The sequence below is a fragment of the Schistocerca piceifrons genome, chromosome X (assembly GCF_021461385.2).
Source record: "Schistocerca piceifrons isolate TAMUIC-IGC-003096 chromosome X, iqSchPice1.1, whole genome shotgun sequence".
Taxonomy (NCBI): domain Eukaryota; kingdom Metazoa; phylum Arthropoda; class Insecta; order Orthoptera; family Acrididae; genus Schistocerca; species Schistocerca piceifrons.
In genome coordinates, this window is record NC_060149.1 from 232,857,900 (window position 1) to 232,929,988 (window position 72,089).

The window sequence follows — 72,089 nt, forward strand, 5'->3', positions numbered from 1 at the left end:
AAATGAAATTCTCATTGAGTGTCACAGCACCTTACAACAATACCGAGATGCATGATTGTTGAGACAAACAAAATGCCATACAAAACTGAAGTTCATTCAGTAATGGAAAGAAACAATCAAAGATCTGTAAGAGCAATGTTTCATTGATGTGACAAGGGAGGGAGGGAGGGGAGAAGAGGGGAAGTTATATTGCACATGTTTCAAATCTAACAACAATGGATAACATTCATATTCAATACAATATCCAGAAGTTAAACAAAGCAATGAAAACCATGTGGTTTCAAATGACTGCTGAAAAAACTGAAGAGGAAACAATACTTAGAATACAAGAAAACTGTTGCAGAATGGGTATTATATAACATTAAGCTAAGACTGTCACAGAAAATATGTGAGGAGATTATTGTCCAAGGAAGGAGAATTCATATAATGTTCCATTTAAGTTCCATATGAATGCCACATTTTAAAAAGTTGATGAAATTTAGTTGTGTGCATCACAAAAAATGGAAGAGCTAAACAATTTGTTTTTAGTTGGCACATTAACACAGTCCACAGGGACTTTGGAAATTCAGTTACACATGTCAACCAACGCAAAGACCACTGTGCACCAAAACTGGTGCACTGTCAGAAGAGAGCGAACATTCTGGGTCTCTTGCAGTATGGATAACAGATGAATCTTGGTGTAGTACAGCAGTGGTACAGCAACTATAAATGTATTCAAAATTTGAAGCACACTGGACAGTGCGATAATCACGAGCAAAATGTCTAAACTGCCCATAGATTCAGCACAAAATTCAGGCTGTATACAGACCAAATGCAATGTCAATGTCACACCCAGCCACAGTGAAATGAAACCAACTATTTAACCATGGCCACACAAATGGGATGACGCCGACTGTAGAGTCATTATCTTGCACCACGTGATTTCCATCTTTTTGGCAAGTGAAAAGAACATATTGAAGGAAAGAGATTTTCCAATCATGAAGACTTTCACACAGTGATTCTCGAATGTCTCCATGACCAAGGTGCAAAATCCTATTGTCGAGGAACTGAATGACTGGTAGAACATTCCAATTACTGTTTATGTAATTTTTATGACTATGTTGAAAAATATTGTCATGTATCTGTATCACTTTGAAGAATAACAGTCAATAACAGATATTTGGCCTGCCAAATATGTAACTTACTTTTTGGTGTCCCCTCCTATTTTCAGCACCATACATTTCCAACATGTTACTAACATTCAAATTATGATTTTTTTACAATTTTAAACATGGCTGTGAGCCAGAAATCATACAAGGATATGATTTGTATAATATAGGCAACCGGTTGAAATAACATTTAATGTGATCCGGTGCCGACGCTGATTATGGGTGTCTTCATCAGACTCAAAACCATTAACATACAGGAAAACCAATAATCATGTAGTTCAAGATGACGTCTAGTGAAGTTATAAGTAGTAATTGAGTCAATAAAAGATACAGTTCTGCTGTGAAAAAAGGAATCTGTGGGAACTGTAATACTGAAATTGTGTAACTAAACAAAGGCCTTTCAAGTCTACAAAAAAATCATGTATGTCCTAAGGCATGACATTTTGCAACTAACAAATAAAAACTGTAAGCTGAAGAAATTCCATCATGTTACAAACGATAAAACACGGTAATTGCAGAATGATAATCTGGAGAGTTATGAGTAACTGAAGCAAAGTGTCCAACAGGTAACAAACTTAGCAAATGGAATTATGTTCACAGATATAAACAGGTACAATGTACTGACAACAAATAGTGCTGGTTACAATAAGGATGACAGACTTTGTAAATAGTGTGTGAATAGAAGAACAAACCAGTCCACAAAAGAATAATACAACTGAAATCAATATACGGCGCCTAACAGTAGTGAAGTTGTAGAATCAGATGGAAAAAAGAGAATCAGCGAAGTCAACAAACCATGTAAGCAATGTGAATTTAATGGCAACTTACTTTGAAATCAACAATGAAGTGCAATGTACTTTAGTTACCTTATAGAAATGGAAGAAAGCTAGCTGATGGTGCACAAAGCTTGAACCATAACATCCAAGTTAGCAGTGTGGTGGAGCCAGGTGTGAGAATGAAAAACATCATAGTGGACACAGATTTAGATGCACAATGTTGCATGACCATGATTTTGTTGTTAGTATAACAGGTACAAATGACGTGGCATGTAGTGAAGCCAATATTTGTGTTGGAGGTCTGACTAAGTTTCTAGAACAAAACAAACACAAAAATACCATTGCTGCTACAGTTCCACATCTTCATGATTTAGCACACAAATTGTGTGTTAAGAAAGAAATAAGAAAAACAGTTGCAAGAACTAAGTTATTATGATCAAGATATGAAAAACGTTTGATTCTGGATATTGATACATTAGATACAAGCATGCACACTAAACATGGATTACATCTGAACTATGAGAGTAAACGTTTTTTTTTTTTTTGTGTGAAAAATTACAAAGATTGATTACAGAAAAGATTGAACTGAGTAGTTTAATATGTGAAAATAGTTCAACAGCGAGTGAACTTTTTTAGTGCAAATCAGCCTTCAGTGTGCACACAAAAAAGCAAAACAGACAGAACTAAAAACGATGAAAAATTTAAAATAATATTCCAGGATGTCCAGTACACCACAAAGTAAATAGAACAAGTTGATGAATTTCTAGGAGAGAGTAAACCTTACTTATATATTGTGAATCAACCTGGATGCAAGATGAAAGAGATTCATAGTTTTAACTTCAATAATTACAAATCTGTGAGTAAGATGTACAAGGGTGGTGGTGCAGGCACGATGCTAGAAATAACAACCAGTGTGAAAACACTGATCATCTTCGTGAACTCACTGTGGAGGTGTCCTTTCAATCACCAGCAATAAAAATAAAGACAGGCAAAATCAACTTCATAATCATAAGCCTATATAGATCACCAAATAGTGGTGTAGATGACTTACAACTATTAACAAACAAAAAGCAGATTATAATAATAGGAGATGTCAACATAGACTCTTTAAACTATAATGTAAATTATCTTCGGTATTCTGACTTGTTACATTGCTACAGCCATATCCATATAAATTTGTTACCAATGATAATAACACCTGACCCACAATCTGGTACTAACTGTGTTGTAACTTGAGGAGGACATTGCATGCAGAGACTGGTACAAGATAAACAAATCAGCTGATATTAATGAAAAGTACAGCCAGTTCTATGAAATTTTTTACCACAGTTTTAATTAGACATGTCTAGTAATAAACTAGTGAAATCAAAGTACACAAAGAATCTTAAAATTGAACCAGAAATCCACAAATAAAAGGAAAATACAAAAGACCTATATGTGCTGTTCATAGATACGAAATACCAGTACTTCCTAAGGTACATAAACACCAGAAAAACATACAAGAAATCCATGGAGATTCTAGAAGCACAATATTATGCTGACCAGATAAGTGACTCCAGTAATGTTAATGAAACAGCTTAGAATATAGTAAGCAAAGAATGTGAAAATAAAGAGAATCCAAGATGCAGTAATATAGCACTAGAAGGAAATTGGTGAGTGAGCAAAAGACAGTGTGCGAGGCCTTCATAAAACATTTTGATAAGAGAAGTAAAGAAGAAACTGAACCACACTACAAATAAACTCAGTAAAAATGAGTAGTTCAAATAACTAGGAGCATGGGTTTCAAAAAGGAAGATCCGCAAAGACCACAGTAGCAACTTTTATTCACAAACTGTTAAACAGACTGAACAAAGGAAACAAAGTCATTGTGACTTTCCTTGATTTGTCTAAGGCTTTCAATTCTATGAATGATGCAGTACAATTATCCAAATTAGAAACTTATGGCCTAAGAGGAGTAGCACTAAAGTACTTCAGTCTGTGTCACCAAGATACAAGACCATGTACTAAACTGTCGCAACAATGTAAGTAAAAATCTTAACAGTAAAATCAGCATACAAGACTCTTAACTGCGGAATTCCCCAATGAAGTATTCTTGGACGATTTTTGTTTATTGTATATATTAATGACATAACAAGCTGAAAACCTCAAAACTAGTGAATTATGATGATAACACAGCATTTATTAGCTGGGGTCATACTGAGCAGCTAGCATCATAAAGCAATAAAGAGAACTCTGTACTGATCATGGAATATCCAACAATAAGCAAACTTACATCGAATAAGGACAAGACCGTTGTAATGAAGTTCTAGTTAAATTATAACCAATTTCATACTGAATCACTTTCTTTTGTTGAAACATCTGTTAAATATAAGTTTTTCGGCGTTGTGATTGACAAACATCTTACATGGACTTACACAAGTGTACTGTGATTAATTCACTTGCATTTGCAATATGGGATTGAAATTTGGGGAGGAGCCCCCAAAGTGTACATGGGCAGGAAATTCAGGCTTCGAAATAGATCAGTTATGATAATTCCCAATATAAGTAAATGTGAATTATGTAGACACTACTTTAAAAATTATAATTTACTGACTGTTCATTCACTGTATGTTCTTAAGATAATTATGTTTGTAAAAGAGAATGATTAACTGAATGTAATGGATAGAGACATCCATAATTGGATAGTGTTATGCATCAATTGACCAAGTATGATTTTTTATTTTTTCAGATTTTTGCATCCAGTCGTGTGTTAAGGTGTAAACTATCCACAAAAAAATTGTTTGACATCAGTGTGGTCGATTTTTTGACAGGCAGTTAATCTGAACCAAGTACCGAACACTTCACCTCAACTATTAAATTTTGCATCCGTTGGCCAACTGCACAATCCTATGGTTTTATTTTGCATCCGATGGTTATGCGGCAAATGAGCACTGCTTGGTCACATGATGCACTGATGTTTTGCCCGCAGTAAATGTATCAAAATAAGAAATTTCTGTTGTTTGCTGAGGCACGTCCTCCTCCTCCTCCTCATCACCATCTCAGCCTTTTCCCACGTCATGTGGGCTCGGAGTTGCTTTGCTGCATCCTACTCTTCCATAAATGCCTACCCAGTGCTTCTCCTCTGAGCCATCCTTTCTCCCGTAGGTCCCCTGTTACCTTGTTTTTCCATCTCAGTTTCAGTCTTCCTCTTTTCCTTGATCCTTCGATTCCCAGGTCTTCTCCCTAAATAGTACTCCCCTCTTCTCTGCACATGTCCATACCATCTTAGCCTACTTTCTTGGATCTTCTTCCCTATGGGCCCCACTTTCGCTGTTTCCTTGATGTACTCATTTTTATCTATCCTTTCGCATCACCCCACTCATCCACCTTAACATTCTCATTTCTGCCAGTTCCGTCTTTTTCTCTCGGGCTTTTGTAATTGGTCAAGTTTCTGCACTATACAGCATCACAGGCCTCACCACAGACTTGTAAAGCTTTCCTTTCATTCTGCAGCTAACCTTCTTATCGTAGTACTCCACTCAGTTTCCTCCAGTTCATCCCTCCACTATTTATCCTGTGCTATATTTCAGCCTCCTGTCTACATTTTAAATTTCTAGAACCTTTGTGAAAGTCAAAGCCTTTATTATAATTTCATTTCTAAAAAAATTGTAAAGATTTTATTTAAGTTAAATGTATGCAATAATTTTGTAGGGTTGTAATAGGTATCAAGTACCGATATATTCAAATAAGACATACAAATATTCAGAATCAATATTAGTAACTATGTTCACGTGTCAGTAAAATACATACATCTTCAAATTCACTATAATGTATTATTTGTTGTCATAATGTTTTAATTTATAGAAATTTTTTTTAATTGCATTAGAAAGAATACAGTATTTTCTGACACTGTTAGCATAGCAGAAGTATGTTTTGCACATCATGATTCACTACTCCTTTTCACAGCTAGATAATTATTATGTGACTACAAATAAAAAGCCAAGAATGACATGGGTTAGAGGTCAGAGAGGGGAATGTATTAGGATATTCACAGACTGTCTTAGAAACACAGACTGTCCACTTGAAACTGTCACAGAATTCTTTATGTCATTTACAATGTTGTTATCTTTTTCTGCACAACATATACAAACTGGCTTCTTATATACTTCATGGCACTCTCCTCAAATTTCTGAACTCATTTTGTGGGAAGCATCCCACAACTGTCTTCTGCTCTGATGTGTCGAACTCTTCAACAACCCCTGGTCACCATCATGACTTAAGCTGAGGGATGCTATATTCTTCTGAACACTATGACGTAGTTCTTTGCTGTTATGATGAGAGGATTTCTGCAAACATCTTTTTCTGCTTCAAGAGAATGTTCACAAAAAGAAGGTACATTTAATATGATGGTATGCGCTGCACATGCCAGGCACCGTTCTCGAATGTTCTTACTTCATAAATTACATTTGTCTCCTTACGTCCACCATATCTTATTAATCGAACAGTGCATATCAAAGCTTGGACATGGATGATGTCTGGGTCCCGATATAGGCGGTAGTCAGGCCCTGCAAAGCCTGGACCAGAATGCTGCCCTTCAAAGAGCCATGCATAACCATTACTCCGAGCACCAGTATTCTTGTTGGCATCTCCAACGTTTTCTTCATTTCTGTTGTCACCCTCCTTGGTGGCACCAGCATCTTCATTACTGTGGTCTTGAGTAGATTCAGCAGTGTTGTCCCCAACACCATCTTCATTTCTGTTGCCACCATAACCCATGTCACCATCAATGTCCTGATTTCCATTGCATGCAGTATTGTTGACTCCACAAGTGTCATCTCTACAGTCAACAACAGGACCAATGCTGGCTGCATTACTAGCAGCATCCTCAGCAACGACATTCCCAGTGCTCTCGTTGTAATGTTCATACTGTGCCTCTAATCCCAGATCTACCTCATGTGATACACTTCCTGTGTGGTTACTTAGATCTGAGACCACATCAACGTTACACTCAACTTCAACCATATTTTCATCCCTATCTGTCTCATCCCCTTCAGGACCAAATCCAGCAGCATCAGATTCTGTCCCATTTTGTGAGTACTGTTTTTCAGACAACTCTGATTCACTGTCACTTTCTGAGGTTTCAACTTCTTCCTTTATTTCAATCTCTTCCATAGAGAGAGAGACAGAGTCAAAAGTATTCTGTTCACCATCTTGTTCTCGTTCTGCACTCCCACACATTAAATTACTCTTGGAGCTGGCACACCCTGTTCTATCATCCACTCCGTCATTTACATTATTCTGATCAGAAACTACAGTATCCACTTCATGTAGGTCCAGGATTTCTTTTGGGCCTCCAGTGGGTGAAGAACTAGTACTAGTAAATGTCCCAGCAGCTGACATCATGATTATGGGCTCAACTGATGATGACGTTGCACCATATTCTGATGCTGACTTTGAGACACTGTCTTCTGTTATACATGTTATCGTGCTGGTACTCTCTTTTGTGTTTGCTTCCAGTTGGGCTGTTTCTCTGATACTTGCTTCAATATGTGCATTATCAGTGCTACCTACTGGTGATGGTGTGACGTTTGTCTCTTCAGTGAGAGAAGTGCTGTGTGATGTGCTTATGCAGGTCTCAGCAGTCGACAATACGTTTCTGGATTTCGTTGTTAATGTTGTGGCATCACACTGTGGTGCAGACTCAGATATACTACCTCCTTCTACACTGGCTTCTGTATTGGTCTTCTCTTTGATGCTTGCTTCTAGATGAAATCTTCCCATTAAATTCCCATTTGATTGCATGCCTGCTGCTGCTGGCTGTACTGCATCACCATTGGATAGTGAAATCACATTTAATTCTGCAGACAGTCTACTTTTTAATGCATTCATAATATGAATGCTATATAGTAAACATCCGATAGGTGAATGGCATGTGCAGCTGGACACCGAGTGAGAAACGCTAGCTACCATATGCTCAAAACTTTGGTCACTTAATGTATCACCAACTCTATTAGCACATTTCTGCAGATGTGCTGCCACATCCTGAAGTAAATGGGCAAACTCATCAACAGTTTTTCGAAAAGTGTCACCCAACTGTAACTGAGGAGGTGCTGATGCTGACCGTCGACGCAAGTATGGGTGCATTTCTAAATGCGTAAGTGCATGTGCAGGTTGTGAAGCTGCATTGTCTCTCATCTGCAAAGGTGCTGTGGCTACAGAACATGAAGTTGGTGTGAATGACCTCCTACTACCGTGGCTGTTAATAATCTCTCTGTTTCTGGATGACTGGCCATCTTTAAATACTTCACTCATCATCTTGAGCGTTGTGATAGTTTCAGAGCTTGTACTGCTGTGTTCTGTAGTTAGTGGTCTGCCTCCATACTGATAATCAGCATCTTTTACTTCGCTGTAAGAAGCACCCACAACAGCTTTTCTTTTTTTGGTACTACTGGCTGCTCTATTTACATCACTATTTCTGATGCTCTTCTCCATATGTTTGTTATGTTTTGCCTTCAAGCCATCACATGGAACTCTTATTTCATTTCCACTGTTGTTATCTTTTCCTACACAACATATACAAACTGGCTTCTTATATATTTTACGGCGTTCTCGACGAAATTCTGAACTCATTTTGTGGGAAGCATCCCACAACTGTCTTCTGCTCTGATGGGTCGAACTCTCCAACAACCCCTGGTCATCATCATGACTCAAGCTGAGGGATGCTACATTCTTCTGATCACTATTATGTAGTTCTTTGCCATCATGATGAGTGGATTTCTGCAAACATCTTTGTCTGTTTCTTGTTGTCGAGTTCTCTTGATTTTCTGTGCTGCAACCATTTGAACTCTTAGTAGTTATTTTGACATCTCTGATGCATTTCTTTTTATTGCAATTTGAAACTTTAGCCTGCATATGCTTCTCCATATCAAATGGCTCTAGCACCACTGACACTGTTTTATTTAGAACATTTGTAAGCTGGTCCTGCTTACTGGCATGTTCCAATTCTTCGTGGTAGTTAGTCGCTGCCTTCTTACTGCTACATGTAACATCAGAATGCCTTCTTTTCCTGCTGTTTTTGGTCAATTCTATAAAACTTTTATTAGAATTTGTATTATCATGCTGTGCACTTTGACTGATGTCTGATGCACATCCTCTTGATTCATTCGTCCTCTTGAGTGAACAGCTTTCCCCTCTGCCTCTGCTACTAGATCTGGTTTTCATGCTGGCTATTCACTCTCAGGCAGACTCTGTAAAGACAAATTAAATATCAGATTACCATGTGAGCCAGAAGCACTATTAACAAACAAATCTTAAAACAACTGCAACAGATTCCAGTTTAAAAAGAAATAATAATAATAATAAACCCTCGTGGAACATGCACAAAATGCCAGGAATTTTTACAATCAAAAAGATGTCATATTCATCACAACCAACCAAGTTTAACAGAACCATGAAATTGTCAAACTAATAAATAGTGATTCAGAAAAACTCTGCAAACCCCCCCCCCCCCCCCGCCCCCCCCCTTCCTTTTCACTTTTCAGTGTACTTGTAATACTCCTGTACTCAGATCAGTAAAAACATGGAGTGATACTTCACATATGTACTTACACAGGGTGTCCCAAGAGAAATGGTCAATAGTCAGGGAAACGAAAGGAACAATTGTCTGAAGCAAAAAGTTGCATATGTATATATGCCCTATTCCAAATGGTTTCATAGATAGCACACATTTAATGTGTACTGTTATTTATTTTGTATATTATTCAATACATTGTCAAGGTTAAACATGCACATGCACAACAGTTAGTAATAAAAACAATATTTGATTTAAAAGTATCAACTGAAAAATAACATTTTTAACACATTCACCTCTAAGCATTACCATACATGTCTGTTTACAGCTGTTGTACAATTCACAAAAAATACTTGGATACTCCATCAACTTCAATGAATTTGTGCATTTTTAGGAAAATAGATTATTTTGTTTGTCTGAGTGCCTCTACACATTTTGCAATGAGAGCATCAATGTCCATGATTAAGACCAAGCAGTTCATCTTCCATATTCATCATTTGTTTGTTCTCCTCCAACTTCATCCAAGCCCATAAACAAAAATCTAATGCTGCAACGTCTGGTGACCTTGGTGGCCAGTTAATTCTTCTACCTCTACCAGTTCCGTGATTCAGGTAAGTGTGGTTGGGATGTTCCCTAACATGTCAGGTAAAATGTGGAGGGGCCCTATCATGCTGGAAGTACACTGCAGTCCATGTGGCTTAAGGAACAAAGGAATCAAATTTCCAAAAAATGCAAGTAATTCTGTCCCATAATTCATTCTTCTAAAATGACTGGACCTATCAACAGGTTACCAGCCATGCCACATCAAGCACTGATCAAAAAATAAAGTTGGATATTGGTTTCCGCAGTAGCATATGGATTTTCCTGTGAACATCGATGATTATTATGCATGTTGTTGATTCCATAGCACATAAATGTGGCTTCACCAGTGAACAGTATTAATGGTCAGTTGATATTTAACCAGTAACTAAATTCAAGTAGTGTGGCACTGAACGAATGTGAAGAATGTGGACATAAGTTTCCCACATCTAATTTCACCAAATGTGTGTTTGTGGGTCACAGATACGTGCAAAAAGCTGCCATGTGCTGGCAGTAGGACTACACTGAACCATTTCAACAATGTGTTGCCGTTCCTGCACAGGTCAGAGGAATGCACATGGTCAGAAGAATAATTATTGGAAGAATACCTGTTTCACACAATATGCTGAAAACTCTCTACAATCAGTAATGTGACTGGTTAGAAAGTGCTGCCTGTAGTCTTCAACAGTAGCAGGAGCACTACCAATGCAAATGTCATAAATGTACACCGTATCTGCATATTATTCTTGTAGCCAAGTCAGTGAAGCAAAATTTGGCAAAAAAATTGTGCTGTCACCATTTTTTGTACAGTAGTAGGAGGAAGCGACATGAACAACGTCCCAAAAATTGTGACCAGTGTGGTGTGAGTGTGGGGATGAAGGGGCGTTTAAAGGTCACGTTTTCATGGTTCTCTTGAATATCTCAAAAATTGCAATTTCTAGCAAAAATGTTTCCCAGTATGAATTTAAACTACATTAAACTTCCTACATGAAAGGTCTTCATTTTTTCTCTAGGACTGATAATTACCACATTACAGGGGATGGAAAAATAGCAATTATTAAAAACAGTGTCTTAACTACATACAATTGTATTAAGGGATAATCTGAGATACGAGGGTGTGATGAGTTGAAGGGCTGTGCAGAGAGGGAGAGGGGAGGGGAGAGAGGGAGTATGGGGGCTGGAGGGTGAATGCATGATGGATGAGGCAGGTCACCAGATCGTGGTCATGCACTTCCCTCCTTTCTAGGTCTGCCAACTGAACAGCGAGTGGACGAGTCCCAACTCTCTATCTCTCTATCCCACTATGTCACTACATGGAATACAGATATGACTCTCTAATAATAGTAACACAAGAAATATATATGGGCAGACTGTATGTAAATCTCTGCATACTGTTCTACACTGCTACAGGGAAATTTATTCTTATTCACCCTCTATGACACTGTAGCATTCTGCAGGCAAAGGCAACAACTCCATGGCTTGCTTTTCAGTTTACAGACAGACTATACCTCCCCCAGCATTTCCACTATGTGATCAAAAGTATCCTGACACCTGGCGGAAAATGACTTACAAGTTCATTGCACCCTTCATCAGTAATGCTGGAATTCAATATGGTGTTGACCCATCCTTAGCCTTGATGACAGCTTCCACTCCTCCAGGCATATGTTCTATCAGGTGCTAGAAGGTTTCTTGGGGAATGGCAGCCCATTCTTCACAGAGTGCTGCACTAAGGAGAGGTATCGATGTCAGTTGGTGAGGCCCGGCACGAAGTCAGAATTCCAAAACATTGCAAAGGTGTTCTATAGGATTCAGGTCAAGACTCTGCGCAGGCTAGTCCATTACAGGGATGTTATTCTCATATAACCACTTTGCCACAGGCCGTGCATTATGATCAGGTGCTCAATCCTGTTGAAAGATGTAATCGCCTTAACAGAATTGCAAGAAGGTGCTTAAAACATCATTGTAGGCATGTGCTGTGATAGTGCCATGCAAAACAACAATGGGTGCAAGCCACCCTCCATGAAAAACATGACCACACCATAACACCACTGCCTCCGAATTTTATTGTTGGCACTACACACGCTGGCAGATTACGTTCGCTGGGCATTCACCATACCCACACCCTGCCATTGGATCGCTATAGTGTGTACCATGATTTGTCACTCCACACAATGTTTTTCCACTGTTCAGTCATCCAATGTTTATGCTCCTTACACCAAGCGAGGCATTGTTTGGCATTTACTGCCATGATGTGTGGCTTATGAGCAGTCATTCGATCATGAAATCCAAGTTTTCTTACCTCCTGCCTAACTGTCACAGTACTTCCAGTGGATCCTCGTGCAGTTTGTGTGATGGTCTGAATATGTGTCTGCCTATTACACATTACAACACTCTTCAACTGTCGGCGGTCTCTCTCAGTCAACAGACAAGATCGGCCTGTACGCTTTTGTGCTGTACATGTCTCTTCATATTTCCACTTCACTATCACATCAGAAACAGTGGACCTAGGGATGTTTAGGAGTGTGGAAATCTCTCGTACAGACATATGCCAAGTGACACCCAATCAACTGACCACGTTTGAAGTCCGTGAGATCCGCGGAGTGTCCCATTCTGCTCTCTCACAATGTCTAATGACTACTGAGGTCACTGATATGGAGTACCTGGCAGCACAATGCACCTAATATGAAAAATGTATGTTTTTGGGTTGTCCGGGTACTTTCGATCATGTAGTGCATATGAGCAGGCAAAATAACTTCACTGGGTCCATGTTTATATAGTTATTTTCAGTTTTATTACACGAGTATTTATTTGCAATTGTTAAGTGAGCTATTATGTCAAAAAGGTCCACAGCTAGAGCTATCAACTGTGTACACATCAAAGAACCTATCCTAGCTGTAGCATGCTGGCAATATGTGTTTGACAATGTTGATATTGTTTCTGCTATCAATGATGAAGACTTTTCAGAGCATGAGGAGTATCAAATGCACCCCCTCAGCCTCAGGTCTTCCAGCATCTGATGAGGCCCAGAGGCTCAAACTGCCTCCTTCTGCAACCTGAATGTTATGGAACTTCAGAGATTTCAACACAAGTCAAGCAATGCATTATTGCACATTACTGTCCTAAATTCGAATGTAAGTCCTTTTCCATCAGAGATATGGACACCCACCCTGCAAGATATGGTAAGTGGCTCCAGTCACTGCAGCCCACTCTATTACAAGTGCTAGCTATACCAGTAACACAAAGTTGAGGGAAGTGCAGTAACTTTCTGGTCAATCATTAATTCACCAGCAAGTGACTATAACATAGTTACACAACTTTAGAATATGTTGCCAACAACAAGCAGTAGCAAGATACCACATTTACCAACCCAGTCTGTTTCCCACTAGCACCACATATGCCAATGACAACATCATACTTACAAATGAAGCATTTCTCAGCCACTGTTTATAGGAATCCATTTTACATAAAAGCTCACTTAACAACTGCAATGAAGTACTCACTGAATGAACTGAAAATACCTCCACTATATAAACACAACATCAGTGAAGTTATTTTGTCTACTTACATAAGGGAACCACAGATGAAACACTGTGGAGGTACAGTCAGACTGTAAACTGAAAAGCAAGCAGTGCTGGTGGTGAAGGAAGTCACTTTTCTCAGAAGAATCCAGCTTCTCGTAGCCATATTACACAACTTCATACAAACTCAGTAAGGTGTGATAATGGCATCTTTGTTGCCATAAAGGCTTTCTTGACTAACATCAGCTCACCATGTCTAATCTAAAGACTAATTAACACTCATGAATGATACAGAGTGCATTTAAAGAAAACCTGATTTGCATCCCCATAGTGTCACTACTAGTGCCACTCTTACGCGACTGGCACAAAATTGCAAACAGACATCACCGATCAAAAGTAGAAACATGCCTAACAACTTTTGTTTATTTCACACAACCCCTTGCTGGTGTTGCATTTTTTTCTGTCAGTGTATTTATTATATGCTGATTTTAACATTAACCTGAAACTGAAAAAAAATAATAACATGTACCTTAAAATGAAGAAAAAGGAATAACCTGATAACTGAAAATAGAGAAATAAGAAAACTTTTAAGCAGTTTTGTCTGAAAACAACTTTATTCAGACCATACTAGAAAAACAGAGGTGTCATCTTCCCTGTTTCACATATACTGAAAATTGTGTTACTAAAAGCTATACATGTAAACTTAGGTCTTTTAGATCATGACACACTACTGACACTAATAAATTCTTCTATATTGCAAGTAGTAAAAAAAAGTGGGAATATGAAAGGCACTTCAACAAAGAAAAGATGAATATTCTTGTACAAATGTTAGCAAAGGAAACATGGGGAAATATAGTTTCAAAACCAACAACCAATAACTCATTCTATGCATTTTTCTCGTACTTTTGTGTCACAGTTGTGATGCATTTTCCACAAAAGGAAGAAAAACCCTTACAAAAATCAATGTTGAACAAAGGAAAAATATGAAGTGGATATCATTTACTATCACAGTATCTAGTGAAACTAAAAAACATCTCAATCACCTCAAAAAAGACAACTTCACAAAATATGATAAGACATACAAGAAAATTCATGGGAAAGTGATTAAAGAAAAGACAATGCACAGTGATGGAGTAGTTCATGACCTGGACCTCACAATACAAAATAAACAAATTCAGAGCGTAACTGTAACCTAATTTTTAAGTGTGCATGCTGACAAAAATTTAGACTGTTCATGGCATTGCACCAATGCAGTCATCCTGTAAGCTTCCATTCTAAGAACAGAAACATGGGTGTTTATAGTGATATATGTGGTGCAACAGTGATAAAATGTTTTCAAATTTTCACAGAATCTCAACTGTAGATTCATCCTTTCTGTATCCAGTGGCTCAGTACAAAAAAATTGTTATGTTTTTGTGACAACAAACAGTGCATCCCTATATCCCAGATGTTACAAACCAAGATTTAGGTACTGAACAGTTAGTTACTGCAACACAATTAAACAATATATAGTACTTACAAGATGCACTGAAAAGATTAAAAACAAATACAAACAATAATAACAGAAGTATGTGTGCCAAACAGCAAAATGAAAATACACACACAGGCAATATATCGGTAACAGTTGTGACAAAAAATAATTACAATGTATTAGTTGCAGAAGAAGCTGACAGCCAACAAATAAATTCTGTAAATTATAATCTAACTTCAGCTGCACTATAAACACCTCTGTGCAGAAAGTCAAGAGAATGTATTCAAGCAATAAACAAAGGAATATAAAAAATGAGTTGTGATGCTTGGTGACATCCACACCATGAGAAATCTGAAAAAATAAATGAATATAATACATCACATATGGCTATAGGAATGATGAAATTGAGTGCACCTTTGACTGAAACAACAAAAAACACCAAACTCACTCAGAGAATTATCTAAGAATGATACTTTCATAATCATGGGTGCAAGTAATGATGAATACTGAAAGGAGGGTAGGCATACTACACAGTGCTTTTCTACTACACTACTTGATCTTAAAGTGCCCAACATCACTAGTACTAGCATGCCTCACAGATAGGACCTGCAGGATGACTCGGTCATAAATTTGGAGCTTCCAAAAAAAAAAAAAAAAAAAAAAAGAAGCAAGGTCTATCCTAATGTAAAATTCTTTGAACTTTCCATTTCAATAGAATTGTTTATGAAACACAGACATCACAACAACACTGGGAAGTCATACATTGGCAAAATACTAACAAAATTAATACACATAGATGACCTCATTGAAATAAAAACAACCAGTTTCGACAAAAGCCACATTGCGATCGGGCTGAGCAAACCTGAAACACCAAACTCAGAAATTGTTTGTGTTGAAAGTTGTGCAACTACCAAAAACACAGAAATATAACAGAAGAGACATTTTTAGGTGACAAAACAAAAATGATAGATACAGATACAGTAAAAAAAGATCCACAGTGAGGAAAAAAATTAACCAGAAACATCTGAAGGAAGCTTCTTTTATATGTTTAGGTGAACACTGATAAAGGACTGTATTGTTGCCAGTTTACACAATCCTCCTCATTCTGTACAATATCCTTTGAGCATGGTGAGATACGCATTTTTGTTAGAAGTAACACGAGACACTGCTGTTTAAAATCCTGGGAAAGGAAAACAAAACTTCAAAATTTATACTAAATTTATACTTCACTAAAAACAATTACAATTTGCCTGTACAGAAGCCCAAATGTGATCTTAGCTTATATTCTTATAGAAACTAAGACAGTGCATTCAATAAGCTTAAAGATAATAAGAAAAATCTAATGGTGTGTGATGATTAATTGAACTTCCAGGAAAACTCAAACAAAAAAATTATAAATGCAGAAAATAATTCCAGGCTAGAACAATAAATACAGGGTTTTGTGCCCATAATGGACGGTGTAATGTTTTCTATACCACAAACCACAATGCAAACAGAATTAATGACAGAAGAATGAATGCTAAGTGAAAAAATATAGATACCTTCAGACAACTGTTAGGTGAGGAAACATGGAATGCAGTATATCAGCATGGCAGAACATGTCAAAAGTCTGACAAATCTGTGGAAATATGTAGTAACTACTATAAAACTGCATTCCCACTGAATGAACACAGGCTATGGTCTAATAATAAAAACAGGTCTAGCTGCAATTAATCTTTCACAGAAAAAAAGAAAATCTATATTGTATTAAGGACACTGTGGGTGTGTGATGAATTTCATGCTTACTGCAGAAAATACAAGTAATATTTTAATAGTTGTTACAGAAGCAAAAATGAAGGAAAATGACCTTTACATGCCACAAGACAAAAGCTACATCAGAAGTTGTGAAACAGTAGACAGGTAATGTCACTAACAGAAATGCCAATATCAAGCTATGTCAAGATGAAGAGAAAATAACTGGCACAAGGAATATAGCAAAAATCGTCAACAACTATTAATAAACATATGTAGGCAACTAATCAGTAAGATTAACCCAAGTAACCAAAATGCAACAGCAACATCAGTCAAGATCAACAACACTGCTACCTCATTACATCTGTACCAAATGAATAAAGAGGAAATTTTTACTGTAATAAAAACTTTAAAAACGAAATTAATAATCATTTAGAGTTGATAGTATACCTGATAAAATAATAAAGAGATGTAGTGGAATCACTGTAAAACCATTGACACATTTATGCAATAGTTTACTGACATCAAGGTCTTCTCTTCCTATCAAAAAAATGCAAAACTGAAACTAATATTTAAAAAAAGGAAAAACAGAGGAAGTTGTTAATTACAGGGCAATTGCCCTATTGTCCTGCTTCTCAAAATTTTTTGAGTAGGTCTTCCACAACAGACTGACATGCTTTATGCAAAAATATCAAATTCTGTTGATAGCGCAACACAGGTTTAAAATGAACAGCCGACCGGCACTGCTACCTATGAATTTCTGAGTGAAATTTACCAGAAAGTGGACAATGGTGAATATAATATTGGAGGATTCCTTGACTTGTTGAAGGCATTCAGTATAATAGATAATGATGCACTACTACAGAAATTAAATAAACTAGGCATAAGAGGCACACCTACTGTTGGGTCGTGTCATACCTTTGCAGACACAAACAAATAGTGAAAATACAACACACTGCATGCAACACAATTACAGACCAACACTCAGCTTACCAAGAGATTAAATATGTTGTTCCCGAGCACCAGTCAGACGTTCCTCCTAAACGTAAATGACCTAAAAACAAACATAAATTTCAAAATATTTATCAGTTTGCTGATAACACAAGCTTTGGTTAACTTTTCAGATAATCACTTTGACATTTCCACATAATAAAGCTGTCCTCAACCCAAAGGTTATTTGGAACACTGCAGTGCATTACTGGATATGGTCCCAATGGAAGTGGTATCCCCTTGCTTCCTCTGACACTGAGCTGACGTATGCAGACAACTACACAACAACCCACAGTTTACTGCGGACTCCAAGCCATGGTGAATCTCAACATTTTTCAAACTAACGAATCATTGCCAGATGTGAAAGAAATAATAAGTAATAGGAAAAGGACCAACTGCAGATTAAAACCTGGACCTTTTGATATTTAATCTGACATCTAGCCACTGAGCCACACACCGCTTCCACACCTCGGAATAAGGAAAATATTGGAATGAGAGTGATAAGTAGTTTCTCACATAACTGTACTTTGCCACAGAAAGAAGGGAAACACACTTGAAACTTTAAGGTGAATTTCATACTATTTATCACGCAGAATAGTATTAGAGGTGGTGGGAGAGGAACTATACAACAGTTTCTCTCCTGTAAAATTAATCAAATATGCCCCACAAAGGAAAGCAACAGGGTGAGTCAGCAGAGTTGTTCAACATTATCTTCATGTTCATCTCTGAACAACACTAACAGAGCACTAAGGATCTATCATCTTGAGAGTGAGCTTTCTTCACACATGATATACAAGTATTTAGCCACTTGTAATGTCCAATTAGTCCTAGAAAATGGGAACAGGAGTAAAGTAATTCAACGAAACTGTGTTCAACACCTTCACATAGCCTGCTTTCTGATGTGAAAAGGAGACAGTCTACCATAGAGGATTCTTTGGAGGTCATCATCAATGAAACTAATGAAGTGCAGGAAAATTGCATTACGCAGTTCAATACTCATATAGGAAGACATGTATAGAAGTTAGTACCAAATATTCAGCTGTTTTTGATAAATAACTTAAAATATTCTGTTCGCATGTGTGTAGTACTTGTCCATTTATCTTCAGTCAGCTGTGCAACTATTAGCAGCAGTATCAGTACTCCAACAGTAATTCACGCATCGCCCTAGCCAGTGTTGACTGATACCACCATGCAGCAGCACTGCTAGTTAGTTGGTTGCGTGTTTCATTGATCAGTCGCATGGTACGGTAGCTGTTATGATGTGGAACATGTCAAGTGCACAAGAAATGCACATATGAAACAAGATTTTTTTAATATATAGATATTACAATACACAGATTAATATTTCTATTATTTACCCCATTCCCTTAAATGGCACAAAATGCATATACTATATTTATAGATTTATTTATTCCTATTCAAGAATTCATCTATGGTATAGAAGGAGTTGTCAAAGAGATATGATTTCAATTTATTTCTGAAGCTATTACTGCTGTCTGTCGGACATTTTATTTCATCTGGTTATTTGTCAAAAATTTTTACAGCAGCATATTTTACCCCTTTCTGTGCCAAAGATAAGTTGAATAAAGGATAGTGAACATCTTTCTTTTTTCTGGTATTATGATCATGAATGTCACTGTTGTTTTCAAACTGGTCCATGTTGCTGAGAACAAATTTCATTAGTGAGTAAATGTACTGTGAAGCTGTTATAAGAATTCACAATCTTTTTAAAAGATGCCTACAAGATGTGCGACTACGAACCCCACACATTATTCTAACCACTTTCTTTTGAGCAGTGAATAATTTTGTCTAAATGTTGAGTTACACCAAAATATTATTCGGTATGACATCAGAGATGAAAGTATTCAAAGTGTGTTAGCTTACGAATTTCTATATCCTCAGAAATTGGCAATTATTCTGATTACAAAAGTTGCTGAACCTTGCTTTAGAGGAACCAAAATATAAATTTTCCAATTAAGTTTCTCATCTATACATACACCCAAAAACTTAGAATGCTCTACCCTGTCTACTGACTTCTGTTGATGTGTTGTATTTAGTTCAGCTTCCTGTTTCAGATAGGAAGGGAGGTCATTCACATATATCAAGAACAGAAGGAGACCCATGATTGAACCCTGTGGAACACCTAATGTAATTTCACCCCAGTTAGATGAACTGGCAAACTTATTTAAATCACTTGACCCATATAAGGAAACTTTTTGCTTCCTGTTCTGTAGATATGACTTGAACCACTCATATGCTACTCCATTTATACCATAGAATTGTAATTTCTGTAACATAATGTCATGGTTCACACAGTCAAATGCTCTGGACAAGTCACAGAAAATTCCTGTTGTTGACATTTCACTATTTAAAGACTTTATTATGTGGACAGTGGAATTGTACATTGCTGTCTCAGTGGAACAGCATTTTTGAAATCCAAACTGTGATTTACTAAGTATCCCATTACTGTTGAGACGGCTAACCACTCTTGACTACATTACTTTATCAAAGATTTTTGAAAATGGTGTAAGCAAGGACACTGGCCGATAATTATTGACATCTGTGGTGTCTCCCTTTTTGTAGAGAGGCCTGACAATGGCGTATTTTAACCTGTCTGGTAAAATACCTTGAGTTAGTGATGCATTACATATGTGACATCAGCTGTATTTGCTTTACATTGTTTTCGTATCTTATTAGAGATGTCATCTATTATAACAGAACATTTATTTTTCAAAGATTTAATAATTTTACTTATTTCACAAGGGGATGTTAGGTGAAAATCTGCCAAAATTTTTTCAGAACAGACCCTTCCATGTATTACCCGGCTTTTTCTTTTGAACTGTTCTCACCCACCAATTTTTTCCCCTACACTTAAGAAATGGTTGTTAAATACATTAGCTACTTGTGAACTGTTGGTTAGGATGGTCTCGTTCTCTTTAATAGTACATCTACAGCTACGTTTGTACTCCACATCTACATCTACATTTGTACTCTGCAAGCCACACAACAGTGTGTGGTGGAGGGCACTTTACATGCCATTGTCATTGCCTCCCTTTCCTGTTCCAGTCGCATATGGTTCGTGTGAAGAACGACTGCTGGAAGCCTGCACTGGAATCTCTCTAATTTTACATTCGTGATCTCCTCAGGAGGTATAAGTAGGGGGAAGCAATATATTCGATACCTCATCCAGAAATGCACCCTCTCGAAATCTGGACAGCAAGCTACACCGCGATGCAGAGCGCCTCTCTTGTCTGCACTTGAGTTTGCTAAAAATCTCCGTAACACTATCACGCTTACCAAATAACCCTGTGACGAAACACGCCACTCTTCTTTGGATCTTCTCTATCTCCTCTGTCAACCCAACCTGGTACGGATCCCACACTGATGAGCAATACTCAAGTATAGGTCGAACGAGTGTTCTGTAAGCCACCTCCTTTGTTCATGGACTACATTTTCTAAGGACTCTCCCAATGAATCTAAACCTGGCACCCGCCTTACAAACAATTAATTTTATATGATCATTCCACTTCAAATTGTTCTGTACGCATACTCCTAGATATTTTACAGAAGTAACTGCTACCATTGTTTGTTCTGCTATCATATAATCATACAATAAATGACCCTTCTTTCTACGTATTCACAATTCATTACATTTGTCTATGTTAAGGTTCAGTTGCCACTACCTGCACCATGTGCCTATCCACTGCAGATCTTCCTGCATTTTGCTGCAATTTTCTAATGCTGCAACTTCTCTGTACACTGCAGCATCATCTGTGAAAAGCCGCATGGAACTTCCGACACTATCTATTCGGTCATTTACACTCCTGGAAATTGAAATAAGAACACCGTGAATTCACTGTCCCAGGAAGGGGAAACTTTATTGACACATTCCTGGGGTCAGATACATCACATGATCACACTGACAGAACCACAGGCACATAGACACAGGCAACAGAGCATGCACAATGTCGGCACTAGTACAGTGTATATCCACCTTTCGCAGCAATGCAGGCTGCTATTCTCCCATGGAGACGATCGTAGAGATGCTGGATGTAGTCCTGTGGAACGGCTTGCCATGCCATTTCCACCTGGCGCCTCAGTTGGACCAGCGTTCGTGCTGGACGTGCAGACCGCGTGAGACGACGCTTCATCCAGTCCCAAACATGCTCAATGGGGGACAGATCCGGAGATCTTGCTGGCCAGGGTAGTTGACTTACACCTTCTAGAGCACGTTGGGTGGCACGGGATACATGCGGACGTGCATTGTCCTGTTGGAACAGCAAGTTCCCTTGCCGGTCTAGGAATGGTAGAACAATGGGTTCGATGACGGTTTGGATGTACCGTGCACTATTCAGTGTCCCCTCGACGATCACCAGTGGTGTACGGCCAGTGTAGGAGATCGCTCCCCACACCATGATGCCGGGTGTTGGCCCTGTGTGCCTCGGTCGTATGCAGTCCTGATTGTGGCGCTCACCTGCACGGCGCCAAACACGCATACGACCATCATTGGCACCAAGGCAGAAGCGACTCTCATCGCTGAAGACGACACGTCTTCATTCGTCCCTCCATTCACGCCTGTCGCCACACCACTGGAGGCGGGCTGCATGATGTTGGGGCGTGAGCGGAAGACGGCCTAACGGTGTGCGGGACCGTAGCCCAGCTTCATGGAGACGGTTGCGAATGGTCCTCGCCAATACCCCAGGAGCAACAGTGTCCCTAATTTGCTGGGAAGTGGCGGTGCGGTCCCCTATGGCACTGCGTAGGATCCTACGGTCTTGGCGTGCATCCGTGCGTCGCTGCGGTCCGGTCCCAGGTCGACGGGCACGTGCACCTTCCGCCGACCACTGGCGACAACATCGATGTACTGTGGAGACCTCATGCCCCACGTGTTGAGCAATTCGGCGGTACGTCCACCCGGCCTCCCGCATGCCCACTATACGCCCTCGCTCAAAGTCCGTCAACTGCACATACGGTTCACGGCCATGCTGTCGCGGCATGCTACCAGTGTTAAAGACTGTGATGGAGCTCCGTATGCCACGGCAAACTGGCTGACACTGACGGCGGCGGTGCACAAATGCTGCGCAGCTAGTGCCATTCGACGGCCAACACCGCGGTTCCTGGTGTGTCCGCTGTGCCGTGCGTGTGATCATTGCTTGTACAGCCCTCTCGCAGTGTCCGGAGCAAGTATGGTGGGTCTGACACACCGGTGTCAATGTGTTCTTTTTTCCATTTCCAGGAGTGTATATATATATTGTGAAAAGCAATGGTCCCACAACACACCCCTGTGGCACGCCAGAGGTTACTTTAACGTCTGTAGATGTCTCTCCATTGAGAACAACATGCTGTGTTCTGTTTGCTAAAAACTCTTCAATCCAGCCACACAGCTGGTCTGATATTCCGTAGGCTCTTACTTTGTTTATCAGGCAATAGCGTGGAACTGTATTTAACACCTTCCAGAAGTGAAGTAACACATCCCACCCCAGTGATTACTTTTCCTGTCTCTCTTCTAACAACATTCCATATTAATTTGATTTTATTGCTGGAGTTGTTAATTTCTTCTCTAACATACATACTTCTTGATTTCCTTACAACTTTTCTCAGTATGTTACAATAATTTTACAGTGTAAAACTACTTCTGGATCTTTACTAGTTCTTGCTGTCTCATACAGTTTTCTTTTTCTTTCTGAAGACACTTTAATGCCTGTAGTAATCCAAGGTTTCTTTGAAAAGCGTATGGTGTTACATTTAGTAATTTTCTTTGGGGAAAAAATGTTCAAAAACGAAATATAAATTGATCAAGAAATATGTTGCATTCATCATTAACATTTGGCTCATTATATACATCTCCCCAATTAACATTTCTTAAGCTCTCTCTGAAGTGCTCTATAGATACCGGGTTGAGCGACCTCACACTTAATGGTTTCCGAACTGTAAACCTTGTCAGGTTTTGTAAATTAATCAGTTGTGAATCATGGTCTGACAATCCATTTACCACAGGAAAAGCATGTGTTTGTTTTACATCCTCTTTCTGTACAAATACATTATCTACTAGTGTGCTACTGTCTTGAGCTATATGTGTAGGGGAACTGATCACTGATTCTAAGTTATAGTTATATATACACTTCTAGTTCACGTTTCCTATCAGAATTACTTCAGGGTGTATACGTGGACAAGAAAAAAAATTACACTTTCTCTCAGGTGAAAATACACTTTTTCCCTGTCAAGTGACAGTATACTTTTCCTCAGAACTGTAAAAATTATCAATCTTTTGAATGGTTATAGAAAAAAAACACGTTTTGGAAAGATCTTTGATGTGCAGCAACATGTACGCTGCATATTACAAAAGTGTAAATTTAAATTCCACCAAACGCCGCATGTTACTTTCCGAAGCATTGAAATCAAGATTGCAATGCGCTTTTGTAGCCAGTCCTAGCTCGTCACGGGATCTCACCAGCCGATGACAGCGGTTCTTCTAGCGTAGGATATGTGATATAGTCAGCCAATAGCAAAATCAGTGTTAAGTAGCGCGTACACACAAATAGGAAAAGTTAATGGTTTAAATTAACATACACAGCGTTACTACAAGAAAAGCAAAGCTTTCACATACAATATTGGTCTCTGAGGTTAGTAAGCTGCAAGAGCAGCTAAGCTTTCACATATAATGTTGATTTTTTTTGCGCGTGTTACACTTTAAGGTACAACACACAAATGCGTCAGTAAAATTTTTAATAAAAACATAAATGTATGATCTTCTGAGCTCGAAATTTTTCTAAATGTATGTCCTCAAAGACTTGATTTTTAAATGAGAGTCAAACGCTCTGTGATTTAAAAAATGCATCGTACATTCTCGCACATAATTCATCTTGCATAAAAGGACATTTACTTTGAAAGTAACAACCATTCGAAATATTTTCCCGTGACCTGTTAGAAATAGGTTCGTTTCAGTAGTTGCCAGAGAGTGCCAGAAACAGGCGTCACCGCGCTTGCGCATCTACGATGATGCACGAAGCCCGTATGCTCGTAAGTGTAAAACATTAAAAGATCTTACACTGTGTCATAAAAGAAACAAAACATCAGGATACTCCAAGAACATCGGAATTTCGTGAACCATACTACAATGCATAATTCGGCTTAAAGTGCACATTCGTATGTCCAGATTTGGACGTAAATTATCTTGAGTACCGGTACTGTATTATCTCATGTTTGGTTCTTTATTATGGCATAATGCCATACGTGCTAGAAGATGAAAACATGCACTTTTGAAATGCAGCGAACAGTTGAAACTAGCCCATAGTATGGATTTAAACACTTCGTTTCAAATAAATTGACTGCCCCAGCGGAAAAGATTAATGAAAGCCAAATTTATTTAGCAAACCGACAAAAATAACTTCATTGTTCTGCAAGGCGATTAATGCCTGACTGTCAGAAAGGTGGAGATAAAACCTGAAACTAATAACACATTTTAGCCTTCCGTAATTACGAGAACGTATTTTAATTCATTTGATAGCTCATGGCCATAGATATCCGTTTTGTTTTCGTTTAATGTGAGAGCAATAAATGAAGAGGAAACAGCAAAATCACTAAACGTAAACACGGGTCACGTGGAGACTCCCCACTAGAACTCAGACCGCTCTGTGAATCAGCCCCGGATCTCCGATATTTCCGAACCGGAGCAATATTAGATAGTAGTGCCCAGCCACACGTCTGTAGCGAGAAGCGGGGACTGGTTCTTCTCATACGTGACTAAACTGCACACGCACAAGGGCCAGTCCGCAACTGCTCAAACAAATCTAAAGTAAACACTTGTGACGTCACGCTCATCGGAGACAATTTGTTGTTAGGAAGAATTGCATAGTCTTCCCAAAGCCTTTGACACACTTTGCAGTTGGCAAACGCTTGTATGAGCACTGTGTTTTATATGGCGTATTTCTTTTGCGACTTAAGCTTTATTTTCGGTTTTTTTTTCTCCCGTTCATGTTTTGTTGCTGCAATATAATACTGCAGAAGCGGGATACAGTAATATCCTTTGTTAGAGTATTGGTTCTTACCCGTCAAAATCACAAAAATTTAACTGAAAACAAAAGCCAAAACAATGAAAAATTCCCGGGTTTATCCTTATTCTCTCCCGGATGAAAAAATTCCCGGGTTTTTCCTGGATCTCCCGGTAGTCCCGGGTCGTATACACCCTGTTACTTAGAAAGTTTACACTGAAATCACCAGAGATTAATAATTTCTTTTTGTCTGACAGACAGCATAATAGGGAGTCACACTTTTTTTATGAGCAGCTCCCAGTCTCCTAATGGGGACCTATACACTGTTGCTAATATCAGTACTACATTATCTAGCAGAAGTTCACATGCCCAAACCTCAAAGTGCCGATCAACACAAAATTTGCTTACTTATACAGTTTTGCATTTATACCCTTGTTTTATGAAAATGGCAACTCCTCCTTTATCCAGCCTAGATCTATAAGTGTAAGATGCCAAATTATACCCACTTATATTGACACTATCCATGCCCACAGTTACATGGTGTCCAGACAGACAAGAGTATATCAATATCACTCTTATTTTTGAGGTCATCTAAACACACTAATAGCTCATCTACTTTATGTTTTAAACGGTTCAAATGGCTCTGAGCACTATGGGACTTAACATCTGAGTTCATCAGTCCCCTAGATCTTAGAACTACTTAAACCTAACTAATCTAAGGACATCACACACATCCATGCCCAAGGCAGGATTCGAACCAGTGGTCGAGTGGTTCCAGACTGTAGTGCCTAGAACTGCTCGGCCACTCTGGCCGGCTTTATGTTTTATTGCCCTGATATTTTGATGAAATAAGTTGATACTGCCCTTAGCTTTACCCCTATTTACTGTACATGAAGTTTCTTTTATTCTATTTATCTTGATTGTCATCTGTCTGGACTTTGGCTTTAACCTAAAAAACCTGTCTGCCTGGACCCATTAACCACAGGTATCACTCCTTGTGTGACTGTGGACCCCCTTACAGTTTCTGGTAATACAGAAGCTAACATATTTTCCCCATCCTATTCAGGTGCAGGCCATGTGTAGTGTATCCCCATTGCCGGAGTACTGGTTATTCATCATTTTTTAATGTTTCTGTCAATACAAATTGATAAAACAAGTACTGCGCTACACTAATTTGGGACCACTCTATTGAACATGCATGTAAAATTTCACTTTAAACATAATTTTGTTTGTAACAGGGAAACAAACCAATGCTTTCATTGATGCAGGGAGTTGTATGAAAGATGTGATGAGCAGTATTTGCTTTGGCTGACTCCAGCTACACACTGCAAAAACAAAATTGCAAATGTCTGCTGAAAAACAGCAGAAAATTTACATGACGACTCTTAGGAGGGACACCATGGATGAGTTGTCTGGGTGTAACAGTAACTTCATTTATAGGCATCTGCACGGGTATCTAATGTGCATATAGCGCAGTAGGAGCTTCAAATTTAACATCACTTCAGAAACCTGCATGTCCCTGGCTAGGTATCCTACTGTGGAAAGGAGCCTAATCTACATTTCATTCCTAGCACACCTCTACATTGTTGAAATGTGAAAGCTAGGTCAGATAGACCACCAAGCTCAACATGGATCAAAACCGGGTCAAATCTTGTACAGTGGTTCCTGGGATTAGTCTGATCATATAGACAGAAAGTGTGGCACAAAATGGTCATATAGGAAAAATTGCAAACTATTGTCAGATAATTGTTGCTTCTTTGATCACTAACTCTAAAAGGATGAACCAGATACATTAAAATAATCTACTCAGTAATTTGGACAGGAATCTACACAACATGCAAGACCTTAAACCCTTTTCCACACTCATCTCATTGTATTTAAGTGGACAAATCATTATCAAGACAAACTGCTGCCCTTTTTTCAGAATATAAAGTGCAATCAAGGAAAATGTGACATAGCACCACTGGTACACAACAAGCAATGCACCCTGGTGGGTCCTCCTGGAGTTGCCTTTGTGTCAGAGTACAGTGCCCTATTCTCAGTCATGTTAAGGCCACTAATTTCTACCTGTGTGACTGCAACGATGTTCATCATGGCAAAATTGTTGGCTTTATCAGGCTTAATTTGTACTTTTTACTGCCAACCACTCAGTCTCCTTTTGACACCTAACTCTTCTACTCAATGGGTAACAGCAGCCAAGGGGACAGCATGGGATAGTACATTGATTACTTGCCATCACCCCTTGCTGCCATGTAAGCTTGCTCATTTCCATGGATTCCTGCACGGCCTGACACCCAGACGAATAATACTTCACTCCCTTGCTACTGTACTAAGTGAAAGGTGTCTTGTATGTGTTAACTCCTTTGTTTACTGGGTACATTTGCTGAATGATCTATATATCACCCAAGGCATCACAGCAAATGAGTAAATTATTCCAACAAATGCACATCATCTGCTCCTTTAGGATTGTAGAGATTCCTTTGTCAAAGACAGTAATTTCATCTGGAAGTCAACTCATAAAGACACTGCCAGGGTAAACTACTGAGCAGCTGACAGTACATTCCTGTTTAGACCTATGAATGTAAACAAATCATATAAAAATTAGTAAATGGCTTGTTTAAAATAAAATCTGATGTATAAGATTTCTTGTACTATACTTTCTCTGACCCAGGGTCCCAGACTTAACCTGCACTGGTAAGAGCAAACACAGACAACATGCAACAGGTCAGTCTGACTGGAATTTGAACATATGCATCCTGACCATGTGTCCAGTCCTCCTACAAAGGATCACTGCACTTTGTAACTGGTGAAAAGCCACACTGATGGGATACCTAAAGAGAAGTAGGCTGCTGTCTTTATACACCTCCAGATATTAAAGTCTCTTCACAGTACCCATTAACCATCATAAATATGCTATGGACACTTCAGCAGATGGAAGAAGACATTCAACAGTAACTTTAAAACATACAACATACCAAATTCTGCTGGATACACAGCACAGTTTACTAGTGCCATCAACGACCTTTTGATACCACGGAACTGTTGCTCAAGTAAATGAATCTCTGATTTTAGCAGGAAAATTATATCATGCCATCAGCCAAAGTTATCTACATGAATAGCTACAATCTACTGATCTGATATGATCCACAATGCTACAGCTGCAAGCCACACAGATGTGAATTATGTTTCTTTGTATATAAATGCTGCCATTGCATATTCTTGCCGGTACAAATTAAAATTCTTTATTAATCCAGTAAATGTTTACAGATCGTGGGATGTCATTTGATCAAGAGCATGCACACTAGCGTGCACATGCCACCCCCCCCCCCCCCCACACACACACACACACACACACACACACACACACACACACACACACACACACACACACGCACGCACGTTAAGTAACATCAGAAATCAGAATACATTGTATTATTTATTTATTTATTGTTCCGTGAACAATGAAGAAAATCAACAATGTAGCACTGGAATTTGCTTAATTTTTTAGCTCTTCCAGGAGCTCCTCGACAGAATAGAAGGAGTGAGCCATGAGGAAACTCTTCAGTTTAGACTTAAAAGAGTTTGGGCTACTGCTAAGATTTTTGAGTTCTTGTGGTAGCTTATTGAAAATGGATGCAGCAGAATACTGCACTCCTTTCTGCACAAGAGTCAAGGAAGTGCATTCTACATGCAGATTTGATTTCTGCCTAGTATTAACTGAGTGAAAGTTGCTAACTCTTGGAAATACGCTAATATTGCTAACAACAAACGACATTAAAGAAAATATATACTGTGAGGGCAATGTCAGAATTCCCAGATTTTTGAATAGAGGTCGACAAGAGGTTCTCGAACTTACACCACATATAGCTCGAACAGCCTGTTTCTGAGCCAAAAATACCCTTTTTGAATCAGAAGAATTACCCCAAAAAATAATACCATGCGACATAAGCATATGAAAATATGTGAAGTAGACTACTTTTCGTGTTGAAGTGTCACTTATTTCAGATACTGTTCTAATGGCAAATAAAGCAGCATTAAGCTTCTGAACAAGATCCTGGACATGGGCTTTCCACAACAGCTTACTATCTATCCGAACGCCTAGGAACTTGAACTGTTCCGTCTCGCTTATAATATGCCTATTCTGTCTGATCAAAATATCGGTTCTTGTTGAATTGTGAGTTAGAAACTGTAAAAACTGAGTCTTACTGTGATTTAGCATCAAATTATTTTCCATAAGCCACGAACTTATTTCATGAACTACATTATTTGTTACTGTTTCAATATTACACACAAGATCCTTCACAATCAAGCTGGTGTCATCAGCAAACAGAAATATTTTTGAATCACCTGTAATACTAGAAGGCATATCATTTATATAAATAAGAAACAGCAGTGGCCTCAGCACCGACCCTCGGGGAACGCCCCACTTAACAGTGCCCCATTGGGACTGAACATCACTACCACTCTCAATATTGCAGAGAATTACCCTCTGCTTTCTGTTCTTAAAGTAAGAGACGAACCAATTGTAAGCTACTCCCCTTACTCCATAATGGTCCAACTTCTGCAGTAATATTTTGTGGTCAACACAGTCAAAAGCCTTCGTTAAATCAAAGAAAACACCTAGCCTTTGCAACCTTTTATTTAAACCGTCTAAAACCTTACAGAGAAAAGAGAATATAGCATTTTCAGTTGTTAAACCATTTCTAAAACCAAGCTGAACATTTGACAGCAAATTATGTGAATTTAAATGCTCCCGTAACCTTGAATATACAACCTTCTCGATAACTTTAGCAAACACCGATGGAATAGAAATAGGTCTAAAATTGTCAACATTATCAATGTTTCCCTTTTTATAAAGTGGCTTGACTACCGAGTACTTTAATCGGTCAGGAAACCGACCACTCCTAAAGGAAAAGTTACAGATATGCCTGAGAACTGGGCTAACATACATAGAACAATAATTCAGTATTCTGCTAGGCACCCCGTCATATCAGTGAGAGTTCTTGGTCTCTAGTGATTTAATTATTAACTCAATCTCCCTCTTGTCAGTATCATGGAGGAGCATTTCAGGTAACAGTCTCTGAACACTTTTTTCTAAGAGCGCTATATGATTCCCTGTTGGGACTAGGTTTCTATTTAGTTCACCTGCTATATTCAGAAAGTGATTATTAAATACTGTACATATATGCGACTTATCAGTAATACGGACATTCCCACTACGCACTGATTCTATATCCTCGACCTGTCTCTGCAGACCAGCAACTTCCTTTACGACTGACCATATGGTTTTAATTTTATCCTGAAACTTAGCTATTCTATCTGCATACCACATACTTTTTGCCTTCCTAATAACATTTTTAAGCACCTTACAATACTGTTTGTAATGGGCTGCTGCATTTAGATTTTGACTGTTTCTAACGTTTTGATATAACTGCCACTTTGTTCTACAAGATATTCTTATCCCTCTAGTCAGCCACCCAGGCTGCCTGTTTGTGCTAGTACCCTGTTTTAAACATTCTAGCGGAAAGCAACTTTCAAAGAGCATGAGAAAAGTCTTGAGAAAAGCATTATATTTATAGTCTACTGTATCAGCGCTATAAACATCTTGCCACTCTTGTTCCTTTATAAGGTTTACAAAGGTCTCTACAGCAACTGGATCAGCTTTCCTGAACAGCTGATGACTATATTTAACACGTGTTGCAGCACAAAAATCTTTTAAAGTTAAAATTTTTGCATCATGATCTGAAAAGCCATTCACCTTTTCGCTAACAGAATGGCCTTCTAGTAATGAGGAATGAACAAAAATGTTGTCTATGGTTGTTCTACTGTTCCCTTGCACTCTCGTTGGAAAGAATACGGTTTGCATAAGATTATACGAATTAAAGAGGCCTACCAGCATCCTCTTCCTTGCACAATCACTTATACAATTAATATTGAAGTCACCACATATAACTAACTTTTTGTATTTCCTATAAAGTGAACCAAGAACCTCCTCTAGCTTTAGCTTTTGTGAAATCGGAGTCTGGGGATCTATAAATAACAACAGTTAGAAGTTTAGCTCCGTTAAATTTAACCACACCTGCACAACATTCAAACACCTTTTCAGTGCAGTACTTTGAAACGTCAATTGACTCAAATGGGATGCCGTTTTTCACACACATGGCTACTCCCCCACACAGCAAAGAGCTCCTCAAAAAGCTGCCAGCCAACCTGTATCCTGGTAAAGGAAGCCTCTGAATTATCTCCTTATTTAAGAAGTGTTCAGATATACCAATAATTTCAGAGTCAACATCTATAAGCAGTTCACTAACTTTATCTCTAATACCTTGTATATTTTGATGAAATATACTAATTCCCTCATTACTCGGATACCTAAGCTTTGTCAAAAGTGATTCCCTTGTTAGAGAGACTTCCCTTAAGCAGGAATACCTATTAGCTGACTTCAATCTAAAAAAGGTGCAGCTCTAACACCCACTACTGCAGGAATTTTCCCATGAGTGATCCCACCAACCCCACCTATGCTGTCACCTATAAGCTTTGCCAACCTCCCCCTCCCATAATTATTTCTATTACATCTTGCTTTAGCAGCATTAGCTGTTTTTGCATGTTCTTGCTTCAGGGCTGCTGCACTTAACATGGTCTGAAAATTCTGTCACTGACTAAAAGCCACTATCTAATAAAAATGGTCTTAGAGATTTATAAAAAGTGAAAATGGGTTAATAACTTATTTTTTGTGGCAGACCATTGTCCACTTCTACAAACATTATAGAAAAAGGCAGATTTCTACTTAGCAAAAAGAAGACACATTAAGTTGCATACAGGCACAATTAAAAAGACACTCACATACAAGCCTTTATCAGCAAAAGAGAAACACACACCACTCATACACACAAGCTAGCACATCTTATGCACAAAAGACTGCCGACTCCATCATCTCTGGCCGGAATGCTGGAGTTGGCAGTCATGCCCGCATAGGGTGTGCTTGCTTGTGCATATGAATGGTGTGTGTTTCTCTTTAGCTGATGAAGGCTGTGACCAAAATCTTTATGTAAGTGTCTTAATTGTAACTGTCTGCCACTTCACTTCATGTGTCTTTTTTAAACTAAGTAACAATGTCTTTTCCTAAATTGTTGATATTCCTATCTGGAGTTTCTGTAACACTATTTGTAGTAAAGGTTTTACAGGCTGATGTCCTTACTGACTCCACACAGAGGCTGCCTGGTATCACGCTCATTTATGTTAAAGTTTTTGTTTCTCTCTAACATATTTACATGTTTCTAGAACAAAACTGCAAGGGAGTGAGAACTGTGGAAGCTTGCTTTGAGAGCAAATAAATGCAGGCTGTACCATACATTCTTAGGTGTGACATTTGTTTTTATTGTGTGTGTGACATTGTAATTCGGTCAGCACCTGCAAAGGACTTGGAAGAGCAGTTGAACGGAATGGACAGTGTCTTGAAAGGAGGATATAAGATGAACATCAACAAAAGCAAAACAGGGATAATGGAATGTAGTCAAATTAAGTCGGGTGATGCTGAAGGAATTAAATCAGGAAATGAGACACTTAAAGTAGTAAAGGAGTTCTGCTATTTGGGGATCAAAATAACTGATGACGGTTGTCTTTGGGTTTTTGCTTGTAAGAAGAATCATTATACAACCCTTAATTTTAACTTTATAAAATTTATGAGCAGACTTTCTAGACTGTAGTTGTATGTGAGAATCCTAGCGCTATGATTATGATAAGAAGAGATAAATCCAACATCCTCTTTCTGGATTCCATTTGCCTCCCACACTGAATTTCCCAACTGGAAAATAACAGGAGAGTAGCAGAAAATATTTTCGTTTATACCTCTTAGGTGGATGTGTTCACTCTTCCAGACATTAAAAATGGGTTACCAATTCATTACGTACAGGTTTTAACAATGGATGGCATAAAGGCAGATATAAGAGTACACAGATACACAAGAAATTAGATCAACCCTGCTATTTGAAACAGAATTACCCATTCAACTTCCTACAAACCACTAAAATTAGTCTCTGTAGGAACTCATTAGACCTGCTTCATTGTGTTATGAGAAAGTAAGTTATTAATTACGTTCCTGTGTCCTAGCACACTAATAAGATTTGTAGAAACAGGTAAATTCTCATGTAGCATTACATAATACTGTGCACATATTACTACTTTGAGTCCACTTAACTGTATTATGGTTATTTCAGCTTATTTTAATGTGTGAAAAAGTATTTAAAGAAGTGCATTTACAGAGAATACAGATGTGTTTACTTGATCTGACCATCCTGATTTGGATCTTTGAAGGTTTATTCAAATTTCAAATTATTCCATGCAAATGCCACAATAGTTCTTAGTCATGGCCATGGGTGACACATTCCTCTTTAGACACGTGTCCATCTTCACACGAAATGGTGATGACCATGGCAACATGAGTATGCAATGATAAAATGTCCAACCTTTGCTAGGGTTGATTTACTAGTGTGTGCTGAAAATTAATGTCTCTGAATTTTTTATTCTGTTTGCAATTTTGGTTGAGGTATTACATGTCATGCACCTTACTCTGTCAACTTTCACACTTCACTGACACAAATTGCAACTATAGTGCGTAACATGGTGGCGTTTAACATAACTATGTTGGTGTGTGAGAAACAGCATTCTGTAGTTGAATTTCTAACCGCAGAAGAGTTTGTTCACACATGGTGCACTATCTCCTTCAGCATGACAATGCCAGACCACACAGGTGCACTGCGACATCTGCAACAATTGGATGCCTTGGATTCATTGTCATCCTCCGTTCAGTCCCAACTTGGCCCCATCCGATTTTCATCTGTTTCCAAACCTTACCTTGGAGGACTTCACTTTGGCAGGGATGAAGCAGTGCAAGCAGAGGTGAGACCGTGGTTCCAACAAAGTCAAACATTCTACAGTGAGGGTATCATCAAACTGGTCTCTCATTGGGTGAAATGTGTTTGTTGCCAGGATGACTACAGTGAAAACTAAAAATGTAGACATGATGAATAAAGATATAGAATGTTAATGAAGTTTGTTTTATTTAATAACCTTAAAGGGCTTTCACATAAAAAAAACTGAGACATTACTTCTCAGCACACCTTCGTACCGCTAACAATAAATGTTTCAGAAGGTACCTTCCAACTGCACGTGTTTTTAACAGAAATTATATAAACACTTCACCTAAACACACAGATGGAAGATATATTTTGAAATGTAGTGCGTGGAATAAATCAACTCCTTACAGTGTTCTTTTCTTGCCCACTATTAATAGTTACGAAAACAGTAAATTCTTTTGCTGCATTAATTTCTTTATTATTGCATTGAATTTTCATATTAAAAATTCACAGCTCAATATTTTATTATTGTGATTTTTTTTCTAATAATAAGTTCTAGAGGAGGCCTGACTTGTTCTAAGAACTTCTTTCATAGAATAAAAAATAAGCAAACATTATAAAAAGAGAGATTTTATAGAGCACATATTGTTGATGGTGAATTCAATGCACTGCTGTAGACATTTTCAAATTTTATGAGAGTGCTTTTCCAATAATGTACAGAAAAAAATAAAAGCACATTACAGTCTTTATGTAGTGCCAAATTTTCTCAAGAACAAATGTTTCAATTTGGTTTCATTAACCCGTTGCAGCGAAGGATGAACCACCATTCGTTAAATATCGAGTAGAAAGGAACATCATATGATACAATTTTCCAATCTACAATGATGGACATGAGTTACTGTTGTTAGTGTCAGTGAAGTCACCAAAACTTGCACGAGCAAATTTTTTTCTTAACAGAGTTTCAGAGTTGGAACACACAAGTTTTCATGTGTGCAATGTCTAGCATGTGATTAAAAGTGTGAAAATTCAATGCAGTTGTTTAGGGGTGTGAAAATTCAATGCAGTTGTTTAGGTAAAGTAACTTAACTTAAATCTTGCTCAAAGACAAGATCCTCGTCATACACTTTGACTGACCAATGCCAGAAGCTAAGTTATTTAGGAAGTGAATCATGACAGAATTGTCAATTTGGAGGAATCTGTAACTGAAAAATGGATGTTAGTTTGCTTACTTGTTTGTGCCCATGTATAATAAAAGAAATATAAACAGAAGTTAGTTGAAATGGTACTTTGAAAAATATTCAGAATGATTTACTTCTGTGTTTACCATGAACAAGTTAGAAAGATTTCCAGAACTTCACAGTTTGTCATATTTATACAATATGTTTTCCCTGAGTGTAAACCTAAAGGAAGATTTTCAACTTTTCTCACTCTTGTGAGTGCCATGCCTTAGAAAAATCCCTTTGAAACTTTACTGGCTAATCTGGATATTTTAGGCAAATTTATTTATCAGATTTACAATGGTGTAGCTGTCACAAGTAGTCATCATTCGGACAACCAGACACCTCTTAAATAGCACTATAGACATGCTCATTATTTTTGAAGTTATGACCATAATCTTAACACAGACATAATAATTTTTTTTACTGACATCAGTAAGATTTTTAGCTACTTCCCATTCCCCAGCTCTTCTAAGTGAACTATGATGTGTCCAACACAAAATGCAGCCTCAAATCAAGAATAATACTAACTGAACACAAAAATAGTCACTTACAGAATACACAGAGAAAATCCAGCTTTCATCTCAACAAACTATTATGATTACAATCATAAGAAGGTGCTATCTAATATTACAACCACCATCATTTTAACTTTGGTTGTCTGTATTTTATCATATCACATCACACACTGATATACTGTACAACTCATTAGACTATTGATTCATGACAGTGTAAAAAGATCTAACATTTTAAAACAGCTGTACAAGGTATATGAGATACCATTATTGGCAAAATTTCCATATCATTGCCAAAACTTCCACATTCAGAAAGAGGCTGCATCCCATCAATAAATAGGCACAGAAACATGGAATTCTAAAAATGGCAGCTGTGAGTTATACAATTCTCACTCAGGTTCATGACTGCTTGTACTTCACAAGCCACCTAATCACTGCCCGGTATACAACTTTGAAAGGTTCCCATACATATTGCTACAGAGGTCTCACGAAATACATCCTTCCAGAATGAGATTTTCACTCTGCACTGGAGTGTTCGCTGCTATGAAACTTCCTGGCAGATTAACACTGTGCACCGGACTGAGACTCAAACTCGGGACCTTTGCCTTTTGCAGGCAGGTGCTCTACAGTCTGAGCTATCCAAGCACGACTCACGCTCCATCCTCACAGACTGATTTCTGCCAGTATCTCATCTCCTGCCTTGGAAACTTCACAGAACCTCTACTGCGAACCTTGCACAACTAGCACTCCTAGAGGAAAGGATATTGCGAGGTAAAAATCTCATTCTGGAAACATCGTCCAGGCTGTGGCTAGGCCGTGTCTCCGCAATATCCTGTCTCTCTGGGGTGCCAGTTCTACAAGGTTTGCAGGAGAGCTTCTGTGAAGATTGGAAGGTAGGAGACAAGATACTGGCAGAAATAAGGCTGCGATGATGGGGGGTTGAGTCGTGCTTGGGTAGCTCAGACAGTAGAGCACTTGCCTGCAAAAGACGAAGGTCCTGAGTTCAAGTTTTAATCTGGCACAAAGTTTGAAATATATCCTCCTTGGAATGTGGTAAGATGAAAATAGAGCTTTAAATACTCCAAATGAGTAAAAAGTTTAGAACTCTCACAAGTGCTGTTGTAAAACTAAGATATCTAGTCAAAATAATTTTCAGGAGCCTTTTAGTAAATGAATGTCTTTCTATACCCTGAAGAAATTATATTTTTTTTTCTGAGGTCTCAGGTGTACAGTGTTCTCCATTGAGAGAAACCTCAAAGTGCACTGTAATCTACTATGAATGAGTCAGTAACAAACTCTTTACACTATTGGGGAGTGGGATAGATTGTTTCATAGAAGCTTATCCATAAATAATTTTCTATGTTTTTAATTTCTGGCCATGTTTCATTAGCTATTTCTAACCCAGTAGTCTGTCTAACACTGAACCACCACTGCATTTGCTCCATTTGTTTTCCCAATACACATATCAATAATTCACTATTCAGTGCAACAGGTAACTCCATTTTTTATCATTTGAAAATGATACTAGTATCGCACATTCAGGGCCATACTGAAACATAGAGCAAACAATGTATTGGAGGGAAATTGTTCACAGTTAATTATAAATGTGTGCTCATGTAATTTCAATATGAGGTACAGCAAAGACCAGGCTTTAGTTGAGCAATGGGTCATGTAATTTCAATACGAGGTAGAGCAAAGACCAGGCTTCAGTTTATCAGTGGGTCACCCAGTGACCTATACTGGCACACAGCTCAGTTTCAATAGATTCTCATCAAGTCTGACTAACATGAAATCTGCAGCATGGCAGAAATATATAGAAGCTTCAAGTAACATATACTAAAAATAACTCACGCGAAACATACTTGGGAAACTCCAAGAAAGAATCTAGGAATATCATTCAGCCCTGTAAACACCATTCCCCCAATGGCTGCCAAGATAACATTACACTACTAATAAATTGCATTTGCAGTAATTATTACCATATAGAGCCTGTGAGTGGAAAACAAACCTTAATCTATAGTGTTCTAATAAGTGTCCACAGCCATACAGCAATTTGCATGTGTTCTAATACGTGTTCTCAATTTTCTAGTGAAATATCTGCTTCATCCAATTTACTGTCTTGCAAACAAACACACAATATAGGGTGTAAGAAGCTTGCTTTTTTTTTTAAAAAAAAACTCAGATAACAGTAATCCTGGAGAGGATCTCAATCACGAAAACTAGCATAACAATATGTGGAGACATGAATGTCAACACAGAAGATCAGGGCAAAATTAGCAACAGCTTCCTAAACATTTTGAACACTTTCGGTGTGAGAAGAATGGTAAACACTGCAACGATGATTTTAAAAAGTTCAGTTTCAATTTTTGACCACGTACTTATGGGCACTGACAGGGAAAACTGTAAGGTATTTATAAGAGAGCATGGCATTTCAAATTATTACTGTCAGATAATAGAGCTAAAAACATACTCAAAGAAACTTCCTGGCATATTAAAACTGTGTGCCGGACCGAGACTCGAACTCTGGACCTTTGCCTTTCGCGGGAAAGTGCTCTACCAACTGAGCTACCCAAACACAACTCACGCCCCGTCCTCACAGCTTCACTTCTGCCAGTATCGACGTCTCCTACCTTCCAAACTTTACAGAAGCTCTCCTGCAGAAGTAAAGCTGTGAGTACCGGGCATGAGTCGTGTTTGGGTAGCTCAGTTGGTACAGCACTTTCCCGCAAAAGGCAAAGGTCCCGAGTTCGAGTCTCTGTCCGGCATACAGTTTTAATCTGCCAGGAAGTTTCATATCAGTGCACACTCCACTGCAGAGTGAAAATCTCATGCTCAATGAAACCTGTGAAACTGCAGGCCTACAAGAGGATCGTCTCAGATCATAAGGTAGATACTTTTTCTATATACTGGCAAATCTAACCTGAGATGAAATGTATACGGAAAGCAATGTAGATGCTAAGACCTCTAAATTTTGCACATTATTTAAATTAATTTTTGAGGTGACACTTACAAAAGTAGACATTCCTACTGCTGCAGATAGGAAAACAGATGGGTAACTGCAGGTTTTAGAAAGTTCTCACAGACACTCAATTTTCTTAGTTCCTTGCAAGAGCATTGCAATAACCCACATATCCTTAAACACTATCACGGGTATTTAAAAAATATATTATATTTAAAAAACAAAGAAAAAACCATTCAATGACAAGTTATTATGTAATTCAGTAAATAAAAGCAAAGTGGTGTGGAAGGTTATAAACCATGAAGTTGGAGAGGGCAGACACAGGGATAATAGTACACATATCAAAAATGAGGACAGAATAACAGGAAGTCCGCAGCAATTAGGAATGTTTGTAAATGATTATTTCTCTGGCATTGCAAAGACGGTGCAGAAAAATCTTTCTAAAACACATTTAGCACCCACAAAGGCTTCCACAGCATTCACAATCATGATGCTTCCCCTCAACAGATTTTGAAGTTAGGAATACAGCACAACAATAGTCAGCAGGCATAGATGAGGTTCCCGTCTCTGTTCTGAAGGCGTGCATACAACACCCGTTAACAAACACAATAAACGAATCTTTTAGTTCAGGAGTTTTTTCCCAGAATAACTAAAGCAAGCATGGGTGGAGCCATTGCTAAAGAAAGGTAATGCGGAGAGAACTGGAAACTAATAGCCACTTTCACTATTCTCAAAAATAACTGAAACAATCACGAAAGATAGACTGATGAACTATATGAATAAACAAACCATCCTTAATGAAGCACAGTTTAGATTCAGAAGTAGAAGAAGTATAACAACACCCATTGCAGAATTCATGAAGATGGTACCCGATGCTCTCAAAAACAATGATTGTGTTACAGGCAATTTCTTAGACTTGTCCAAGGCTTTTGACACCTCTGGCCATAAAATACTACTGAGCAAGCTAGGTATAAGCGGGACAGCGAATGACTGGTTTTAGTCTCACTTCAAAAAGAGGATGCAAAAGGTGAAGAATGTTCAACCATCTGCTGATGATAAATGTTTGGTAAAACAACATTCAGATAAGATACATAAATCACATTCCACATAAGCAAGACATGGAAAAAAAGTTCTCTTTGCTGATGACATCAACATCGTAGTCACTGATAAGACATGAGAATGCCTGTTAGAGAAAGTGGATGAAATGCTAAATGATGTTTACAATTGGGCAGTATGTAATAAATTATTGCACAACAAAAAGAAAACAAACAGTATGCATTTGAGCATAAAGAGAGGAACCAACTCTTGTCACATTAAGGATAATAAACACGTAGATTGTGTAGCAAACAACAAAGTTTTTAGGGATGGACATTGATTGTCAGCTATTATAGTATGTACAAGGATACTGGCAAAGATAATGTCATCAACATATTATGTTTTTGGGGTGTTAGCGTCAGGTCGTAACAGCCAATGTTGTGACATATTATGTCTACATATACTCAGTTCTTAGCTATGGGATTCTTTTGTGGGGATCGAAGTCACAAAACAAGGACACAAGTTTTTCCAATTGCAAAAAAGGCCATAATAATAATAATAATAATAATAATAATAATAATAATTTTAACTGAAAGTAGCTGTCGGGCCCACTGTAAAGAGTAAAGAGCTACTTAAAAAATTAGGCATCCTTACTGTACCAATTGAGAGTGTACATCAATCTGTGGCCCATATCAGACAAAATATTAATAAATACTGCACTAATAGTTCTATTCCTAATCATGGAACAAGAGCTAGTTTGGAGTTAAATTCAAACAGGAAAAACAACCAAAAACCCAAAGCAGTGAACCAGGGCATAAAATTGTGTAACAAATTGCCAAAGGTAGCGGAAAAGATTACTAAAACACATTTGTTTAACAAGGCAGCTAAAATGTTCTTCACAAGTAATGCATATTGCACAATTCAAGATTACTTAGAGGACACAGAGTAGTGGATAGTAATGAATGGTGCCTTGTCACATTTCAATACAAGGTTAGGGTTTACCGCTTTCACAAGGATCATGTGTGAAGCTGTATAAAGCTGTTACGTCTGCCAAATGAGGCAATACAGCTGTTAGGATGCTGACCTCATATTGATGATGATGGAGCTGCTCTGTCCAGCCATTCTGATTAGGGTTTTATGTGGTTTTCCTAGATCCCTATGGCAAATGCCATGATGGTTCCTTAAACTAGGCCACTGTCATACACCTGTCCTATTCCCATATGCTACCTGCCTATCCTCTTAAAGCACGTTATACGTGCTGTGTGATGTATTTTGCTCTGCTGATTGGCACTGTATTACCTCGACAAACCCTGTATCATTGCGAGATGATCCTTGGATGAATGAACAGAAATAAAAAATAATTTGCAGAGTGACATCAACAACAATTTGCCAGGGAGAAATCACAAAGGGAATTCCATCACATGAAATAATTGATTACCCACTGCTGTTACAGTGAATTGCATGTTATTTAATTTGAAATAGGAAGCAAAACCAGTTTTCTGTGAATCATAAAAGTGTTCCAAATACGTAATTAAGACACTGGCCTCTCCCTCAACAAGCCAAAGCCAACAGCGCGTGTTAGAGAGAGAGAGAGAGAGAGAGAGAGAGAGAGAGAGAGAGAGAGAGAGATTTCCTTCTTGTATGGTTATTTATTTAGCTTAACCAGAGTGGAGTGATATGTTTAACAAGAACAGTTGTTCCCCATTAAGGCCAACATATTAATTATTAAAACGACTACAAAAATCTCCAATCCACTCTACTTTTTAAGATGATGTGTGGTTGGTGATGGAAATGTATCTGGGTCTGAAGAGCAATTTATATATCATAAAACAAAGCACTGTGAACTGAACAATTTGGTAAATTTCTCAAACTGAGTAACAGTGAAATGGAACTGTCTTTACCGTAGGAATTGTACCTGGTATACGACAACTCCTACCCCCATGAAACATGGACCTTGCCGTTGGTGGGGAGGCTTGCGTGCCTCAGCGATACAGATGGCCGTATCGTAGGTGCAACCACAACAGAGGGGTATCTGTTGAGAGGCCAGACAAACGTGTGGTTCCTGAAGAGGGGCAGCAGCCTTTTCAGTAGTTGCGGGGGCAACAGTCTGGATGATTGACTGATGTGGCCCTGTAACACTAACCAAAATGGCCTTGCTGTTGTGGTACTGCGAACGGCTGAAAGCAAGGGGAAACTACAGCCGTCATTTTTCCCGAGGGCATGCAGCTTTACTGTATGATTAAATGATGATGGCTTCCTCTTGGGTAAAATATTCCGGAGGTAAAATAGTCCCCCATTCGGATCTCTGGGCGGGGACTACTCAACAGGACGTCATTATCAGGAGAAAGAAAACTGGCGTTCTACGGATCGGAGTGTGGAATGTCAGTTCCCTTAACAGGCAGGTAGGTTAGAAAATTTAAAAAGGGAAATGGATAGGTTGAAGTTAGATATAGTGGGAATTAGTGAAGTTCGGTGGCCGGAGGAACAAGACTTTTGGTCAGGTGAATACAGGGTTATAAATACAAAATCAAATAGGGGTAATGCAGGAGTCGGTTTAATAACGAATAAAAAAATAGGAGTGCGGGTAAGCTACTACAAACAGCATAGTGAATGCATTATTGTGGCCAAGATAGACACGAAGCCCATGCCTACAACAGTAGTACAAGTTTATATGCCAACTAGCTCTGCAAATGATGAAGAAATTGATGAACTGTATGACGAGATAAAAGAAATTATTCAGGTAGTGAAGGGCGACGAAAATTTAATAGTCATGGGTGACTGGAATTCGAGATTAGGATAAGGGAGAGAAGGAAACATAGTGGGTAAATATGGATTGGGGGAGAGAAATGAAAGAGGAAGCCGTCTGGTAGAATTTTGCACAGAGCATAACTTAATCATAGCTAACACTTGGTTCAAGAATCATGAAAGAAGGTTGTATACATGGAAGAATCCTGGAGATACTAGTAGGTATCAGATAGATTATATAATGTAAGACAGAGATTTAGGAACCAGGTTTTAAATTGTAAGACATTTCCAGGGGCAGACGTGGACTCTGACCACAATCTATTAGTTATGAACTTTAGATTAAAACTGAAGAAACTGGTAAAAGGTGGGAATTTAAGGAGATGGGACCTGGATAAACTGAAAGAACCAGAGGTTGTACAGAGTTTCAGGGAGAGCATAAGGGAACAATTGATAGCAAGGAAAGAAATACAGTAGAAGAAGAATGGGTAGCTCTGAGGGATGAAGTAGTGAAGGCAGCCGAGGATCAAGTAGGTAAAAAGACGAGGACTAGTAGAAACCCTTGGGTAACAGAAGAAATATTGAATTTAATTGATGAAAGGAGAAAATATAAAAATGCACTAAATGAAGCAGGCAAAAGGGAATACAAACGTCTCAAAAATGAGATCGACAGGAAGTGCAAAATGGCTAAGCAGGGATGGCTAGAGGATAAATGTAAGGATGTAGAGGCTTATCTCACTAGGGGTATGATAGATACTGCCTACAGGAAAATTAAAGAGACCTTTGGAGAAAAGAGAGCCACTTGTATGAATATCAAGAGCTCAGATGGAAACCCAGTTCTAAGCAAAGAAGGGAAAGCAGAAAGGTGGAAGGAGTATATAGAGGGTCTGTACAAGGGCGATGTACTTGAGGACAATATTATGGAAATGGAAGAGGATGTAGATGAAGACAAAATAGGAGATACAATACTGCGTGAAGAGTTTGACAGAGCACTGAAAGATCTGAGTCGAAACAAGGCCCCGGGAGTAGACAACATTTCATTGGAACTACTGACAGCCTTGGGAGAGCCAGTCCTGACAAAACTCTACCATCTGGTGAGCAAGATGTATGAGACAGGCGAAGTACCCTCAGACTTCAAGAAGAATATAATAATTCTGATCCCAAAGAAAGCGGGTGTTGACAGATGTGAAAATTACCAAACTGTCAGTTTGATAAGTCACAGCTGCAAAATACTAACGCGAATTCTTTACAGACGACTGGAAAAACTGGTAGAAGCCGACCTCAGCGAAAATTAGTTTGGATTCTGATGATGGAACACGTGAGACAATTCTGACCCTACGACTTATCTTAGAAAATAGATTAAGGAAAGGCAAACCTACATTTCTAGCATTTGTGGACTTAGAGAAAGCTTTTGACAATGTTGACTGGAATACTCTCTTTCAAATTCTAAAGGTGGCAGGGGTAAAATACAGGGAGCAAAAGGCTATTTACAATTTGTACAGAAACCAGATGGCAGTTATAAGAGTCGAGGGGCATGAAAGGGAAGCAGCGGTTGGGAAGGGAGTGAGACAGGGTTGTAGCCTCTCACCGTTGTTATTCAATCTGTATATTGAGCGAGCAGTAAAAGCAACAAAAGGAAAATTCTGAGTAGGTATTAAAGTCCATGGAGCAGAAATAAAAACGCTGAGGTTCGCCGATGACATTGTAATTCTGTAAGAGACAGCAAAGGACTTGGAAGAGCAGTTGAATGGAATGGACAGTGTCTTGAGAGGAGGATATAAGATGAACATCAACAAAAGCAAAACGAGGATAATGGAATGTAGTCGAATTAAGTTGGGTTATGCTGAGGGAATTAGATTAGGAAATGAGTCACTTAAAGTAGTAAAGGAGTTTGCTATTTGGGGAGCAAAATAACTGATGATGGTCGAAGTAGAGAGGATATAAAATGTTGACTGGCAATGGCAAGGAAAGCGTTTCTGAAGAAGAGAAATTTGTTAACATCGAGTATAGATTTAAGTGTCAGGATGTCGTTTCTGAAAGTATTTGTATGGAGTGTAGCCATGTATTGAAGTGAAACATGGACAAGAAGAGAATAGAAGCTTTCGAAATGTGGTGCTACAGAAGAATGCTGAAGATTAGATGGTTAGATCACATAACTAATGAGGAGGTATTGAATAGAATTGGTGAGAAGAGGAGTTTTTGGCACAACTTGACTAGAAGAAGGGATTGGTTGGTAGGACATGTTGTGAGGCGTCAAGGGATCACCAATTTAGTATTGGAGGGCAGCTTGGAGGGTAAAAACCATACAGGGAGACCAAGAGAGGAATACACTAAGCAGATTCAGAAGGATGTAGGCTGCAATACGTACTGGGGGATGAAGCAGCTAGCTCAGGATAGAGTAGCATGGAGAACTGCATCAAACCAGTCTCAGGACTGAAGACCACAACAACAACAACAACAACAACAACAACAACAACATGTGACAACTATACTACATTTCCAAAATATTTATGAAGGGTTAGTATATCAGACTCCAGGATAAGAGGGACCTACCTGTTGGCAACAGTTACCTACCCTTCCTTTTTGAACTTCTCACGAGCTATCCCACTTTCCTCAGGGGCCAGAGACAGTAGTTATGTGCCTGCAAGTTGTGCCTGTGTGCGTGTTTTCTAATTTAGAAGAACACCTTTAGGCCAAAAGCTTAAAAATATAGCAGGTCTTCTCATTGTGCCTGCCTGTAGCTCAGCGTCTCCTCTCTATGGGGAATAGCAACCTATCCTTTTCATAATATTGCCATCTTTATGAAAGAATGCCTTCATTGCTGAAAAACAGGCTGTAAGAATAATATGTGGTGCTCACCCATGATTATCCTGTAGACATCTGTTTAAGGACTGCTGCTTCAGGATATAGTTATTCTCTCATGAAATTTGTTGTAAATAATACACTGCAGTTGAAAAGAAGCAATGATATACACAATTACTGTACCAGAACAAAAATGACATTCAATACATCACATTAAGGCTATCTTTAGTACAGAAAGGGTTGTACAATGCTGCACCCAAAATTTTTTATCATTTACCCAGTGATGTAAAATGTGTGTGACACACAACAAAGTTTAATTTGAAAATAAATGAAAAAGTTTCACCTTGTTAATTCCTCCTATTCTGTGAAATAATATCTGCTATTGTAATCTGTAAAAGCTGGTGGTTACTCCCATCTCTAAGTCATCTTTTTATTATTTTGGAAAGAAAAGAAAGACTGTTGTCAATGATCAGGTCTATTTAGAAAATACTTAATGATATGAATACGGAAGACTCAGTCCACATCATTACTAATTATTGTGCAAATGACCCATGGAAAATTAAACTAACTAGCTCTCACCCCTTGAAGGAAAGTACTAGGCAGCAATTCTCTCTCTCAATTTTACAGTATATATTCTTGGGTGGTTCTCTCTTCTAATATAATACTTCATTTCCACTTTTTTTATATAAATTACTTTATAATGATATACAGACTCCTGTGGAAAACCTGATGACTGTACTGCGTAAATTCTAGCTTGTTCCCAATAGTTTCAATCGCTTAGCCTGCATGATGGGGATATTATCACAACACACAACATAAAGCAACTGTTATGTACTGTGGGATACGATACGTTTAGGGGATAGATTTACAAAAAAATTATTTGTCTTAATATTTATGAGAGAGGGTCATGCCAAGGCATACCACTGCAGAGGGAAAGATTTGCTTGGGCATCAATCATCTCAATCTGGAACACCCTATATTAATTAATTCAGCACTTCAAGAATACCACAAAGTTATAAACTCTGTTCTTTACAAAAACTGGGTCTCAGCATTATTTTCTTTCCCCAAATAATGGAGAAGATAGGAGATGATTGCAGTAGAAATTGCATTTTAGTGAATCCAAATTAAAGAATGGTGTTTTACACTGACATGTTGATACACAAGCTGTCAAGAATAAACTTCTCAGTATCCTGCAGGTGACAAGAAATTAGCATGGAAAACTATCCACCAACTTCATTTGAAATACAAATACAGGAAACTATAGACAGCAATAAATGATCTATACTACTGTGATACACATAAGTGGCAGTTTCTTTTCGTTATGCTTCATAAATTTTCACTAAGACGACTTCTCAGAAAACCGTGGTGCTGTAAATGACAAACATGGGGAATTTTTCCACTATCAATCTCAACAGAAGGAAGAATGTGAGTTTAAAATACCACTGATGATAAGGACGTTAGATATGGAGCAAACATTTCGATCTAGGATGAAAATAGTTGAGTCCTTTTAAAATGACATTTGTCATAGGAAACCTAGGGAAACCACAAAAAACTTATGTAAGGATGGCTTAACATGAATTCGAAATGCAATCCAATCAAATATGGGTGCAGCATCCCACCAAGTAATGTTGAAACTCTGAAGGAAGGCACAATGAATAATGATATCAGTGTTAACCAATCTATGATGGATATGCATCGGTGAATTAGCAACAACATTAATCTGATAGTAGCCTAACTAAATGTGCCTCCAATGAATTTGCTCTGAAGTAGAAGGGTAAGAGAAACACATCTTTTTTTTTAAGAATAAGTCTGTAAGTGTGGACCACCTAATAAAAGCTAGAGCTGAACTCTCACCTTAATGAGCATTGCAGTGTTCAGTGTGCTAGTGAGTATAAAGATTATCTGTTTGTTAGATGTTTCTTAGTAATTCACAAACAAGAAAAGCAAAAAATGCAACAAAAAAATGAAATTTGATCGAGCTGCAAGATAAATTTTAAAGTCTACTCACATTCATTCACAAAAAGTTAGGCCAACTTTGGATACAACAGCTACTCAGTCCTGTTGCATATCTCTCTAACTGCTCCATTCCCCTCTCCCCTCCCCCCACTTCCTCACTAATGGTAATGTGTAGTGCCACTACTTGTCAAAATTTCAAGGCTGGAAGAATGATGAAGGAATTATTCATGTAGTGGACAATGAATATTTATATGGGAAAAACATATACAAGGAATAAACATTCATTTTCCATAGAAGAATGTTGGCACCATATCCTCAAAATCACATTCCTGCCTTGTCACAATGGGCATGTAAATGTGACTAACTTTACAGATGTTAGATTGGAAAATCACTTTTTGCCCTTTTTTGCCAGCTTCACATTTCTGTCACCCAAAAGAGATCCTCTGTGAATATCTTAATATATCACACATCACTAATAACTGAAAAATTGTTGAGAGTCATTAAATTAGAGAATTTAGGATAAACTTTGAGGCAATAGTTTAATTTGGGTGTTCTCTCAGCGAGCTTTACAGTATACTATGCCTGATTAGTAAACTAGCCAACAAGCATGATGACATAATGTAACTTAAAGCTCATTGGACATTTCATTCTGCAGATACTGTATGCAGTACCAAGAACTAATCCCTCTCACCCTCAATCATTCATAGCATATTTTGAGACAAAAAAAAAAAAATGCTTATGCCCAGGAAGTCAGATATGCTTGTGACAAAATTGTAGTTCGGAGGAGAGAGACCCTCTATTTGAATTAGTTAAAATTAGACTTCAGAAGCATAAGCTATTTCAATTCTTAAAGACTAGTGATGATAGGTGGAAACCTATATATCAGGTTCTGTATGGCCTTTCACATGTCATCAATAAACAAGATGTAATGTAAAACGAAACCACAATTTTCTGGAACAACTGAAATGCCAGTCCTACAATCAAATAATCAGAAACTAGACAACATCGTTATGGCAGTGATGTGCAAGAGAGGGCTGTGTAACTGTGGAGAAAAAATTGCTAAGGATGAATAATAACAGGCAGTATCTAAGCCTAGCATCATAACAGGTAACAACCAATGCAAAGAATAGTAAAGAACACATCAGCATGATATTCAAGTAAAGGGGAAAAAAAATCAGTATGTTTATTAGTTTCACATACTTTTGATCAACTTTAGCACATTAACCTGTCCCTACAACTGACTAGTGTATTTTTATAAGCTGGAGCTTGGCCTACTGGTTAAATTGTGTGAAACCCTAAAAAATTAAATTCACAGAATATAGAATTATGACCGTAACTTCTATGCATATACATGATACAGTTAAGACATATTTAAACAAACTTATTTTTCTTTTTACATGCCAAGTAATATCACTACATAGGGAAAGATTGATTTGGGCATCGATCGTATCAATCAGGAACACACAACATAATTAATGCAGCACTCCTAGAACACAAATTATACACCAATGCTAAACAGTGATTGAAACAATTATGGCACAAGAATAAAAGATGACTATTGCATCAATTTTACCAAACTACAACTTGCCAATAAAGTTTCTACTAGAGCAGGGTGCTTACTATACAACAGATTAGCAAACATTTTAAAAAAATATTAACACACTAGCAGGTTTAAAAACCAAAGAAAGAATGTGCTTCAAAAGAGCATGATTGTAAAGTGTTAAGTAATGTTATAACGCCAGGCACCATTCCAAAAAAATTAGATTTTGCAGTACTAAACCAATATCTTCAGGACTGTGCTTCATATATCATGTCATTCATTGCAGCAGAAACTGTAATTGGTTGCCAATATGTTGTAAATTAAAATTAATATTAAGAAATGGCTTTGCCTACGTTTTCATTAATTATTTTACATATATGGGTAAGTCTATTGTAAAATAATATATGTGCGCAAACTGTAATTTACACAGCGAATGAAATTTTAAATACATAATGATGTATCCAATACCGCTCCAAACAACGATCAAGGATGGGTGAATAAATAAATAAATAAATGCAAATTTTAATTTCCTTTATTACTGTTATTGCTACGACAAGAAAACATCGTCTTTCCAACTTTAAATAGATGCTGGACAATATGGTAATCAAGCGTCAACTGCGCCGGTGAAAAGAAGAAATAAAGCAAAATAATTTTTTCGTGGTATTACAGAACTCACGACCAACGTCATTTTCGTGAGTGTGAAAGACACAAGACAGGAACGACAATTAATGTCTAACAAATAAGAGGAACAAAGCATTAATGAGTTAACCCACGTCCAAACAGAATTTCATGGGTACGACGAACACGTAACATTCTTATTTTTTAACAGTAATAATACTCGCACTTTTTTCAGTTTCCTTCACAGTTTTACGAAAAACGAAGATCCCGCATACAGGAAACGAGCTTTCAAAGCTACAGCTTACTAAACTGATACAAAACCACAAACAACTGCATTTAAAGCAGCCATACTACGTATTTACATTCAGCAAAGCGTCATCCAAACGTTGCAAATCCAGCGACAGTCAAGGCAACGTATACCCGAAGCTACGCCTACAACACAAAACCGTGAAGATTTGTTAATAGGATTTTTCCAGTGTTCGGAACGGAGCTATTTTGATGCAAACCATTAGCCACCAGATCCCCAAACACAGATTTATTTAGTTCCATTAAAAAGAAAAAAAACAGTAGCAATGTAAAATAACCTTCGGGTAATGGTGGCCATTACAAAATGCACGCACGTACATACACACATTACACACACAGTCTTGAAATATGTGTTAAAGGTGTTCGTACAAAACATACCATACTATTACGGAACTGGTTTCCTTACTCACATTTAACATTTTATGAATGTATTCAACAATGATCAGCCCAAAACCTGATTTTCACGTACGTTAACATAACATAAATCCTCAAAAAAAAATTAAATGTTAACTTTTCTTACCTACGTATTTCTTCAACTGCGACGAATCCCTTGTTTAAGTGCAACTAATTATAGCATTATTTCAATGATATGAAATACCATCATCACGGCTCGCTCTAACATAAATGTCGCCTGCCCTCGACACGATCTTTGCCGCGAAGTAATGTTCAGCAAACAGAGAGTTCAACTGTGTGGAAATCAGCAAAGAAGAAAAACCTAAGGTACTAAAATAGTGCCCAGTTTTGAGAAGAGTTTTAGATCCCTTTACAAGACGAAACAGACCATTATCTTATCGAAATTAAGAAAGTTTTCACTAGCTTTTTTTTTTATTTGTACGCATCCTCTTTAGGAGCACTACATTATTTATCAAATCCGTCATTCCGGTACTCTCTGGACTATTCAATCAAGTTCTGTGATGGTTCGATCTCTTTACGTATTTATGCAAAGGGGAGAAGATGGGAGGTACGAATTTTGAAAAATAGGGAGGACATTACGTCCAAACAAAGAAGGGTGGTTGGAAAAGAGTAGGGAAATGAAATGTTATGTATACACATTTAAACTGACGAAGATAAATCCTTAACAAGCTGTAACATACATACATACATTAATCCTTGTTCCATTGATCACGAATACGACATTTCGAAATGATATGGAACGTATCACTTTAACAAAGTTTTCTTTGCACAAAATAACTAATTATTTTTTTACAGTTACTGCAACATATATAAGAATTAATCTATTGAGAAGAAGAAGTTGTCATTCAGAAGTTCTTTTAATAAGCTTTTAAATGTTGGTTGGCTATCTGTCAGACTTTGTGGCAGCATAATTCACCCCTTTCTGTGCCAAAGTGAGATTTAATCCAACAAAGTGAATATCATCCTTTCTTCTAGTGTTGTAGCTATGCACTTCACTGTTATTTTTGAATGGGGATGGGATATTAATGATAAATTTCATAAGTGAATATATATATTGCGAAGGTACTGTGAATATCCCGAGTTCCTAAAATAAATGTCTGCAAGGTGCTCTTGGGTGGGCTCCAGCAATTATTCTGATTACACACTTTTCTGCAATGAATACTTTCTCTCTTAATGACGAATTGCCCCAAAATATGATGCCATATGAAAGCAATGAATGAAAATAGGCATAGTAGGCTAATTTACTGATACGTCTATCAGCAAAATTTGCAATAACCCTAATTGCATAAGTAGCTGAATCTAACTGTTTCAGCAGATCATCGATGTGTTTCTCCCTATTCAATTTCTCATCAATGCACACACCCAGAAATTCTGAATATTCTGCCTTACCAACAGAATTCCGTTCATAGTATATATTCATCAATGGTTTTAATGCTATTTACTGTACAGAATTGTATAAACTGTGTTTTCTCAAAATTTGGTGAGAGTCCATTTGCAGTGAACCACTTAATAATTTTCTGAACGACATTATTTGCAATTTCCTCAGCTGATTCTTGCTTGTTGGGTGTGATTACTATACTTGTATCATCAGCAAAAATAACCAGCTTTGCATCTTCATGAATATAGAGTGGCAAGTCGTTAATATATATTAAGAACAATATGGGACCCAAAACTGAACCCTGTGTGACACCATTCTTGATACTTCCCCAGTTAGACGACTCTGCTGGTTTTTGAAGACTATCTGTACTGTTAATCTCTTTCTTCTGCATTCTTCCAGTTAAGTAGGAATGAAACCATTTGTGCACTGTCCCACTCATACCACAATACTTAAGCTTATCTAGAAGAATTTCATGATTCACACAATCAAAAGCATTTGAGAGATCACAAAATATCCCAATGGGTGACGTTCAGTTAAAATAGTGCACATTAAATACAATCTGAATTATTAGACAAGACTCACTTTTTGTCACATTGTACATAGCTACAAGGCACAGGAATCTAAGGCTCCAAACCGACAATAAACCCAGAACGCTACACACAGATATCATGGTTACAATGTGAATTCGCATGTTCATATATAGTGACATTTCAATAATATTAATTAAAGAAAGAGCTAAACATTTAAGTAATGATGCCACTATGTTTAATAAGGAGTGTACAGCATATTTACCATTTGCGTTAACACGACATCGATGGAATAGAAATGGGAAGAAGCTATGGCAGTCTAAATTCTAAGGGTTCTGAAATCCTGTACCATTGTGGCAGAGGTGAGGCCACACACACATGTCAGAACACCTGCAGCAGGGCTCAGATCATCCACAGCAGAGGCCATATCACCTACAGGACAGGCAGGGACATCTCTAGCAGCAGACATTACATTGGCAGCAGAGGATCCTGGAGATGGCAGCGGACGACCCTGCCTAATTAGCAGAGGAACCTTCATCAGTAGTGGAGGAGGACCGTGCATCAGTACCAGAGTATACTTCATTGGCAGCAGAGGGCAGTTCACCAGTAGTGTGGGAGACACTTCACTGCAGGCTTCTCTGGCAGCTAGCATTCAGACACTAGCAATAGTAGGAGGATACCTTTTGCTGGTAGCAGTCGGTCCACTCACACCAGTAACTGCTGCAGAGAGCATTTCAATACAGCCAAAAGAAAGACAAACAAGGTGCAAAAAACCCATAGTGCTCAAAAGTTTTTGGTACCCCACCTCAAAACAACATCAGCTATTTGACAGCAAAGTTTGAGTGCAGCTGTACCAGTCTATATCCTTAAGCAATAATATCCAGAGTCTGCGAACTAAATCTCTTGAACTTGAAGTTGCAGTTCATGAAGCAAATACTTGCTGTATGTTTACGGTGGAACACTGATGATTGTTTAGCCAGTCATATATTTAGGAAGGATACAAAGTGTGGTAGAGTTTGTATTATTGATAAATCTAATGTGGAAGAGGAAATGAAGTGTGAGACAGCAACATTGAGTACTGAAAAACATTTTGAAGCTTCTGCCATTCAGTTTCATGGGCAACTGATTTACATAATAATTAATTCAGTACATAGGGCACCTAGTGGGTATGTAGACTCCATCATTACCAAACGGGGGCCTCAGCTGGACATTATGTTTACTGAAAAAACCGCTATAAATGTCTGTGGGGACTTTAATATAAACCTTGTTAATGATTCTTCATCAAGAAAGCTGTTTCTTAATTAACTGCAGACTGTCAACGAGTTTCCTCTTATAAGTCCACCTGCTTAGTTTAGTTGTTACATTCTTGCCTCCCAGGCAGGGAGTCCAGTTTAGATTTGTGGCCAGGTTACAGATTTTCTCCACTTGTGTACTGGATGTTGTGTTGCCCTCATCATCATTAATCATCACCGACATGCAAGTCACCCAGTGTGGCGTCACCTGAAATAAGACTTGCAACCCAGTGGCCAAACTTCCATAAGAATAACAGATGGAACAACACGTTTTCAAATATGGACACCACAGAGAGAGAAATTATTATTGCTGACTTAAGGCTATCTGATCATAATGCTCTCGTCCTTAAAAAGCCAGCAGTAACCCATGAAGGAAATGACTATACTTTTTTCTAAAACAACAGAAGTGATTTTTCTGCAGAAAATTTCTTAAGCTTTGTCGTTAATCTGAGTAATGAGTCCTGTTTAGACATTTTTTACACTTATGTACTAACGATTGTTTTTAAACATTCATGTCAAATTTGAAATGTGTTTTCCAAAGGAACTGACTAGAGTCCATTCATGCTGGATTACTAAATCTAGTTTAAAAACGTTCATTTGTCAAATGAAAAGAGCCAGAGCTCCACTTTATAAAATAGATAAAGTCTTATAACCAATATATCACAGGTAACTGAAAAGCCAAAACTACTTAGAAACAATAGTGTAGTAAGGATGTTGGGCAATAAATCAAAATCTGTACAAGATATTGCACCAAGTGAAAGAGGTGAGATACATGAAGAACAGGAATTAACACTTACAAACGTTGATAATATCAAAATTGGCAAAACAGAGCAGCCAGATAACGTAAATGATTGCTTAACAAATGCTTTCCACACACTTAGCTTAAATTTCTGAAATCAGGACAAACTTAGAAATCGTACTCCTGCATACAGCATGAGGTTAGTTCCAGCTTGTTAACATGAAGTAGTAACAGTGATTAAAAGACAGAACTGCAAAATGTCAGTGGTTGTGGATGATGTACCAGTGACATAATCGGTACTCCTTCACAAATTGCAGAGCCCTTTGCTCACAACTGTTAATTCATCATTCAGTTAGCGAATGTTTCCTAACAGAGCAAAAATATCGAAAGCGATACCTTTACTCAAGTGTGGTAGTAGGCATAAGATTGGAAGTTATCGACTCATTTCACCCCTCTCAGCATTCTCTAAAGTAACTGAAACGATCACAGTCTTCTGAATAATTATCACCATGTCTTTCGAATGGGTAGAAGCATAGAAAGAGTGGTAATTGTTTACATAGACGACCAGCTAGAAACATGGATAACAACAATATTGTTGTAAGAGTTAATTTAGAGCTTTCTAAATCTTTCGGCACTGTTAGTCATGAAATTATTTGGGATAAACTGGAAACAATGGGGGATAAATTGGATATAAAACAAGTGGTTTCAGTCATATTTGCAAAATAGATCACTGGTTAGGGAGCTCACATCTACTGATTCTAATCATAAAATCAGGTTAGTATCTGAAACAAACAAAGTCGAAATAGGTGTACCACAGTCTTGTATGTTAGGTCCCCTTTTGTTCTTTATTTATTTAAATGATATACACATTTCAGAAACTGCAGCCAAGATCATATTGTTTGCAACTGAAGCTAGTGGAATAGTAAGCAATGTTAAGGAATCTCTGTCCATAATAAACGATCAAGTCCTCAAGTTCTTGCATTCAGTGTTAAAAGACCGACCATAATGCTAAGAAAACAAATTATATTCAATTTGTAAAGATGAATCAAAATCAAGATCTCCAACTAGTACTGGGTAGAAATTGGCATGATGCACAAAATTTTTAGGGATACATGTTGATCAAGAGTTAAACTCCAAAGATCATGTTACTAAACTCATGCTTGTTTTGCTTTGAGAATTATTTCTAAAGTTTGCATCTCACATGGAGCTATAGTAGCTTATTTTCGCTATTTAGAGTCCTTTGTAATTCATGGAATAGTTTTTGGGGTAAAATCGATGATCAATTCAACGAAATTTTTACAGTGCATGAAAGGGGTATTTGAATCTTGTCACACAGCACTACTAGGTCTCACTGGAAGCCTGTATTTAAAAAGTTCTGTTTGCTTACTGTATGCTCCCTGTTCATACACAAAAGTGTGTTGATGAGAAGAGCTAGACTTGATGACCTGCAAACCAACCATGATTACGCTAGTCATAACACACAGAAATATGGGTTCGTCCATATAGAAGTTGGAACAACTCATACCCAAAGACATGTGAGCCACTTTGGTGTCAATCTTGATAATAGCCTGCCACCTTACATAAAGAGATTGCAGAAGGAAACAGCTCTTACAACAGAGTTAAAATCATTTCTTGTTGAAATGTGTTTCTACATTGTAGGTGAATATGTTAGCTTATAGGAACACTAGGCCTTCATTTATTATTGTGTTCTTCTGATTCTGTAAACTGATGTACCATCTATACTGTGTTTGTGTTTGAAAAAGAACTTTTGTGCTATATGTTTTCTGATCTCTGCATTTCAAAGGGTGTGCAATATCCTCCTCAGAGCGCCTGCTCTGCTGCCACATTAGTTATGGCTGATATAATGTCAGCAAATTCTTGTGTATTGAATTTTCAGCAGTGTTATATAATGTTATTATTTTTTTTCGGTGTTTTATATCAAAATTTCATGTCCTAGTTATGTCATTGATTTACTTCTCGTGTATGATGCAGTTGCAATGTAGATTGTGAATTTGTAATTTTCCTTCCAACCATGAAATGAGTGAGGCCTCTTTCACACTCTTCATGAAGTTGGCTCGCGTTTGGGTAGAGTGGTGTTCATTCCCTGTCTGGCCACCCAGACTTGAGTTTCCCACAGTTTTCCCAATTTACTAAAGTGTGTGGTGGGATAGTACTTCCTTCCCGATTCTTGTCATATCCTCTCCTACTTTCTTTATGTTTTATATATGTAAACAGGTTGCAACAAAAATATGTGCCACAAATTGCAGGTCAAATTCCCCACATGTAGATGAAGAAGTAATGTTATATGAAAAGGGTCTTGAATAACTTTGTTTCTGTATTACAACTCATTTTCTCCAACTCATTAAACATGGGAAACATACACAAACAGAATGCACCAGCATACACATCCAACTCTTTTTCAAACTAGTATGCTTTCCATGGGCATTTACACAAGCATCACTCTGCCATAATAGTGAATCTCAGATGCACTGATGTATACCTGGAGTATGTGCATGGTTTCGCAGCTGTCCATAATACTGGCACAGAGACTCCGAACGTCTTGTACTGGGGTTTCATACACATCTGTTACCGAATCTGTAATTTGGAAGCCAACTGACATTAACGCTAAAAGAGGGTGTGCTCCATCATGCATGAAGTACCTGTTTTGTCATACAGTTAGAGGTACATCTGCTAACAAATCGGGTAGAATATTCTCTACCAAATTATGATAGCTTTGTCCGTTGAGCCTAGGTGGAAGAAAGTGAGGCCCTACCAAACACTCACCAACAAAGCCAGCCCCAACATTCACAGAAAATCTGTGTTGATAACTAGCTTTCAACAATTGCATCTGGGTTGACTTCTGCCCATACGTACCGACTGTGAAAATTTACAATCTGATTTCGTTGAAACGACGGCTCATCTGTGAACACCACCGTTACACAAAAAATAAGATTGACACTTTGTTGAATAAAGTATTCGTAGAAGAGTAACCAGGCAGAAAAATCAGTTTCTGACAGTGCCTGGACATGCTGTAAATAGTATGGATACACCTGGTCCTCTTGTAACACCCACCAGTCATGTGGTCAACATTCAGTGCTGCAGCTACATGTCTTGTAGTGGCAATAGGGTCGTCGTCAACTTCATGACGAATTACTACCTCCTGTTGCAGTATCCTCATATGTCTAGGCCTCCACCGGTCGCGAGTATCAGGCATTTACCCCACATACCCTAACTCGACACACAATGGCTTTAAACGTTTTCCTGTCACGGCATCTTCACACAGGAAACATCTCCCGCTACAAACGTTGAGCGCGACCGCCATTGCCCTCAGCTAATCCATACATCAAATGGGCATCTGACATCTCTGCGTTTGTGTACACTGCCATTTCACGAGCCAAGTCTGTGATTAACTCTACGTAGTAATTCGTGTGCTTTCTATAGACCCACTGCTCGCTGGAACAGTTTATATTACCTCTAAACAACCAATGATGTGTGTCATATGGCAACATGACATGTCAAACAAAACACTGGTAGTGTACAATGTAACCAGAGGTCACCAAGAGTGCATGTTCCTCAGGGGAATGTGTTACAGAACAAACTTATACATACACTTTAAAAGTCGTTCAGCAAAACGTACAGTTCCTACCAAACAAACTTGATGAAATAAATGTGCTTCTTAGCAATGATTGGAAGAAGGTATCAGTTTAATGTTTTTGTGAGCAATGGCTAGAGAAGGACCATTTACAGCATTCAAACATAACCGGTTTCACTCTGGCAAACAACTCTTGCAGATCAATATCAAAGCTTGGAGGAAGCTGCTTTAATGTAAAAGAAAACATAAAACATAGACTATAAGATAATAGACTGTGTAAATCAGTTAGGAAGCGAAAAACACTTTGAAGCCTCAGATGTTGAAATAACATCAGGAAAAGCTATAATAATGTGTGTTTACAGATCACCCAACAGCAATGTAAACATTTTCTTTAAAATACTTGACCTTGCACTAGGGAACTTAAAAATTCTTGCAAAACTATAGTTCTGTGTGGCGATTTTAATATTGACCTCTTAACACACAGCTCCCAAAGAGAAAAATTCCTTAATATTATTCACGAATATAACCTGTGCACTAAAATAAACTCCCCTACACACATAACAAAAAGTAGTGCTACACTTAGTGCTCAGATCTTTGTAAACATAAACATGCACACCTCAGAAAACTTTAATACTGGCTACAGTGACCACAATGCACAGCTTCTTGTCGTATGCAGAAGTATTGACTTGTCTAGGAATGGAAGTGTTATCTACAAGAGAAAATGCAGCATGCAAAATATTGAGCACTTCAAACATATGCTAAGTACCCACTCGTGGAATAAAACCTACAACAGTTACAGCACAGATGAAAAGCTGGATAATTGAATGGAAATTTACAGGCATTGCTTTGAAATTGCATTTCCAAAAAAGAAAATAATTTGTAAAGGCCCCAGCAAACCCAAAACTTGGATTACATCAGGGATCAAAGTATCGTGTAGAAGAGAAAGAGAACTTTTTGCACTATCAAAAACAGATAGCAGCCCTGAATTTGCTCACTACTTCAAAAAAATACAAGTTAACTTTGAGTCGTGTAATAAGGGAAACAAAATTAAGGGAAAATGACAAACTTATTATGGAATCCTCAAACAAAGTTAAGACAATGTGGAACACGGTACAGAGACTTACTGGAAAGGTGGAAACACACAAGAATATTGTATTGTCACAGGCAGGCAACAAGATCACTGATCTAAAATTAATTGCTAACCACTTCAATACTTACTACACCAATATTGCTGGTGAGCTAGTGAAGGAACAAATGGGAAAAACATCAAACAAAATATTATAGGAAATTTCTGGAAATAGTTTAACAAATACATCCATGTTCCTTCGTCCAATGACAATGTGCCAGATTATATTATAAAAGTATCTGCTGAACAGATACTCGCACCACTGCTAGACATATGCAATTTTTCACTATCAAGTGGTATTTTCCCACAACAGTTAAAAACTGCAAAAGTTGAACCCCTTTACAAAAAGGGCGAGCGGCAGCAGATGGTCAACTATAGGCCTGTGTCACTCCTCTTAGGTTTTTCAAAAATCATTGAAAAACTAGTTCTGTCGCAATTAACTGATTTCTGTAACAAAAAAATATGATCTCAGAAAGGCAGCATGGCTTAAGGCCTCAGTGCAGTACTGAAACAGCCACTCTTAGACTCATAAATCGTATTTTAAATTCAGTGGATAACACAGAAATGTTTTGGGGATTTTCCTGGAATTAACAAAAGCATTTGGTTTAACAGACCATGAAATTCTCCCAAGAAAGTTAGAGTGGTATGGTGTAAGAGGCCTGCCACGCGAGTGTCTGAAATCCTACCTAGAAAATTGCTCTCAGATAACAGAGGTAAAACATATTGTAAAAAACGAACTCCAAGCTTATCAATCGAAACCTTCCACATTAACCCACGGTGTACCACAAGGCTCAATTTTAGGCCCCTTTCTCTTCTTAATTTTCATAATAGACTTCCCCCTACACGTTCAACACACCAAACCAGTGCTATTTGCAGATGACACAAGCATATTAATTGAAGGTGAAAACGAAATGGCTCTAAGTTTAAATGCTAAAGTCACAAATGAAAATGTCCAGAGCGGTTTATGAGGAATAAACATACATAACAAAATAAAAACCCATTAAAACCAAACATGTCCATGGAAAACCAAAGAATTAACAGTGTCACTGAAACAAAATTTCTTGGCATCTACTTACAAGACAATCTTAAATGGGATTCCCACATCATGTCATTAAATTGTAAACTATCGAAAATGACTTATGCGATGAGGATTATACGGAACAACACAAGTCCTGAGATGGTTAGAGCAGTGTATTATACTTGCGTACACTGCCTATTGAGATATGGCATAATATTCTGAGGAAATTCTTCTCATAGCATAATAACATTCCAGAAAGGAAAAAAGCTTGTGAGGATAATGAAAAATGCTAACAGCTGAAAAAATCATACAAACCATGCTTTAAAGAACCGGGGATTCTACCCCTACCATGTATCTATATACTAGAAGTTGTCATGTACCTAAAAAAAGCATGCTTAAAAATGGAAATAAAGTTATTCAAAATAAATCTGTACATGAACACCATACAATGCAAATAATGACATACACAGACATCACTGTTATACCACACTGTGCAAGAAAGGTGTATATCACTCAGGTTCACATTTGTTTAATAAGCTGCCAAGTAACTTAAAGGCCATAAGCAAAATCCATAGCTTTAAAAAAACTGTAACTTCATATCTCTTGGAAAACTGTTTTTACTCAGTAACACAGTATCTTGAAAAATAAGTTAATTTCTGTTGTAACAATATAAAAATGTAATGTAACAATATAGCAATATAACAATGTAACAATTTATAAATGTTATGTATACAATCAATGTAACAGTATATTAATGTAATGTCATTTTGTCCAACATCCAAGGGTATAGTATATGTATACCTCATATAGTATATGTACACCTCAAAGATTCAGGACATAAATAAATAAATGTGACATACGTTTTCCATTGGTTTCAGATCAGACGAAATTGGTGACCAAGACATAAACGTCAGTTCACTATCATGCTCCTCAAATCACTGTAGCACGATTATGGCCTTGTGACATCAACGGTTATCCTACTGGAAGATCGGTGTACTGTCAGGGAAGACATTGTGCTTGAAGGACACAAGTTGTCCCCAATAATTCTCATGTAGCGCACAGCTCCCTTGTCCCTTCGATTACTACCACAGATCACATGGCAGCTCAAATGACTGTCCATTATAGCATAATACTGCCCCCACTGCCCTGTGTCCATGACGTGTTGCATGTTTCAAGCAGACATTTCCTTGGATGACTGTGTATCCTTGACATGATCATAGACCTGGTGTAACAATAAACGTGATTCATCCAATCAGGTAATGCGTTTGAAATCATGCATGGTCTAATCTCGACGATCATGTGCTTACTGCATTCGTAATTGATGAAGTCGACTTAACATGGGCATCTTCTGCTACAGGGCCTCATGTTCGACCATGTGTGCTGAACAGAGTGCTTTGAAAGATTTGTGCCTGGACTAGTATTATACTATATCGTCAGATCTGCTACAGATTCCTGTCTACCCTCTTTTCAAGGCTGAGCAAGCCTTTAGCCTCCACTGTCAATGATAAAGTGTGGACAGAAAGCATTTTCTGGAATGCGTTTAACACAGAGCCCCAATGCAGACTATTATGAAGGCAGGCGCATACGGAATAGGTTCAAATATTTTTGAGTGGCTCAAAGACATCTTAAGTAATAGAACCCAGTACATTGTCCTCAATGGTGAGTGTTCATCAGAGGCAACGGTGTAGCAAGGAGTGACATATGGTGTTATAGGACTGCTATTGTGTTATAGGACTGCTCTTATTTCATAAATGATCTGACACACAGGGCAAGCAGCACTCAGTGGCTGTTTTCTGATTGTGACGTGGTGAGGCGGATTCTGTCGCCGTTGAGTGACCGTAGGAGAATGTAAGATCACTTAGACAGAATTTCTAGTTAGTGTGATGAATGGTAGCTTGCTCTAAATATGGAAAAATGCGAGCTAATATAGATAAGTTGTAAAAACAATCCCATAATGTTAGAGCACAGCATTAGTAGTGCGCTGCTTGACACTGTCACGTGGATTAAATATCTAGGCGTAACGTTGCAAAGTGATATGAAATGAAGCAAGACTGAGGACAGTAACAGGGAAAGTGAATTATCGACTTTGGTTTGTCGGGAGAGAAGTTTTGGAAAGCATGGTTCATCTATAAAGGAGACCGCATATGGAACACTGGTGCAACCCATTTTTCAGTGCTGCTCGAGTGTTTAGAATACCTGTCAGGTCAGATTAAAGGAAGACATCGAAGCAATTGAAAAGTGTGATGCTAGATTTGTTACCAGTAGATTCGATTATCACATGAGTGTTACAGAGATGCTTTGTGAACTGAAATGCGAATCCCTGGAGGGAAGACAAGATTCATTTCGGGAAACACTACATAGAAAATTTACAGAATCAGCATTTGACTTGACTGCAGAATGATTCTACTACCTCCAGTGTAAATTACGCATGGGGATCACGAAGACAAGATAAGTGAAGTTACTTCTCGTACAGAAGCATATAGACAATCGCTTTTCCCTTGCTCTGTTTGTGATTGGAACAGAAAAGGAAATAATTATTAATGATAAAAGGTACCATCTGACATGCACCATATGGTGGCTTGTGGAGTATGTACATAGATGTAGATGCAAATATTCATTAACTTGTCGCTTTCTCGTGGTTTCACTGTCCTTTGACCACTTTCCATAGATGCTCGTGGCAGAAGCACCCAAGACACTTGTTCCTAGGCGCTGAGCCATAACAATCTACCCTTTGTCAGTGAGGTTTATGTCGGTGGATTTCCCCATTTACAGTCCGTTTCTTTGCTAGAATGATTCCCCATTCGTTTCTGTTCCGCCTTTCTCGCCCACATTGCCACCAGGTGACATTCGATCTTCTATCAGGCAGTGGTCACAATTTTTATCAGTATATATTGGATCATAGTTTTTGTCTAAATATGTCTATGCAAGTTCCAGAGCTTTATACCTGTAATTTAGTATATTCAGTTGAAAATGTCCTACTATTTCGAAATCCAAATGTGAATAATGTTGTTGTTGTTTCTTTTCCATCAAATACTCAAATGAACTTGAGGACAGTATTGGAAATTTGTGGTAAGGTCTTATGGGACCAAACTGCTGAGGTCATCGGTCCCTAAGTTTATGCACTACTTAATCTAAATTAAACTAACTTACGCTAAGGATAACACACACATCCATACCCGAGGGAGGATTCGAGCCTCCGATGGGGGCAGCTGTTCGGACAGTGACAAGGCACCTCAGACTGTGCAGCTACCCCATGCAGCGAGGACAGTATACCAGTGCATATAAAATTCACTTTCTTTCAAACTCTGGAGCCTGAACTGTTGACCACTAGTAAAAAGCTGGTAGACATTTCCTTTTCTTAATAAATTCACTAAAATGTTAGAGTCATTAGAATTTATATGCTTCTGCCATTGTAGCAAAAGTATTTGGAACTTTATGTTAAAATACTATTGCAGCCCATAGTCATACAAGACTCCAGTTCTCTAATGTGTAAATATTTGCGTTATATAAAATAAATAACATTTTCCTGTATAGATGTTAAAACTGAAGGCTTTTAAAAGAGAAACTTTTTCTATTACTCTTAAATGTCAGATTATGTATCGACAGAATTGATAACAAGAACAATTTTAGTATCCTTCAGTCTTTTAGTGGTGTGTAATGGGTGTAAGTCAGCAAAGTTACACAACATGTCAGATGAACTAAACGTTTTCTTCAGTTTCAATGCACATCAAATGAACATGTTATACTGAATGTAGAACAAAGAGTCAGGAGCAATCTGGAATGTACTGATGTATAAGGCTGGCGTAAACTCATGGGCTTTAGTCAGATAGAGATGGTTAATTGTAGAACTCTGATAATTCTGTGGGAATTCACAATTTAATGTGACTCACACACACAAGATGTAAAGAAAATTATAAATACAAATGTGTAATCACAACTGCTACATCACATTAATTACAATGAAGCATTTCATCTGGTATGACGAATGAGATTTGAAATTTTCAGCAATCACAATCCATGTAAAAGAAAAATCTCAAGCAAGTGGTGCACCTCTGAGAACATTAAGTCATAGGGAAGCTCCATTTGTTTGTGTCACTTTTTAAAATCAACATAAAATAGCAGACAATTCTGAAATTTAAGTTACAGTTTGGCTGTAAAACTTCCATGCATAAGAAGTATTTTCAGTTATGTCATATGCACAAGCTAGTATTCCACAGAGAGCTGTCTGCAAGGAAACACTGAGAATTTTTTCAGCTAGAGTAGTTCATTTACAGGAGAGCAGTGCAGAGCAAATTGGAAGCACTAGGAATATGCTTAACTCACCTCGAATAACTTGAGAAAATGCAAAGTACCAAGTATCTGAAGTGCTAGGCAAAGTAAGAGTGTGCTGTATAGAAGTAAATGAGTGTGTTTTATTTATTTTTATTTGGTACACATATTCCATAGATCCGTACATGCGAGTGATCCGCCTGGATGTGGAACATGTCAATACAATTGTAGAAATACAATTAATGCTACAGAATAGTAATATAATACAATGATACAGATATTAATAAGTATCACTTTTTCTCATGTACAAGCTGTCATTTAACTAGTATAGCAATTCACAATATAACATTATAACTATAACATTAACATAATATTGTATCGTCCATCTAATAACTAAGAGACTAAATACATCTATTATTAAGGGAGGGCATTACTTCTGGAAAATAATTCATCTAGGGAGTACAGTGGGTGGTCAAGCTGGTATTTTTTTAACGTACCTTTGAACAGCATTTCATTTTCTCTTGTACATTTCATATAATTAGGCAATGCATTAAAAGTCTTTATAGCAGCATACTTTACTCCCTTCTGTACAAGTGATAAATTTTTTAGTTCAACATATAGATCATCTTTACCTCTAGTATTGTAGTTAAGGTATGAACAATTTGTTTCATACTGAGCATAGTCTTTATTAACTACATTCATCAGAGAGTATATGTACTGACATGTTGTGGTCAGAATACCTAACTGTGTGAATAGTTTTCTACATGAGGTTCGTAGAGGAACCCCACACATGATTCTGACAGCTCTCTTCTGAGCAGTTAAGATTTTTTTTAGGCTGGTGAATTACCCCAGAATATTATTCCGTAACTCATTAATGAGTGAAAGTACCCAAAGTAAGCTGATTTTAAAATGTTGATGTCCCCAAAATGAGTAATGATTCTTAGAGCAAAAGTTGCTGATGAAAGCCTTTTTAGAGTAAGGGACACATGCTGTTCCCAGTTGAGCCTACTGTCAATGTGAACCCCCAGGAATTTAGTGAATTGCACCTGTTCTAATTCCTGGTTGTCATGAGCAATTACTATATTTTCTAGAGTTTTATTTTTTGTGTGCAACTGTATAAAATTAGTTTTTTTAAATATTAACTGAAAGAGAATTAATTGAAAACCAAGCTGTAACTTCTCTGAGTATATCATTAACACCAGTCTCCAGATCAGCAGTAGACTTACCATCCACGACAATGCTTGTATCATCAGCAAACATTGTGAATTCACAATTTTTATTAATGGACAGGGGTAAATCATTAACATATATTAAAAACAGCAAGGGTCCAAGGACAGATCCCTGGGGAACTCCATGTTGAATTTTGCCCCATTCAGAATCCACTAGACTGGAAGATCCTTTGCCGCAGCCGTTTAGAACCACCTTTTGTTTCCTATCTTCAAGATATGATTTTAGCCAGTTACCTGTAGGCCCTTTGATTCCTTAATGATAGGCCTTCTCCAAGAGTATTTTTTGGTTTACACATTCAAAGGCCTTGGAAATATCACACAAGACACCAACTGGTAACTTCTTACTATTAATAGACTCCAATACATCATTTGTGAGTGAATATATGGCACACTCTGTGGAAACCCATTTTTGAAAAACAAATTGTCTGTGGTTAATAATATTAAGTTTATCAAGATGTGCCACAATCCTGTTATACACTGCCTTTTCAAGAACCTTTGAAAATGTTGTTAAGAGAGAGACAGGACGATAATTTTTGACATCTGTAGCATCGCCAGACTTGAAAAGATGTCTTACAATGGCATATTTCATTCTCTCTGGAACAACTCCCTCATAAATAGACGTGTTGCAAATGTCAGCAAGTACTACACTTACATCATTAGTGCAGGCTTTCAACAGTTTACTAGAGATGTTATCTATACCTGAAGATCCTTTACTTTTCAATGAGCGAATAATTTCTTTTATTTCATTAACAGTTATGGGTGTTACATTAATATCATTAAAACATTGTGGGAGGTTAAGTTTCAGAATATCTGCAGCTTCCCTTAGGTCACCACTGAAACCTATTTGAGAGGTGACACTTAGAAAGTGGTTGTTAAATGTGTGTGCTATCTGTTTACTATCAGTTATTTTCAAATCATTCATTTTTAGAACAGCAGTTTTTTCATTGTCAGATGGTGCAGTACCTGTTTCCCTCTTTATTACATTCCAAATCGTTCTGATTTTATTATTTGAACAGTTAATTTCAGATTGTATGCACATACTTTTAGATTTTTTAATGACTTTAGTTAAGATTTTGCAGTATGTCCTATAATATTTCATCTGGAGGGGATTATTGGATTGTCTGGATATTATATACAGTTCTCTTTTTCTTTGGCATGATATTTTTATGCCCTTGGTGAGCCATGGTTTTTTGCTTGATTGCCTGTTCTGTAGTCTACAGACCTTTTTTTGAAAGACACTTTCAAATATACCTGCCAATTCATCAGTAAATAAATTATATTTTGTATTAACATCATTTGCAAGATAAACATACCTCCAGTCAGTCTCCCAAATGCATAATTTTAATTTTTGGATATTTTCCTCATTCATGTTTCTAATGGTTTTCCACTGTGCACTAGCTTTGTTCTGATTTGTATTAAAGTTGTCAATTGTGAGTATTTGCCCATCATGATCAGAGAGACCATTTATGACTTTTTCAACTTTGATGTGATGAGTTTTACTCATATCTATAAAGATATTGTCTATTAGAGTGCTGGAAGTGGCAGTAGTTCTTGTGGGAAAACTGACAGTGGAGACAAGGTTGTAGGTATGCATTAAATTTGCAAACTCTGTCTTAGAAGATGAGCTTTCTAGGAAACCTATATTAAAATCTCCAGTCACTGTAATGTCCCTATTTTTTCTTGTGGGATACAATAGCACAGAATCTAATTGTTTCATGACTACTTTAAAGTTACCAGATGGAGCCCTGTATACTGCTACTATTACCAGTTCCTTGTTAGCTTGTACTATTTCTGTGACACATGCCTCAAAGTCTTTCTCTACACAATATTTCTCCATATCTATTCTATTAAAGACAGGCTGTTTTTCACATAAATAACTGCCCCACCTTTGCACATATGGTTTCTACAAAACGAGGTAGCTAAAACACAGTTTGGAATATTGAGCATTTCGATACCAAAAGTGACATGGTGTTCTGTCAGACAGAGAATATGACCACAATTTGCGCCTGTTGGTTCATCAATATTTACAATAAATTGGTCTAACTTACAGAGCAGGTTTTGAATATTTTGGTGAAAAATTTTGAGCTTATTTTTAATTACATGACTGGTTTGACATACCAGTATTACAGGAATAGTTTTCTGCAGGGAAGAGGGAGCTTTTGTGCTGATAACACGCACATTTGTTGTTATTAACTACATTACTTACATTCTGATTGGAACCTTCCCCCTTCTGCCCCAGTGCCATAAAAAAATCCCCATTTGCAGCTGAGGACTTTCTTGATCTCAGGCACATCCTATGTGGAACACCTGCAGTCACTACTGTGCTCCTTTTTGCCATAGAGGGGGGATCTCCTGTTGGTGAGGTTTCTACACTGTCAGCTTTTACACTTGATCCTGTGGGGGTTGGTGTTGCTGATTCTGCTATTGATGACTGTTCTTCCTCCTTAAATGCTGCTACTTCACAAGCTGGTAGTGGACTAACGTTTCCCACTTGAGTTGTAACTGCTGGTGCTGTCTTGCTTTTGCATAAAAGACCTGTTTGTGTTGATTGACATACAGGTGCTCCTGCATATGAAGTCTTCCCTTCAGCTGATCCATTAGGTTTGAAGGAATATTTTGATGACACTGTCTGTATTTCTTCCAATGGTACAGTTTCAATGGGCACAGATGCTTTTAGAATGATTGGAGGAGCGGTGTTTCCAAATAGTTTGAATGTTTCTGCTAATAGTTCTTTAGCGAGTACTCGTTTTCCCAGCCGGTTCCTATGCATTCCATGTCGAGTAAAATGGTTTCTCTCTTCGGAATTACTGTCCAAAAACTTCACGTCCTTGAATGCCTTGCATACCTTTTGAAACATTCTGTTTGTGAATTTGATTTCATTATTTACACATGAACTGTTTATTAGGTCATGTCTGTGTGGGATGCTAACGATGATTGTTTTTCTTGGCAAGATTCTTTCCAGTGCATTTCGCAATGCTGTGATAGCATTTTTCGACTCATTTTTATAAACATCGTTAGCTCCAGCAATAATTACGCAAACATTGTTTGGTTGAGGGTTTAAATCTTTAATTATTTCCTGGAAAGGGGCCCTGGGTTTTACTGTGGCAGTAACGGAAAATTTAGATTGCATATTCATAAGAATAGGGGCTAAATCTCGTCCATGGCTGTCTGCAAAGATGCAAACTTCTGGTTTTGTTTCGTCTTCTCTCAATAATTTCATTTGTCGGTGTTTCTCTTGTGCGATGGGTGCAAACAAGTTTTTCGTAACTATAGCAGATATTGGAGCACTTTGACTTTCATTAACGGTTTCTTTGAGAGTGTTGTAGGTTTCACTTCGTACATTTTTCACACAAGGATTAAAATCGACATTCAAAGAATTAATTAACGATTCGATGTCATTCATATATTTTTTAGCTATTGCGAGTTCTACTTTCAGCACATCAGAGATGAGTTCTTCAGTACCAGCATTATATATCTTGACTGCAATTTTTCGAGTAGCAACATGGATGATGCTGATTTAGGAACAGTGGCATCTAAGCAAGTGGATGATAATGGTTGTTGTTTTGAGGGCCAGGTGCAGAAGTAAGTACATGTGCCACTGATTTGTGCAACATGCAGACTAGAACTGCAAAAGGTAGAATCAAGGTAGGTACTGTCGAGAATGCACAGGAAACTACTAATGATGTTAGTTGTGTTGCGAACGTTTGGATAATAATGTGGTATAGACACATAAGAACGATGAGTGGTCGCCATTTGGGGTGTCACCACCATCTCCAAAGGCCGGAGGGAGGAAGAGAAAAAAACGAGAAATACTTATAAGGCTAAAAATCGAGCCGACAAGACTGAATCCTTTCGGGACTGTGTGCCTGAGGATCAGGCTAAGTTTGACGACAATTAGGATATTATAGGTAATGAGGGTAAGAGAAAACGTCGTTTAGCTGTTCTTAAAAGCCCACTCAAAATTGGAGAGACTTTGTTTCAGCCAGAGGAGACAGCTGCAAATAGCGCAATGTTCCAAGACTTTGTTATCATAAAGGGAGAACCAGCTAAACTGATAGCGTTACTCACACGCTCATATCCTCTCATGCGTCTTCAAAATGACGTATAAAAATCAGCCATGCGCAATTGTCGACTGTCATTGGGACTCGTGGTCGAAACGAGTGAGCCATGCATGTCACGGAATATTTTTATAACAAGTGTGAACATAGTGACAAGTTAGTGTGGCTCCGTGTGTCTGGTGCTCTCATACTGTAGTATTCACATTTTAGCGAAGAAATGGAAACGTGTTTATTGGTTGCGACCCAGTGAATATGTCAAATGGTGTATGATGTTATTGCATTTTATCTGTTTCTTGACCCTGTTTTGATTAATGTGTTTATTCCTTTGAGGACCAGATATGTAGCATAATGTATGCTTTACATTTACAAAGTTATATGTACTTTGTACACCTGTGACAATTGCAGTGGCAATAACATTTAATGTTGGAAATAACAGAGTCAAGTGGGAACGATTTTTCGACAGGCAGACTTTCCCTTATAAATGCATCGAGGCGTGGAACTTCGAAGTTTCTCGCACTTGCTCTCTGGAATTGTTAATGCTGATATTACTTGTGATAATGTGATTGTTCAGATTTATGTATATATAAGTAATTCGACCCTAGTAACTGCAACTTCGCGAATTTCTCATAACTTTTTTCGAGGTTGGACTACCACGGGACGTTTGCTCACAATGGCATGTTTATATCATCCGGACCCCCCCCCCCCCCCCAAAACATACGTTTTTCATATTAGGGGCATTGTGCTGCCACCTGCTGCCAGGTGCTCGATAACAGCGACCTCAGTAGTCATTAGACATCATGAGAGGGGTGTCACTTGTGTCATTGACTCAAGGTTGTTTACCTCAAGTGGAGAGCATATCAACACTTCGCATAATGGCGGCTCATTGCCGAAGGACGTATGTTGATTTCATAAGGAATTTGGAGCAACCACAAGTGAATGTGTTTCCCCTCGAAATTTCACATATCAGCAACAACGTACTACTGCTAGTTCTGCAGTAAGCATTGTACCATAGGAATATTCCCACTCAGTCAGAAAAAATATGGACTTTGGAACATGCCATTAACGACACAACGTCACTTCACACATTTTCGACTGCGGTACACTTTAAACTGGAATTTTGTAGCCGGCCAGTGTGGCCGAGCGGTTCTAGCGCGGCTACAGTCTGGAACCACACGACCGCTACGGTCGCAGGTTCAAATCCTGCCTCGGGCATGGATGTCTGTGATGTCCTCAGGTTAGTTAGGTTTAAGTAGTTCTAAGTTCTAGGGGACTGATGACCTCAGATGTTAAGTCCCATAGTGCTCAGAGCCATTTGAACCATTTTTTGGAATTTTGTAATAGCAGATGTATCTGTGCCAATTACAGGGGCACATTTTCTTGGCCACCACAAACTTTCTCTATACTTAGCACTGGACACTCAGTGCAGAGGCAGATGGACAATTTAGGCACAACAGTACGGGCACATAAAATAAAACGATTGACGAAAATTATTGCCGATCCTGAAGAGGAGACAGCCAGGACTCACATCACATTACAGGAGGTGGTACAGCAGAAAGCATTACTATGTCAAGAAAATTCAGAGATACTGGAAGCAACAAGCAATCGTTAAGAACAGTAGCACAGCATACACAAGAGACTAGTAGATTAGCAGCATTACTAGCAGCAGCTTCAACCTCAGGTGCAACAGCATATCGACACACTAAGTAGGAAGAGACAAAATGCGCAGGCCAGTGAAGTGCAAACCACCAAGTTTTTACCTGATTATGTCGGCAAAAGGAAACACTTGGTCAATACAAAATACGGACAAAATTCGAGATATTGCTCAAGGGTGAAAGCGTTACATTCTTACATTACAAGGTCCCTCATTCAACGACAGTGCAACGAGACTTGCACCAGATCAACATCAGGCAGCTAAACGAATTGTAAACGGACTTTTGCACTCTAGCCTTTTGCTAGTAACTGGGCATCACCGATCCATTAGTACGTAAAAAAGACAGTTCTTATAGACTGAGCAGATGTTACGGATCACTTAACTTCTGTACTACACCAGATAGATACCCCATGCCACCTACGTTTTGTGTGATATATTGCATAAAGGGCTACACCAGATTCCAGTGACGCCAAATGACATTCCAAAAACGGCAGTTAT

At 38.0% G+C, this 72,089-nt stretch overlaps 1 protein-coding gene across 2 annotated transcripts; it reads right to left on the minus strand.

The window, feature by feature from the left end:
- Positions 1-5,734: 5,734 nt before the first annotated feature.
- LOC124722963 (serine-rich adhesin for platelets-like) lies at positions 5,735-50,857 on the minus strand. 2 transcript variants are annotated; one of them, XM_047248132.1, is made up of 3 exons: positions 50,819-50,857; positions 17,766-17,826; positions 5,735-9,150 (listed from the first exon to the last, which is right to left on the minus strand). In XM_047248132.1, the coding sequence occupies exon 3, from the start codon at positions 9,122-9,124 to the stop codon at positions 6,302-6,304; it is 2,823 nt and encodes a 940-aa protein (XP_047104088.1). In that variant the 5' UTR covers positions 9,125-9,150; positions 17,766-17,826; positions 50,819-50,857; the 3' UTR covers positions 5,735-6,301. The 2 variants fall into 2 exon arrangements, with proteins under 2 accessions (XP_047104088.1, XP_047104087.1); XM_047248131.1 differs by lacking the exon at positions 50,819-50,857 and adding an exon at positions 50,355-50,603.
- Between the last annotated feature and the right edge of the window lie 21,232 nt (positions 50,858-72,089).

What these genes read in the sequence shown, in the direction of transcription:
- LOC124722963 (XM_047248132.1), bottom strand. Translation starts at nt 9,124, where the DNA reads ATGAAAACCAGATCTAGTAGCAGAGGCAGAGGGGAAAGCTGTTCACTC.